The following is a 72,089-nucleotide window of genomic DNA, read 5'->3' as shown; positions in this document are numbered from 1 at the left end:
TGTTTCCGGCTGATAGATAGCCGCCGTTGTAAACCACGCCACCCTAGGTTCTAAAGATAGGCCGGGGTGGTTTGCGCCAAAAGGGAAGATGTATCCTTGACTCGGCAACTAATTTTGTGTGCGCCTTCCCTCACGTCGAACGGTTGTGGGCCTTTGTGTTCGCGCATGAGTACGGGCGCGTGTGTTTGACTGTGCGTGCGAATTTGTGCGTGTGCGTGTGTGTGTTTACGAATGTGCGCATTCGTTTGCGTGTGTTTATGTATGTATGCACATACGTTTGTATGCTCGTGCGTGTACACGGACGAATATATGTTTCTGCATGTATGGTGTGCTTGTTTTTGGTGCGTGCTTGTTGTGCCGCTACAAAAAATTGAAAAGCAGTAAGCATAAGCAACCTTAAGCTATCTTAAATGACGGAGCCTTACTAATTTAATTAAAAACTTACTTTATGCCTCTAGTTTTGGTACATTTCACTACAACATAGATGAGGACGAAATACGACTTTCATCAAATGTAAGGTGCGTTCTTTTGCCAGTCACTTTTAGAGCTCAGCTTTAGGCGCCCGTTCCTGTATCGTGTGTACGTGTGTGTGTGTGTGTATGTTGTTGGGAATCTTTTTTTCTTTTCCCTTTTTTTTCTCTCTCACCTATCGCGTCCCTTTGCCCTTCCCCCAGTACAGGGTAGCCAGCCGGAAATACTCTCTGGCTAACTTCCCCTGTCTTTCCTTTGTCTTTCTCTCTCTCTCTCTCTATCTCTCTCCTGCTTTGAGCGTCGGCTTGCCTCGGCGTCGCACCTCGTAGCCGAGTGAACGAGCACAGCGAAAGATGAAACCAAACGCTGTGTGCTACGTGTGATGAAAGAAGAGAGCGCGAGGAGGAAAGTGGAGGAGGAGGCTACAGTGAAATCATGAGGCGGAAAGCAGAGAAGAAGCTGAGTGCAGACGGTCTGAGCATGCGCTGAGTTGCCGGTAGCCGAGGCATCCGCAGCACAGTGTAATCCGCAGCCGCGTGGGTGATCTCATCTGCGCTTCGGAAAGGGGCCAACATGGCGTGAGTTGGGAAGGGCTGCACTCGTCGGCGGCGTCAGCTGCTGAGGCTAGTCCGCCAGCGTCTGTGACGGGTACCCTTCTCCTGCAGGTGGCGATGGCGAGAGGCTACGAGTAAGGCTCGATGTGACGCTCCCTTGGGTGTTGTCGCTGCTGACACTGGTGGCACAATATCCCTGCCACGAAGGGCCGTTCGAAAATGTGAACGAAAGTGTGAGGAGAAAAACGCAGTGCTGCGCAAGACGGGCTGTGCGGCGATGATGGCTACGATATTGTCACGTGGTAGTGACGGTGAAGAAAGAAGCAGTACGGTGGAATACAAAACTAGCTTTTATTGGGCGAACCTGTGCCCACAAAACAGGCTACACTTATAGCACAACGAAAGCGGCGAACACAGTCGGCGATCGTCGAAAATCTCATCAGCGGGTCAAGCGCGTCGGCTTTTATACAGCAATCATCGAATGTTCCAGATTAAACGTTGGGACCCGCATGCCTTCTAAAATGTTCTACACCATTCGTGTCAAGCGATGAAATCAGATAACACAACGTTGGGCGACAACAGACAGCGGGTAGAAGCATCGATAACTTTCCAGAAACTTCGGATACATACAGGCGCGTCCCGCGCTGTGCGATAACATTTGTTCGGCGGCAAAACTTGTCGCCCGATAGAGACAAGTACACGTGTCAATACCCCCCTCTCAAAAAGCATCGACCCGATGCTGCAAACAAATCAAAGTAATAAGTAAGCACTCATAGCAAAGAATAAAGCAAAATAAGGAAAGTTCGTTAGCGTCCGTAAAAGGGTTTAAGGCGCACCACGTGGACCACTTCAGGTCGTGCGCGACGTCGCTGTGAATGCGAAATGCCGTCTGGCACGACCTCATAGTCCAGTGCGCCAATACGTCGGATGACCTTGTAGGGTCCGAAATAGCGTCGCAATAGTTTCTCACTCAGTCCCCGTCGGCGTATCGGGGTCCATACCCAAACACGGTCGCCGGGCTGGTACTCGACGAAGCGTCGTCGGAGATTGTAGTGTCGGCTGTCGGTCCTCTGCTGGTTCTTGATTCGCAGGCGGGCGAGCTGTCGGGCTTCTTCGGCGCGCTGGAGATAGGCAGCGACGTCAAGATTCTCTTCGTCCGTTACGTGCGGCAGCATGGCGTCGAGCGTCGTCGTCGGGTCCCTGCCGTAAACCAACTTGAACGGCGTGATCTGTGTTGTTTCTTGCACCGCCGTGTTATAAGCGAATGTTACGTACGGCAGGACGGCATCCCAGGTCTTGTGTTCGACGTCGACGTACATCGCTAGCATGTCGGCGAGGGTCTTATTCAGCCGCTCCGTAAGACCATTCGTCTGCGGGTGGTAAGCCGTTGTCCTCCTGTGCCTTGTCTGACTGTATTTCAGAATGGCTTGGGTGAGCTCCGCTGTAAAGGCCGTTCCTCGGTCGGTGATGAGGACTTCTGGGGCGCCATGTCGCAGCAGGATGTTCTCGACAAAGAATTTCGCCACTTCGGCTGCGCTACCTTTCGGCAGTGCTTTTGTTTCAGCGAAGCGGGTGAGGTAGTCCCCACCCACCCAGCACCTCCACCAGATGTCACGTGGTAGTGACGGTGAAGAAAGAAGCAGTACGGTGGAATACAAAACTAGCTTTTATTGGGCGAACCTGTGCCCACAAAACAGGCTACACTTATAGCACAACGAAAGCGGCGAACACAGTCGGCGATCGTCGAAAATCTCATCAGCGGGTCAAGCGCGTCGGCTTTTATACAGCAATCATCGAATGTTCCAGATTAAACGTTGGGACCCGCATGCCTTCTAAAATGTTCTACACCATTCGTGTCAAGCGATGAAATCAGATAACACAACGTTGGGCGACAACAGACAGCGGGTAGAAGCATCGATAACTTTCCAGAAACTTCGGATACATACAGGCGCGTCCCGCGCTGTGCGATAACATTTGTTCGGCGGCAAAACTTGTCGCCCGATAGAGACAAGTACACGTGTCAATATGGTGACAGAGTAGCGCGCGTCATCTGTATAGAAACAAAGCCCTGCTGAGCGGAGGTCTGTCTACGGCCGCTGCTGCGAATCGCACCCACATGTCACTCACACGCTGCCTCTCGCGATCTCCCGAGTAGGGAGACAGTCGCGTCACATTTTTCTCCGTTTGCAATGCACTGCACGAGACAGATTGTCTCCGTCAGCTAGGCTACTCACAGCGTCCTCTTCCTGATATGAACGTGCACCTATATAATGATGACACAAAATATTGACACCTGAAATGAAAACACGTACAGAGCTGCGCTGAAATTTTGTATTAGGGAGTATCGTAATGGTCGGTGAATATTTCAAGTAATCTGGACGCGGAGAACCGCAACAAATGCACAAATACGAACTCACATAAAATACAGGGTGCTCAATGCGCCATAGCGTTAACTGCCGGTTGGTGAAGCATATGCGAAACTTAACAAAGTTGTTGTTTCCTCTGTGTTTGTTGTACTTTCTCGGTTTACAGAAACCACAAAAACCGCTTTTTTTTACCTGTATCTGCTTCGCATTTAGAAATTCATTTCAATTACAGCGGTGTTTCGTTTTTCAAGCGTTTACTTCTTAATAATCAGAAATATATAATCGCCCTTCTTTTAACTTTTATCTGTACCAGTTTCAAAACCGATGCGGTACCAAACATGGACGGCAATTGTGGAAGTACGCAGTGAGTTCTTTTTATGCTAGAAGTATTTTTATTTGCAGGAGCATGGCTTTTAACGAATATGCTATATTATGATCCTTTGGGATCACTCCTTTTACCCAATGCAAAACTTGCGGTCGCTAAGACGTGATGCCGTCACAAAGACACTCATTGCAGCCTCCACAGTAACACCAAATTTACATATTTAGAAGCACTACGCAGAACTGAATAGAAAGGAGATGTTTCTACTCCTCGAATGCTCCAGGCATACCAGGAGAGTCAGAAAGCTCAACTAAAAGATCTCCGAGGTGACAGCAAATGATACGGCGGTGTACTATACAGTCGAAAAAAAAAGAAAAAATTTTCGTTTAGTTCTCCCTCTAACTTTTTTTTTTTACCGGCGTGTTTGCTCAAAGAAAAAAGAACGACAGCTACCGAAACGAAGTCACGTAGCGTTCGACAGGAACGTTAGTTCTAAGCAATTCACTTGCAGTACCCGATTCTGAAGAGAAGAAATTAATTCCACCGCACGAACGCCGAAGATTGCTTCAGGCACTCCACGTGTGCAATTCTCCGTGCTATACACGAAAACAACGGAGCGGGCATGTATTGCGATATCCAATGCGCCCCTTTCTTTCTGAACCAAAAGTCCCGCTCAAACAGTAAAAACGCATGAATGGTCTAGCTATGACTGAGCAGGCAAATTTAAAGGCATGCTATCAATTGGAGACATCAGTATAATGGCAGATGAAAAACAAAAGCGAAATGTGCGTACACACACATAAGTCCGCGAGAGAGAACCGGCGACAGGTGCATTTACTCTATAGGTAATAACGAGAAGTTGTGGTGTTTGCCGCCGTAGCAGCTAGCGGACGCGGTGTGCGTTTGGGGGGATGTCGTGAACGTATATTAAAATCTGGGTTTCAACAGCGCTCGCTAGTGCTGAGAATTTATGACGAATGAGTAAGACAGCTAAATTTAAAAAGAAATACTTACAATTCGCCGTAGAAATGGCGGCCTTGCCAGGTTAATTGAAAAGCGTGGGCGTTTATTAACGCGGGTGTATGAAGCCAGAGTTTATTTTACGTTTAACCCAAGTGATCTCTCGTGCTGCTTTCTTTTATTTTTTTTTTCTTTCATTTCATTTAGGGAAGTTAACGTGTAAGTGAGCAATAATTTACCAAACTTTGGTGATGTACAATCGATAGTGTGCACTTGTTGGGAAACTTGGAAGTTATTTGTACAAAAGGGAACTGACAGATGTCAAAAGAACACAGAGTTTGACGTTTCGGTACCTATACAGAGCCCGTGTTCCCAATTTTACAGATCCTGAAACGTCCATCTTTGTGTGGCGTCTGTGTGTGTGGAGGCGGGGGGGGGGGGGGGGGGGGTATCACTTTGATTAATGGCCTTTTCTACTGATAATGCTTTTAGCTTACGGTATGGTGTTCTATGTTCCTACAACGTAAACACAAATATTGAAACGTTAACTGAAACTTACGCTCCCGCAGCTTAGCACACGTGGAGGAAGCTTCAACAATGGAGTCTCCACCTGCTCCAGACTTGACGACCTCGACACAAGACGGCGATGTGTGCAATCGGCTGGTGGCTTGCCCAGACAAATGACAAATATAGGAGCCCTTGCCTAAAGTGCGGCTCAATAGATTCAAAGGTCAGTGACTGGCATGCTTACTTGAGTACATATGTGTAAGAAGACTCTTATCACAGAGCTTTAGTGAAGACACTCTCTGATGCAGAGCTGAATCCATTCACGAAATGCTTTGTGAGTGATTAACTTCAATGAAATCGGAATTGTCGGCAACTATTTCGTCATTGGCTTCTTACCAAACAATGAACTGTTCAGTTATCAGAGGATCATGACATGAGGCGATGCGAAAAACCTTCCTGTAATAAACCATATTTCGAAGACGTGCCTAAACTGTAAATATAAAAAACAACAAAAATGACATGTTTTGCAGTTCTTGGAATTATACACGAGCCAATTAATGAAGTGAATAGAACGATACAAAATAAACAAACATGCACACGAGGGTATGCTAAGTGCTAATACATAGGTACACAATCCCTTTCATTAAAGACGGTTATTAAGACATTTAGAACAGTTCGCTGCAATCACGCGCTACCCCATAGCCCAAGCAACTTTTGCACACCGAATGGACGATCATCAAGATGATTTAGTGCTGACCTGAAAGGATACCTTTGCAGCTAAAGCTTAGCATAGCTTTCGAGAATACATTCTTTGTTCTTCAATGAGTGGCCGCACCCACAACAAGGCATAGCTGAATGAAATGTACGACTGAAAAGTAATTTCTGCAATGGTTGAAGATATTAATTCATAAATAAAAGAAATATGTATCACGAAATTTTAGTTACCATCATGTTCCGCAGAGATTGTGCATATACCATAGAACGTAAAGTACATTTGCAAGCAGCATCAGCATTGCTTGCGTAGCTTTTTAGGCACAGTAAGAGAAAGTTAAAAAAAGAATGTCAACGTAACGTTAATGTATTGTAGTGGCCTTAGTGCGTGTCACAAGATTTCTGATATCTTTAAGAGTGTTCTAATATTCTTACTTTTGATTGATCTTTGCCATTTTGCATATACGAATATTTGTCTGGCGCAACAAGAACCCGTTCTTGGGTTGCAGTACATTTGTATTGACGTGTGCTCCTTTTTTTCTCTATTATCGATGGCGCAGAGGCGGGATAATCGGAACAAGCGGCAACCATTCAGGGCCCTTTCTCGTCATGTAGGCTTGCACGAAGCAATTGATCGTCGGCTTCGTTCTATATAGTTCACTGTTTAAGTTGTTGGATATTGAACGGTGAATATCAGTTCTAAAAATATGGGGCTATAGTAACAAAAGAAGTGCTTACGATAGAACTATTCGTAAGAATAAGCGCCAGTCCATTGTTGTATTGGTTATATTAATTAGCAGCGGCTGCCGACTGATCACAAACAGTTTTTACGAAGAAAACTCTTTGTAACTTTGGCCCCAGTTTTACGTCACCGTACATTCTGGAAGTTTCAAAAGAAACGTACTTTTGTTTTGTCCTAAAACATAAAAGAATCTCAGCGGCCAATCAATGCTGAACAGTTGTAACTAAAAAAAAAAGAAAAATTGTTACATGTCGACATAGTTCGTTTTAAAAACATCTCTTGAGCGCCTCTTACTATGTGTGACCTCCGGGTATACCAATGCTCATGATATTGAACGGCATTATAACAAAAAAATCATTCTGCAATTACTGATCGAGGATTTAGATCACATGAACGTGTGCCCAGGTCAGGAGTCGAATACGCCAACTTGTCAAATTGTGTCACTGGCAGCCATTCTCTGTATACCGCCGTGGCGTTGATTATACAAGTACCTGTAAGACAACGGGCACATGTGCATGTCAACAACCAACACACTCTTAACTTTGATGACCATATATTTCAATGACGTAGCCAGAAATTCCGTTCGGGAGGGGGCACACGTTGTAGCTCGGCCTTCTTGAATTTTTTGAGGGATCAAATACATGAATAAGAACTGCATTGCCATTGCCAAAAATGCTGCAAGCGAATTTGAACGCTACGCAGTGTGAAGACAAGTAAAATATGTATTTTTTTTATGAAAGAATATACTCGTATGTCCAAATAATTGTACCCGAAACAATTGATATCAATGCTCCCATGTTTTTGGTCTATTTTATAAGTAAAGAAAATATCACACGAACTTTAAAACTATATCAGTTGGAAACTAGCAAAGCAGTGCATTCCGCTGATATGAAAAATCTAAAGGCCATAAAATTAACTAGTTGAGGACCAATTTTTTTAATGAAACTTTGTCATTCAAGAACCTTGTTTACATTTCTGTGCATATGCAATGGTCAGGAAAAAATCTAAAGGACGCAGTCCCTTGTTCCAGTGTGCTGCGCAGGAGCAGCTGTCCCCGTTGATGTATTGTGAGTAATTGCACCGAAATTGTAGTCGCAACAGAGAGCACATATAAAAAGCAGGAATTCTACTAAATATGCGACGACGAGTCAAATAAAAGTGAGCCAATGCGAATATATGGCACATGGGATACTTTATTTAAAGGTAGTCTCCATGAGCATTTAGACATTTGTTCCACTGACTAACGAGTCGTGTGATTACCGTCTCATAGAACTCACAGGATTGCTGCTTCAAAAAGTCTGTAACTGACTCTTTCACGTCACAGTCCGATATGAATTTGGTTTCATTGAGCTGTATCTTCAATTGCCTCAAAATGAGGAAGTCGCAAGGCGACAGGTCTGGGCTGCGTGGCGGATATTGCAGTGTTTACAACTTGAACTTTGCCAGTTTTCTGTTAACCACATCAACGACGTGGGGACGGGCATTGTCGTGGAGCAAGATGACCCCATTCGTTAATTTTCTACATCGTTTGCTTTTGATTGCTACACGCAGCCGATCCGGTGTTTCGCAATATCGGCAGCGAATGATAAGTCTCTCCAGGTTTAGCAAATGCGATCAGTAATGGCCCCTGACGATAAAAAAAAAATCAACAACACCTTTCTGGCGGAAATGACGGTCTTTGCTTTCTTTGGGGGTTGTGAATTCGAATGTTTCCACTGTAAGCTTTGCCGTCAGGTTTCAGGCTCGTAGTAGTGGCACCATGATTCGTTCCCGGTCACAATTGCAGGCAAGAAGTCGTCACCCTCATTGTCATACCAGATTAGAGCAGTCAAGGCATAGCCAAACTTATCCGTCTTCTGGCGGCGGTTAAAAATCTTAAGAATCCATTGCGCACACAAGAGCCGATAACCGAGATGCTAATGAATTATGGTGTGGATCGAACCGTGAATGATGTTCACACGTTCTGCCAGCTCATCGATGCATATCCTCCGTTCTTGTCGAATCAGCTCATCAACGTCTGCAATTGTGTTAACGGTGATTGAGCAGTGGCTTTGGCCTGATCTTGGATCGCCTTTGCAACTTTCACGTCCTTCTTTGAACCGTTTGCTCCAACGCTTCACAGTGGCCAACAAAGTGCAATATTCAACGCACATGGCAGTCACACGGCGACTAAGTTCTTATTGGGAAACACCTTCAGCTGTCAAAAACCTCACGCACCACGCTGTTCAACTTTTGAAGTGTCCATTATGTCAAGCAACCATGTTTAGCCCAGTGTATGAGAGCATTAAAGAACATTTATCCTCACACCTGCGTGTCTCTTTTGTAAATGAAAAATGACTGTGTTCTGTCAGCACACAGACATTTGAAATGCCTGTGAAATGCTGTCAGCACCATTCCTGTGGCGCTTGTGTCTACCAATGGAGGTTCCATCAGGATCACGAATCCACAGGCTGTCCAGAAGGCACCTAAGACCACGTTCAACCACTTCCAGACCATCACTGACGTGCGAGCATTCGGACGTGGAGGTATAGTGTGACGTTCACCCGACCAGACCTGTGTTGAAGACCTCTTGAAATGCACATCATTCGCTTCCACCCCGGTGAGTGCTTTTATTCCGCCTCACCTTGCATGCACCAAGGGTCTTGTACGGGGCGTAGACTCCCGATTAAGTCCTACTGAAACCCTGCACAAGCTCTCCGCGGCAGGCAGCATTGCTATCTAGCGTTGTAATGGACTGGCAAATAACGAGAGGGTTCCGACAGAATCTGTAATTGCAACGTTTGTGGGCCCATCATGGCCATCTGAAATAAAGGTGTGGCCTCTTGTGTTCCATCTAGAGCCGCTTGCATCACCTCCAATCGAGTGTCAGAATTGTTGGAGATTCGGGCACAGCGCAGCAGGATGTAAGTCTAGCTTGCGTTGCCGGGCCTGTGGGGATGGTCATTCTTCAGGTGAATGCTCTACTCAATCTCAAAAGTGCTGCCTCTGTGGGGGAGCACACCCAGTAGACTACTCGAACTGCTCAGTTCGCGCTCAAGAAATACAAATTCTTGAAATAATCGACCGCCGTTGCTGCTTCCGAAGAGATGCAATTTCAGTTATCAAAGACAGGGCCTTCGGATACTCTGGTGTTACAGCGCGCAACACTCCAAGCATGGATCTGAACCTCTCAGAAGCAATTGACTCGGCTGTGGAAAAAGCAATGGCTAAAGCTATGGATAAATTCGTATCCAGTCTCTCTGATTGCTTAGCGCAAATCATTTCGAGTCACATGATGCAAATAATGCAGACCACTGAGACACCAATGCAGTCCCCAGTATCTAACGCCACACCTCGAACGCCTAGCAACGAGGTAGAGAGGCCGGGCACAGTTGCAGAACATTCCACAGACACTACTACTTCGCTAGTCCAACCAGGTGAGGACGATCCCTCTTATTCAGACACTGTTAGTGTCACAGATATGGAACTTGGCACTCGAGCTCCCCAACGTATGGGGTCCCCAATTTCAAGAACTATGAAACCAAAATCAAAAAAGAATCAACCATCTCCTATGCTTAAAGAAAGTATTCTAAAGGCGGCAGTTGCCGCTGCTTTGCGTTCCACACCATTGGACAGTTGAAAGTGCTGCAGTGGAACTGTCGCTCTGTATTTTCAACTTCAACAGATTTATCTTGCCTATCTATTCAATTCAATCCAGATATCTTACTTCTTAAAGAAACGTGGCTTTCACCTGAGAAAAATTTTCATTTAGAAGGTTTTCGGTCTTTCCGATTAGATGGAGACTCGCGAGGGGCAGGATTAATGATACTTGTTTCCAGTAAAATTTGTCACAAATCAAAAATTTCTTTTCAAAGCCTGGATTGCGACTGCGAAATTTTGGCCATATATGTATGTCTCCCAGGATACCATCCATTTTCAATTATATATGCTTATTTCCCCACCGGTGCGCAAAGTACACGTCAACTTGATAGCGCTGTGGCTGCCTGTAGAAAAGAAATTTTGTTTGTAGGAGATTTTAATTCCCATCACGTGTCGTGGGGGCTAAAAACAGATTTGTGTGGTAAGCGACTATGAGAGTGGACTATTAATATAGTCACCTTTCATGTCAGAACACAGGACAAGTAAGGTTTGCTAGAGGTCCCTTTCGTTTGGCGTTAGATTTAACATTTTGTAACGCTGGCATCAAGGTTTTGTCGTGGGTAGCGGTTGACTCAGCAACCAACAGTGATCATGTTCCTGTGTCATTTGAAATCAATTGTCTAATAACATCTTTAGAATACCAGGCATGCACGATTTGTGGACCATAGGAAATTTAGGACTTTTTTGCGTTCAGCCGTTTCGAAACTTGCCAATGCCAATGATAAGGAAATCGCTTCAACCATTTGATGAATTCTAGAGCATTCCCGGAAGCAAGCTCAATTTGTCATCCCTTCGGCTAAAGGCACCGCTTGTCGTTGGTGGAATAATGAGTGTACGCGGGACTATAGAAAAAGAAAGGACGCTTGGAAAATGCTTCTGCATAATCAGTGCCCGACAAATTGCAAAAAATTATCAGTTTCACGCTGGTGTACTTAAGCGTAGTGTTAATCGAGTCAAACAGGAATACGATATTAGGCATTACGATTATCTGTCAAATTCAAAAAATAAAAGCCTGCTTTATTTGCATTCCTTCGTGCTAGGAAGGTGCTACCAACACCCTTAACATTAAACTCACTTGTTTTGACCCCGCAAGAACTGAGCGCCTCCCTAGAAGAGATTGCCGAAGGCTTAGAAAACCGATTTACGGCCAGGCTTCCGGCTATTCATTCAACATTAGTTCCTAGGGATGGCTTTACTCCAACTTCCTTAGCTGAACTAAATGAGACTGCACTATGTTTACCGAATTCAGCCCTGGCCCTGATGGTGTCACAAATGCAAAGTTTAAAATATTGTTACAGGAATCGCCTAACGTCCTTTTAGACCTGGTGAATTATTCAATTAAGTATGCTTGGATTCCGTTGCTGGAAGCTCGCCAAAGTAATATTGATGCTTAAGAAACAAGAAGGAAGGTATGCATTGGAGAACATTAGGCCCATTGCGCTCACATCAATTGTAGTAAAATTCATTGAGAGGCTTCTTCACCTTCTTATCATGAAATTTATTAATGATAATTACATTCTTAGTCCCTGTCAGATTGATTTCAGGGCCGGCCGCTCCATCTGCCATGCCCACGTCGACAAAGAAAGCCGAATACAACTCGCTCGACGTCATAAGCAATACGCTGCCTTAGTGACGCTCGATATCGCTAAAGCATACGACACAGTCGAGCACGTTGTATTGATCAATCGGTTAGCATCCTGTGGTGTTCCTGGGTATATAGTAGCGTGGATTCAGTCACTATTAGGTAAAAGAGAATTCTATTGCTACGAAACCGGCGTTTCATCTTCTAAGCACAAACAAACGAGAGGCGTACCGCAAGGCTGAGTCCTTTCCCCCAGTGCTTTTTAATATTCTCATGAGCACACTACCTTGTCATCACGAAGTAACTACTTATGCTTATGCAGACGATATTGCGTTTTTTGCATCTGCAAACGACATCCACACGCTCTACCAACGACTGCAAACTTACCTTTATGCTCTGGAGAGGTGGTTAGATGTTAGTCACTTTACACTCAATACCAGCAAATGTGCTGTTCTCGTTTTTCCGATACGTGACATAGTGCACATTTCATTAATTGTCTTACCACCTTCAAGACACACCACAGGTGGAATCTGTTAAATACCTCGGAATTATTTATAACGCCTCTCTCAACTGGCGCTCACACGTAGATCATGTGACTGGAAAAGGTACCTGTGTAATTGGCATATTGCGTAGGCTGAACAGTCGTCGAATAGGATTGAGAAGAGATACGCTCCTAATGATATATCGTATGTACGTTCGCCCTGTATTAGAATTTCGTTGCGTGCTCTTCTCTGGAGCTCCAGCCTACATGTCCCGTCCTCTAATCCTCTTAGAAAGAGAAGCATTACGTCTGTGTTTAGGTCTTTCTAAATTTGTCGCAAATTCTATTCTTTATCTAGAATCCCGTGTTCCTCCTGTTTTGTGCAGGTTTCGGTTTTTGACAGCGCAGACTTCTTAAGGATTTATGGATCCCCGCTGCGTCATCCCCAAACAATCTTTATTTCACAACCTGCATCCTTTTTCGGTGTCATCTGGCCGCGACTACATACTCCGCAAATTATATTCGTGCAACAATGACTTGAGTCTTTGACCGTGCGCATATGCGATGTACTTCCTATTCCCAACAGAGCGGTTGCAACGGTTATTCATTTCGATGACATTTTTCCGAATAACGCAAAATTACTTCCACACCGTATTCTAGCCGGTATATTACAAGATCTCTGAAAAACCTTCAAACAAACATTGTAATTGCGACAGATGCTTCACAATATGAAGAAAAGCCAGGTGTAGGAATATTTTCCCCGATTCTCGATTGGACATTTTCTCTTCGGCTGCCAGATTTCATACCGATCTTTTTAGCCGAATTCATGGCCGTAGTGCTGGCATTACGCAAATTAGGACCATCAATTACGTCAGCCGCGATAGTCACTGATTCGTTATCATTGTGCTCATCCCTTACTGCTTGTAGTGATTCTCGCGTGATGAGGACGTTTCAATCATTGGTACCTGGGTACTTGAGAAGCGTGCGTTTGATTTGGGTGCCTGGCCTTAAAGGACTAATGATAAATGAAATTGCAGACTCTCTAGCCAAGGCATCGATAAGTGGCCCGATTCTCCCTTGCTGCCCCTTTGACTGCTCATGTTACTGCTGCTAGATTTCGGAGGAGTGTCATTATACAGGCAGTATCAGACTCCGCAATTACCAACTCTGTGGATTACCAACATCTCCTACACCCTTGGCATAGAGATTTTTGCCGAACGCGGAAAATTAAAGTGTCCATTACGAGGCTGCGCTGCCGTATACCTGCGTTGAACTTGTACCTCCACAGGTCTGGTCTGGTACCCTCACCATTATACTCATTCTGTGGCGAAGCGGAGACAATAGACAATTTCTTGTTGTCTTGCAGACGTTTTTCTATTATAAGAAAACGACTACTCGAAATCGCGCTTCGCTCTATTGGTCTAACTTTATCAGTGCCTGTGATGCTATCTTGTGGAGCCTCCATTATTGGGTTCAGTCACAGGAATGATTACTTGGCAATCCAAAATTACCTTATTGAAACCAATCGATTTGCATGTTAGACTGATCGTTCTCCCTCCCAACCATAGCTTTCTTTTATTTCTTGTCTATTAATAATAGTAACAATAATAATAATAATAATAATAATAATAATAATTATTATTATTATTATTATTATTATTGTTATTATTATTATTATTATTATTATTATTATTATTATTATTATTATTATTATTATTATTAGTAATATTATTATTATTATTATTATTATTATTATTAGTCACGCAAGCCACTTCCTTGGCTTTGACGGGCCTGCCTTCTGATGTACGATTATTGTAAGATGGCAACAATAAATATTATTATTATTATTATTATTATTATTATTATTATTATTATTATTATTATTATTATTATTATACCCGGTTTTCTTCTGATTATTTCCTTTTTTCTCCAAACACAAAACGTTTACTTTTAAACTCCAATGCTCAAATTGTTAACTCCCTTGTTATTATTATTATTTTTATGCACCTAACTGAACCACCCGATTCTTGGCCAATCCCCCACTGTGGGTATGTGCCACGGCCACTCAAGACAATAATAACAACAACAACAACTGCGCAGCAACAATGCCTTTTTTGTGGGTGTGTGTGAGGGGCGGGGGCACCGAAATGAAAAAAAAGAACGCAAAGGAAAGCATGTTGGCCACAATGGAATGCCTACTTTGGGCACCTAATGTAGCTACCGAAGGAATCTCGAAGAAAACGTGAGACGCTTGGTCCACAAAGAACCATACTCATACTGCTCTGTATCCTACACCGGCGAGACAAGACTCTGGAGAGTTTGCGTTTAAACGAACGCGCTGCAATCCATCGAGTACCCACAGCGATGGCGGCGAGCGACCATTGTTTCTTTTAGAGCGCAGCTCTTTGGCGTCCGTTCCTGGGTTTCGCGTCGTCGTCGGCGTTGTCGTCGGCCTCGTAACCAGCTCCGCCCCCCTTTCATCCCCCCAGCGCTAGCAGCGACCGACTGATACCGCTGGATGCCGCTGACGCCGCTAGAGAGTCAAGATAACGTGACTGCATAGAACACCGTCGCCGCCATGCAGAAAGAGGAGGAAAGGGTCCCCCCCCCCTCTGTTCTTGTGTGGCGGATAGGGTGCTCTTCAGTTGCCGACGCGCCGGTTATTTCACGTAGGCCCCGGCACGTCGACGAATACGTGACCACCTTCCCACGGCTAGACCTGGTCCTTAGCGCTGCGGAAGCGAGGGTATCATATTGTTTGTGTCGGCATCGGCGGCGTTGTCCCTGAAACCAACTCCGCAGCTGGGGTTGACTCACTATCGGCGTCAGCGGCATCAGTCAGTCGCTGCTATCTCTTCCCTCCTCCCTTTATCGTGTTGTCCGCTTGCTGCGCGCGCTTCTGCCCCCATCGTTTGCCGCTGGGTGTACACGCCGCCCCCCTCCCCCCTCTTCCTGCGAGTCTCCGGTTGTCAAAGCGCCGGCTCGAACTTAATTCCTTTCTTCGCTCCTCCTCCAATGCAACCCCTGTGCGGTGGCAATCAGAGAGCCAGATCGGTGGCGGCAGATCTGTATATGTGCACCGCCCGAGCCGAAATTGCCGCTGCCGTTCGCCCTGTGCGGTGGCAATCAGAGAGCCAGATCGGTGGCGGCGGATCTGTATATGTGCACCGCCCGAGCCGAAATTGCCGCTGCCGTTCGCCACTGCGAAATTATCTTGCTGGTAGTAGCTGCCTACTTCGCCCCTACCGCACTCACGAAAGACGTCGTGCACTTCCTGCAACTCGCATTAACCGTCCATCGATCCACACCGATGTTAGTAGTGGGGGACTTTAATGTTGACATAAAGACAAACAGCAATTTCCTAACACTTATGCGCGAGAACATCCCGTTCCTCTCGCTCGTAACGCGTCCCACGGCTGTGACAACCTCGCGAGGCACTTGTATAGATCTCGTCTTTGAGAATCAAGCATTGGTGTACCAAGTCGAACATATATCAGTCTATTTCTCCGACCACAAAGCTTCCTTCATGACTGTCAAGAACTGTTAGTGGAGTCTTTGTTAAAGGAATACGTGTGAAAAATAAAAAAAAAATTCTGTGATAGCGCATACATGTGTTGCTCGATTTCTTTGCCTCAATCTATCGAAAAGGTGAAACAGCTTATTTGCTGTGCTCAAATTTCGCATTAGGAAGTAACGTAATCGTCGGTAATTTTTTTCTCGTGTGCTAGCCACTAAGCGTCCAAAATTCTTCCAGGCGAAAATCCACTCGACCAGAAAAAAACTAACACGAAACGAAGTGCGCCGCGCGGTGGTCGAGGCAACACGAGAAATGCGCATGAACTCTGGCTGGTTCTGGCAGCCCGTGGGTAGCGGCAACAAGAAAATTGAAGAGGCTCAATGTATCCTCGCGAAGAAAAGTCAAACTGCAATAAATAAATAAATAAATAAATAAATAAATAAATAAATAAATAAATAAATAAATAAATAAATAAAAAACCTTTGCTGACTTTAGTGTCTTGACATGGATACTCTGGCGCACGTGCAAAAGAAAATTGATATTCTTTTCTGTGAATGAACCAACACAACGCTATGCCTCATCGGACCTCGCTGCGTGCTTTGTCAACTTGTTTGATACTGTGTTGATTTGGCTTGTCTCGTTGTAGGCGGTCCGATGTACGACTTTATTAAAGTTAATGCACCTTTGGCGTGAAGCGTTTATAACAACATTAAAGCCGCAATGTTCCGAAATGAAAAACCTAAATCACGACTTTGGAAATGTCAATGCACCTTTCACATCAAAAGTTTATGAGAACTGTATACCCATTAAGTTTCGGAATTGAGATCCACGCGCTCCGAGATTCCACGGCCTCCGCGAGATGGCGCGACGAGCCCGCTCTCCAACAAAAGGTCCTTGAAACTTTGTGCTTGGGGCTCCTTGCGTTATGTGACTCCGGGTGCATGGGCGTTGCCACGAAATCCAGCCCGAGTTCCCAATGTTCGGGCTGAAATGTCTATGTCCTTCCGATCGTGAAAAAGACATTCTAGACAAAATTCAGAATGATTTCCGGCGCCATGGGTTGTTTTGGTCGTCGGTGCAAGACAGTACGAAACAATTTAGGGGGGGGGGGGGGCTAAAGCCCTATAAGCCCCCCCCCCTGCCTACGCCCCTGGTAGCTTTAACTGACTAGCCCCCGCTACGGCTTATAAAGCACTGCCAATATTCCGTGAAAAAGCTGCCCTAACCTCCTTTTTTGTTTTTTTGATTTTTGATGATTGAAATGAAAACAAAAGAAAAAATTTACTCACCTTTAATGGTGGCGGCTCCTCCTTTCTCTAATAATAATAAGTAATATTAATAAGAAAAGGACATTGTAAAATTAAAAGAAAAATGAGCGTTTTCACTGCTACTCTTACAACAAATGATTGCAGACATCGCTCATTGCTGCATTAACACCAGAAGTAGTGTCCAACGTCAGGCGGTTGCGAAGTTTCCCCAAGTGTGGAAACCTTATTTTTCAGTCGTCAACTTGGCGTTGCCTACACTAAGGACTTTCTTTTTGATGAGGACACACCGATGCAGTTCGACCATCAGTGCGCCGACTGCCGCTAACCGTGCCGCCCCGAGGTCAAACACCTCGTCTGGTAATGTCGGGTTCATGAAGAGGCACGTCGCAAATGCATAGACAGGACGACTATTCCGAACTAGGAGGCCTGGATCTGACCAGCAGACGGACTCGATAATGTCATTCATTCATTCATTCATTCATTCATTCATTCATTCATTCATTCATTCATTCATTCATTCATTCATTCATTCATTCACCATACAAGCTCCGCGTCGTGCGAGTGAAAGGTGGCGGATGCGCACCTATTCCAGGCGTTGCTTGACGTGCTCCCTTAATGCCCAGCAAAGGCTGTTGCTCCGTCACAAACCTAGGGCCCTGGCGGAACGATCCATTGCCACTTTGGTGGGCGTAACGTTGATTACGACCAGTTTGTGACCTTGATAAGGCAGCTTTTGTTGAAGTGAAAATCTTCTGTATGGATCCGAGAAATTAGAAAACATTTTTCTGCACAGTTATTCGCGTTGTTGTTGATTCGTCTTTATTTTAATGCCTCTTGTAGGCGTTAATATGTGCGCTCGCGACAGTGCCGTTCTACGAGGTCTTATTTCACACATTTATTTATTTCTTCAGGCAACTTTATAAATACATATTTTTTTCTATAAGTGAAGCGGCCTATAGCCGGAGGCTCGCTCATTCTAACCTCTCCAGCTAGACTCCATTTAATCTTACCCACTTACGGGCGCGAAATCCTGCACAGCGCCTCCAGGCGCTCCTGAATTAGGGAACGCTTCTCCCTTAATGCCGGCCATTTCAACGGGCAGTCACTGCGCGGGAGAGAACCCGCTTGCTGCCGTTAATGAGGCGTGTTGCGCAAACTCGGTAGCTTTTTGGCATGTCAGGCATTGTGTGCGCCTAACGTCCTACATTTAGGGCTGCGACCGGTCGCAAACATAGCGAACGCCCGAGCCCAGAGCTGTAAGCAATGTCGCACACCGATAATTCGTGAGCAGAAGGACAGCTCGACAGTTCCAGCGGCGATTCAGCTTCGCATTCGCACAACGGCCGTCGTAAAAGGTGGCTTCGCAGTGAGAAGGGGTAGGAGAGGGAAGAAAGGAAGATCAGACAAGTTAACCTGACACGGTTAAGCGTGCCTACGAACGCTCACGGAGGGCTGTCGACTTCGTTGTCGACACCAATAACGCTCGCGTCGCTTTCTGGGACAGCGACAAACGTGGCGGTGATCCAAGAGTTTTCGCAGTCTGACAATCGTCTTGATTCCAACCAGTTTAATGCTGTCTGGAGAGCGCGGCACTATACGACTAAATAGGAACAAAGGCACAGAAGATGTTCGGTACCTTTTTGTACTTCCACAAGAGTCGCACTTATCCAGGTTCAGGCTTCCTATAAGTGCCCCCTCCCCCCATTCTCCGGAAGGCAGCGACTCAAGCATTGCTTTTGTTAATCTCGGCACTGATTGAAACAGGAAGTCATGCTCGAAATCGTATCAATCTCCCTTGGTTGCCGCTAGGCTTCTCATTATTTCTTGTTTGTTTGTTTGTTTGTCTGTTTGTTTATTAAAATCGCATAAATTGTATTTCAACAGCTGCAAGACTTCTATACATGAACCAGGTTATTCCTCGTGTCATGATTCTACTATCTAAGAAAAACATTGCATCGTTTGGAGCTTATCTTGTGTCGCTACAATCATCGACTTGCGAACTTCTCACGGGAACTCGCTTGTGAGTGCTTTTGCGTTGCTGTGGCCTTGTGATACCAAGAGTGTCCATCTTTTTTATCCGCTTCTGAGTAGAGGAGTTGGCGGTGCCTCGACGAGGCGCCAAAATCGCCTTACATTCATGTGGTTAAGAAATAAACAGTGTAATAGTCATGTGCCTTACGTGCGTTCTCCTTCCATCAGCGATCACAGAGTGCTAAATAAGGGAAGTGATGATTGACTATTGAAGTGATCATTGACACATGATTGACGACGATGACTGTTTCAGGACAAGAGAAGACCCATTGAGCACAAACGCTCCCGAGAGCGTAGCAATGGAACAACACATTTATTTAGAAGACAACAAGAAGATAACACAAACAATAAGCACTGGAAGGGTGGGGAGCAGGCAGCAACAGTGGAGCTCGTTTTTGAAAACACTCCGATGTATTCCTTCTGTCCGCTAGATCCCCTGGGAAAACCGATCAGGGGGAAAGCGTGTAAGTTGCTCATATAGCAGAAGCAAAGGGGAAGCTCGCCTTTCAACTTGACACCCTTTTCTTACTCGCTCTACGGTAATGACCTGCGCGCATGTCCCCAGCCCGTGTCGTTGCGCACGCCCACGGGCCCGGTGAGATTAACCCCTGCTGTGATATCGGGAGAATGACCTTGGGCGCGCCCCTTTACCGCCTTCACGCGATCAACTCAGGCGAAGCGGGGCGCCCGCGCAGCTGGTTTCTTCCTTCTTTGTTCGCTTTCTTTCTTTAGACGCAGTTATTAACCTTTTCTATAGTACTTCGGTGCGCACTTTCATAACGACCATGGACTCCTTTTCTGACGGGGAGAACGTGTTGTCCCCATGTACATTTTATATGTCTAAAAAGAGAAAAGGACACGTACCTCACCCATAGCATGCTGCAAAGAAACAAATAAAGAAAAAGGGAGAAATCCACGCTAAGTGAATGTTTAAAATGTCTAATCTCAATTTCAGTGCCCCTCTTTTGACGAAATGTTCGATTCGGAAACTTGATAGGCTAAGTACTTGAGGATACGGTGATGACCCAATATAAGTGACTGAATTTCTATTATAGGGCGTGGTTGCTTGCAAAGTGGTTCCATGCACGTTGCGACCGTTGCAGCCCGTGGTCGTAGAATTCGGAGTGAGCTCACAAAGCTTTTCGTTCCTGCGTATTTCTTTTACAATGACCGGCCGCCTTCGCTAGCAACATGTGCAACATCGGGATTGGCTTACACTTGCTCTTACGAACTCTTCTAGCCTAAGAACATTTTTTTATTTTAAGTATGCGAGGCCACGGGCCCACTTCATGATGTTTATTTTGTTCGTAAAGGCAATTTCTCATCACTGACTGAGCGCTCTTATGGACCGGCCACTTCCGCTAATATATATTTCCATTACCTCAACTGGCTCATGCCTACTCTCATACTAACAGTTATATAATGTTAGGTACATTCTTGTAAACCCGGGCGTTGGCGTACAGTTCACAAATCTTTTCGTTCGTAAGTGCTGCTTAATATTGACCAGATGCCTTCGCTGAAAAGACGTTCAGGATTGGCTAGCATTTGGTCTTACGAAATTTTGCTCATACGGACCCTGTACTCCTTACTCTCATACAGTCGACTCTCGTTATTCCAAGCTCGGTCAATTCGACCTTTCGCCTCATTCGATCGCACTGGAAGGTTCCAGCGAGAAACCACTAACTGGCTGTTGGAAAAAGAGAGAAAGAAAAAATATCGTTTAGGTTGGAAAGATAACGCACGTAGCGTCGGTTAATTTAACCCCACTAGGCATCCCGTCACGTGCGCACCTTATACTATATAAAGCCTGAAAACAGAAGGAATTCAGTAGAAGGCGCAACTAATTCCTAGGTCTGAAGCTAATTTACTTTACTTGTCTGAACTTTCACAACTTTACATTTCCTTTCGTTCCGACCCTGAGGCCGTGTTTAAACATGTCGGCACACGTCGCCGCATGTCGCTTGAGTTGCGCTTCAAGAGCTAGAAGCAGGAAGAGTTTACAAACTAGCTCGAGCAACAAAAAAAATTCTAATTCGATTTTTCGAATAATGCGGCCAAATCTCGCAGTCCCGCAACGGTCGAACTAATGAGAGTTGGCTGTATTCTAGAGCGTCTACGTTAAACGTAGGAAACCTGCAAAGCGAATGGTTGCACACAACTGTTTCTGTTTGCTTCTTACCTGCTGTGAACTGCGCGTCAACATACTTGCACAGATCTGACGAACAAGACTGAGTAGCCACGCTCGGTAAGTTTCTTTCTTCCGTTTATTTTTTTGCACATCTTCTTTGAGGCTGCCATCCCCCTTCGTCCCGTTCCCTGAAGAGTCGCATGTTTACAGAGTATTACTCTGTTTAAAACAACAGAAAGAAAAGAAGTACGTGATCTCTCTCTCTCTCTCTAACTTCCTCTCGCCACTGCAGAAATGCTGTCTGATAGTACTTGCGTCTATAGCCACTTTCATCAAGTGAAAACGTGCCTTATGAAATTCACATGACGTTAACAGCTGCAGCCTTTCTTCGAGGTACTTACAAAAAGACAAGAGCTTAAATGCGACGAGAGCTTGCCGACGGAACCAGTGCAAAAAAGTCAAAATCAAGAGACGAACTCTTTCGTTGCGGATGGGTATATGGATGCTTTAGAGATGCAAAAGTACACATAAAAGCGCTAAAATTGTCGAGTAATTCAAGAGAAGACACTAAAGATTGTGCAAAGGCAGTGTGAAGAAAATACTGTTGGTTGCCGGACATTTCGGTAGTTTCGGTAGCTTCGCCTTTAGTGCGAAGGATTGAAAGCGATAACAAGGTTTAGCATTCCACCGAAGGTTCTAAGAAAACGCAGATGCGACATGTCAGCGCGACAATTCTCTGCAGCGCAGCAGGAACAGCGCCCTGGCAGCCATCAGGCGTCTCAAAACGCTGCCGTGAGGATGAGCGCCAGCACCGGCGTAGCAGGCGTATTCACCTCTATGGTGAATACTAGATGAGGCAGAAAGAAAGCAGTCTGTGTTCGTAGCTTGGGACGTATACTGTCCGCTCTGCTCAGACCGCTGTATGCGCCTCGGTGTGGTATGCACACTTCTACGCATTAGGAGCGCTGTAGTAAACAGGGCTACGCATTAGGAGCGCCGTAGTCCTTGTGCGCAAAAAGCTCGTGTCAGCAGCGGAGGGTCGAACGTTGGCGTAATTAGCTCCGCTGCAGAGTCGAGCGTGAGGGTGAGTTTACTTGGCTCCGTCGTTACCGCAGCCAAATGGAGCGCGATTTTCTCGAGTCGTTGGATGCAATCTAACCCTCGATGCACAAACCTAGCATGCAACGTCGATACCGTGACAGCACGGCGGCGCCGACTGCGCGAACGCTGCTCGACTAACCACATCATTGCTAGTGCAACAAATCGAGCAATTCCTAATGTGCAACAATCGGCGAAAAAATTTAATCCTAATGAAATCAAGATAAATCGTTCCTACATAGCAATTAGTCGCTAGATGAATTTGTAATTATTTGTTCCCTTGCAGAAAGGCATAAATTGTAGTGTTCCAGAGATTGGTGGATGCGTGCTAATTGTCACTACTTCGCTGGCCGCATACCAACAATTTTTTCAACGTTGCATATCGCCCACGCTTCACGTTGTCGTGTTCTTCGGTAGAGGCTACTGATGTAAGATAATACTCTTACACCGTGTAAGTCCTTATTTTGCTTAGCAGGATCAGTTGCGTATATATGCTCCCGTTCCGCAATAAAAGCTGTGTTCAAAGTTAGCGCTTGTCCTGTCTAGTCTTTGTGGATCGTCCTTTGCGCGCAATATGCTTCCAGTACAACTATGCTTTGTCCTTCTTTCCCTTGCCAGAATCAGTTGCGTATATATGCTATCGTTCCGCAATAAACGCTGCATTAAAAGTTAGCGCTTGTCCTGTCTAGTCTTTGTGGATCGTCCTTTGCGCGCTATATGCTTCCAGTGCAACTGTGCTTTGTCCTTCTTTCCCTTGCCAGAATCAGTAGCGTATATATGCTCCCGTTCCGCAATAAACGCTGTGGTAAAAGTTAGCGCTTGTCCTGTCTAGTCTTTGTGGATCGTCCTTTGCGCGCTATGCTTCCAGTGTAACTATGTTCTACCAACCAGCCCAAGCCTTCTGTAGTGGCATTAGCCAACTCTGAAAGCCGCGATATCGAACAGCCTATGTAAGCCCCCGACTTGCCCGACTTAAAAGGAAGCTTGAGGTCCTCCTAGCTTTACCTAGCCAGCTCCTACCTCAATAAACGGGAATGAAAGAAATGGTTTTTCTCGGTAACCACCACACCGGGCTTTATCGAATTTCCTGCCTTTAAATGAAAAAGTTAAATTGCAGTAACACTAGAAAGTCAAATGTTTATTTCAATATTGTTAACAATTTCAAATTTTTCAAGCGCATTTGCGATAGGGTTGCTGAACCCGCTTGGCAAGACACATGTAGACGGGGTCACCTGGCAACGCCAGACGACCTCTCACTAATCCCGCTCGTATCAAGTTCATGTAAATGAAGTTTGAGCGGGCTTGCACATTCGATGCTATACGTCTCTGAGGTCATATTTCTCTGCAATCACCGATCATCAATCAATTTCTTCTCTTGCACGAAGGAGCATGGCGTCTTAATGCTGAAGCAAAGAGACGCCGTAAAATACACATCCGCTTGTGGCGACGTTTAGTGCGTGCGTCGTAGAACCCCTCTGTTTAGGTGGCTCTTCCAAAAAGGTCTTCGCAAAAAAAAGTTAAAAACAAAGACGCGAAAAAGGTGCAACAGGTCTGCACGTGCCCATGATTTTTGTGCTGATTTCGGTGGAATAGAATTTGATAAAGAGAGTGGTACCATGAAAAGCTTTCTCTTCCCGGCATTTCGAGACAGCTTGGCTGCACTGTTCGGTCAGAATATGTGACCTAGCATCTCCTGCGTGCAACAGGAGGTCTGCACGTGCCCACGATCCGACCGGAGGGCACACCCACCGCCGACCTGGGAACGCGTGTGCATCCTCTGCCGAGGCAAAGCCTGTCCTCCTCCCATTCCAGCTGAGGCACCTTGATTACGGGAATGGTGACTGCTGTACGTTTCAAGAACTATATCTTTGTGCTGGTTTCGGTGGAACAAAATTATAAAAAAGAAGAGTGGGACCATGGAAAGCTTTCTCTTCCCGGAATTTCGAGACAGCTTGGCTGCACTGTTTGGTCACACTATGCGACCTAGCATCTCCTTCGGGCAACAGGAGGTCTGCACGTGCCCACGATCCGACCGGAGGGCACACCCACCGCCGACCTGGGAACGCGTGTGCATCCTCTGCCGAGGCAAAGCCTGTCCTCCTCCCATTCCCGCTGAGGCACCTTGATTACGGGAATGGTGACTGCTGTACGTTTCAAGAACTATATCTTTGTGCTGGTTTCGGTGGAACAAAATTATAAAAAGGAGAGTGGGACCATGGAAAGCTTTCTCTTCCCGAAATTTCGAGACAGCTTGGCTGCACTGTTCGGTCACACTATGCGACCTAGCATCTCCTTCGGGCAACAGGAGGTCTCCACGTGCCCACGATCCCACCGGAGAGCACACCCACCGCCGACCTGGGAACGCGTGTGCATCCTCTGCCGAGGCAAAGCCTGTCCTCTTCCCATTCCCGCTGAGGCACCTTGATTACGGGAATGGTGACTGCTGTACGTTTCAAGAACTATATCTTTGTGCTGGTTTCGGTGGAACAAAATTATAAAAAAGAAGAGTGGGACCATGGAAAGCTTTCTCTTCCCGGAATTTCGAGACAGCTTGGCTGCACTGTTCGGTCCCAATATGTGACCAAGCATCTCCTTCGGGCAACAGGAGGTTTTTACAGCTTCGCTGTTAGAAGGAATAACAAGACTATCGTGTGCACTGAAAAGACGAGTGGTAGGCACGTTGGAAAGAATGAGCTGTGTCCTGATGGCGTAGAAACCACAATAATATTTCAGTTTCTACACATAGCCACTCCTTTCTCGATGTTTGCCTTTCGTGGCGCTTTAGCAGATCCGACTTCATACTGTGAGAGCCCATTCATCTTCCCGGCGTACTTGACACAACGCAAGCACTGGCGAATTGCTTTCTTTTATTTTTTGCTCTAGGGCTATGTTGTCCTGCTCTAGGTAGCGGGTGTCACGTTTCTGACACTCGCACATTCTAGACCTTTCCTCTTACGCCTGACGGAGAGAGAGTTGAAGACAGTTATAGAGAAAAGACACCAACGAGGGCCACCTGGTCTGCCTCAGATAATACCCACTTATTTCTCTTGCAGAGGAGGATTGGAACGATATAGTGGGTCGTCCACTCCAGCGCTTTATAGTAGGTCGTCCTTTTCAACGCTTTTTGCTCGCGAATGCCGCTCATGCTTAGAGTCCGTGCCCTGCGCTAACGGTTTGTTCCTAACGCCGGTGACTAATAAACGCCTTTGTAAGTAGTGGAGGTTCCTTCGGCCTGCAACGTCAACCCTGGAACTTTGTTCAATCCCGTATCCTACGCTCAACCATGCCTGAAGACGAATCCCAGGAAACGCTTCCTACTCCATCGCAGCACGCGCCTCCTAAGCCACTCCTGTACTCTGGTGGGCCTCACCACAGGGACCCTGTCATTTTCAGCCGCGCGGACGACACCGACGTCGAGTACTGGCTGAAGAAATATCAAAGGGTAAGCGCCCACAAGAAATCGGACGATCCCGCCAAACTGAGCAACATGCTCTTCTATATCGCGGATGTCGCCAGTCTCTGGTACAACAACCATGAGACCGACTTTCTGACGCGGTCCTCGTTCAAGACCTGTCTAGTGGCTGTGTTTGGTCGCCCGGCTGTGCGCAAACTGTGAGCGTGATCGCGTTTGCGATAACGTGCACAGCAGCCGGGTGAATCATTTACCAGCTACATAGAACATGATGCTAAAACATCAAATGGCTCACTGAGCTTACAAACCCGGCGTTCCACGTCTGTAGCAGCTAAACGGCACCTTAATTCCGATTGGCTGCGATGCCGCGACACGAGCGTGCCTCGACGGAGCAGAGCGGGCGAAAGGGGACACTTTCTACAGCGCTAGCGCGCCAGGCGTTGCGTGAAGGGAGAGGACATCGCCACAATGCCAAATCACCCTCACTCTCGCTCTCATTCCCGGAAGCCTGCGTTATCAGCACGTTCCTTTCCGCGCAAGCTCGCGCCTGCATTCAAACTGCACGTGTGCAAGGCCAAATCAAAACCCGCCAAGCGTCTCAATGCGCTCGCTTGTCCGCGAGGTGTTCATAACTCGAAGGACAGTGCAGCTGCTTTCAATTTGTCATTAATGCTTTTGGTTTCACAACTCATAAAAAAGCGCTCAGGTGTCCTCGGATTTTTCGAACAAGGGTTCGTGGGTGAGCTATCCTGAGTAAGCTCTTTGTATGTCTATGTGACAACGTTGCCGACGTGCCGCAGTAGTTAACGCTAAGAAAAACGAACGAAGAAGTGTCAGAATATACTGTGGCAAAAAAAGCAAACAAAGAAAAAAAGGCATATATATATATATATATATATATATATATATATATATATATATATATATATATATATATATATATATATATATATATATATATATATATATATATATATATATATATATATATGTATATATATATGCAAAAAAGCTTGCGTGTGAAGTGCGGGAAGCCAGTCTATATATATATATATATATATATAGATGCTGTTTTAAGCTCTCCATGTGACCTCCAGCTCTACCATGTGACCGGCTTCCACACTTCACACGCAAGCTTTTTGGCACTTTTAAACTCCAATGCTAGCACAATAAAACATTTTTTTTATTGCAGTTATGTTCGTTTCTTATCTTATACTTCATTAAGTACAAAATTATCACCGAGAAGTCATTGCTTCATACGTGGGAACGACGGAATGGAAGCAGAATAAAAACAAAGACGAAACAACCGATAATAGTATTTATGTGAACGGACTTGGACGTTTCAATGTATTTCATGTGGCCTGTTCTGTGACCTTTCTCCTCTAGATTTACCTGAGACAAATTTATTCTCCAACTTCGTTCATATAATTGATGTTGCGAATGGTTTTAGTGTATTTACATCATCTGACTGTCGGGCTTTTTCGTTGTCGTTATGTTTCTTTTGTTGAGTTACGGCTTGTTATCTATTATTTACCATTTCTTTGTTCAAAGTACAAAGAAGTAGCCGGTGCCATTTAAATGTGCCAACATCTGCTAAATGCCATGGATTAAAGCAACACCTTTACCAAAATACAGTCATTGTATCACATGCTTGACCAGGCTTTATGTCCCCTTTCCCCTTCCCCTGTGCAGATTAGCAGGCTAGGGCACACTAGCTTAGACCGGCTTATCTGCCTTCTTTCAAATAAATCATCCCTCTCAGGCAAATGGCAAGAAATTATCACAGTACAAAGGAGAATCTAGAAGCTCTTAAAGGGCGAAACGACGATTTTGTTTTAGGCAATGTTCGCACTCCATTGTTGCGAGCACCAGGCAGATCCGGCGAACTAGGAAGCCACGACAGTATGCGTAACACCCTTCCCCGCCCGTAATGACGAAGACAAATGTACGCTCTGTGCAAAAGAAATCCCGAGATGATTAATCGCCCGCGGCAGGACACATCGTGTACAGACTCGCGATACCACGTTTTCTTTAGGTTCTTGTTTGTGCGACTGTGTTACGTAATCTAGAAAATATTCCATGCGCCCAATGCCTTTCGCTGCCTTAAGTTTGCCCTCGTGGTATCCACTTCGTAACCCCCCGTGTTTGCTTAGTGGCTATGGTGTTGCGCTGCTAAGCACGAGGTCGCGGGATCGAATCCCGCAACCGCGCCCGCATTTTGATGGGGGCGAAAACATCCGCGTGCTTGGATTTAGGTGCACGGTAAGGAAGCCTGAGAGGTCCAAATTTCGGGAGTCGCCTCTACGGTGTGCCTCATATTCCTATCGTTGCTTTGGCACGTAAAACCCCGTTATTTTATGCACTCCGCATGTACGCATCCATCTTGAGAGAAGGAAGAACGAAAAAAAACAGTTCTGATTCAGTATTTCTTTCGTGTACCTCTCCACCAAAAAGAAAGCGAAAAAGAGAGGGGAAGAAAGCGAACTGCGGCAACGGCAGCTGGTAAGCGGCTCTGTGCATTGTAGGACCTTTATGCTGCGCATTGTCGACATTCTTGGACTTTTATTCGTCAAGGTTGTTCCCCCTAACTGCTCGAGGAACGTCATTTACTTCACGTTACGCGTGCTCGAAGCATCGTGCAACGAAGCATTTTACTATACTTAGCTGGTGCCCTTGTGGTAAGCGCTTCTGCAGGGAAATAAACGTGGTTGCTAATGGTATTTTCGCAGCCCACTAGCCCGGCGCAGTGTGTGCGCATTGTTGTGCAGTCCATCGTTCACTTGGCAAACAAGAAGCACAAGCTAACGCAACCGCGCATCCGCACAGGACGTTATGGTAACAAAATATCCTCCATTGGTGAGGTCGTTGTGTCTGGCGCGATGCGTCCCATTTGTGGGAACTCTCCCTGAACCGGTGTTCTTGCTTTTGTGCTCGTATACCCATACGCTGCGCTCACTTCGGGCAGGTGCCGAAGCGAGCGAACAGTGCGCAGCAGTAAGTAGCAAGGAGTCGCTAACGAATGAGAGAGCGATAATTCAAGCGCGTACTGCTTTCTGTATGCGGTTCGGGCTGTGTAGATGTGTGGAAACCTCCTATAACGTCTACGTGCGCGAACAACATGTAATTTTGTTGCTTTCGATATATTTTCGGTTCTTATTTTATCCCTGCCGCTGTTTCTTGTATCCATGCAACGCGTAGTTACTGGAGGAAAAGAAACCGTGGTTTCTTTCCATTGCAGTATACAAGAATACGATACAAACTGCTCTAACTTCGAAAAATACGGGTTAAGTTACGTCGTTCTTTGCGCTTTTTTCAGTTTTTTAATGTGTGAGCAATACTATGCTTAACCAACGCGACCACCAGCCGTCAGTAACGTAAGACAAAAATGTGGGCCGACCTCGGAGGTAGTGAAATACCAAGCCGACTAGCGACGGAGGGGAAGCAGGCTTCAAGTACTCAGCAAAGTGAAGCGAAAAGAGCATACATTCTTTGGAATCACGCATACAATATGGATAGAGCCCGCAGTGCAAGCCACTTTACCTTCGTGCTGCCTGTCACTTCCACGCGAGCGAAGCGGCGAGAACACAGCGCTCACAAAGCTTTCATCGCAAGCCTCAGCCTGCTCATTTCGCAGATAGTTTTCAGGATACGGGCCCGTGCGTCTGTCTTCAATGCGAATAAGCGAGAACGAAGCGCGCGATGCTCTCAGCAGTCGTCGCTCTCTGTCGCATCGCAGATCGCTTTCAGAATTTGGTTCGCGCAGGTCATAATTGTTCGACGCGGATGTATAAGGCGCTAAATAGCGATACCAGCTTATAATGACAGGAACGCGATCCGCATACCTGGCACCGCCCCCTTCAGTAGTTAGCTTTCCTCATCAATTCACCTCGCGCCGCCGTCCACAGCAGTTCGTGTTGCCGCAGCGCTGTCGTTTGTTTATATTGATCGTATAATAACATCGGGCTGAGTGGAGATGAGCAAGTGGTACAATCCTTGCGCATACTTAGACAACTCTCAAGAGTTTTTGGTGGAATTTTTCATCGATATATATCTTTGCGCATGTTCTCCGGTTTTGGAAACTATATCAACTCTATTTGAAGTCAACAGTCAAAATGTATACGGCATAGACAGGGCACGAGGCTTCTTTGCGGTGTGTGTACCTTGAGAAGGGATTGCTCGTGAGTGCATCAGCTGCGTTAGAATATGTGCGTCATTTTCTGCTGGTGGTAAATCCTAGTCATCAAGAAAGAGCATGAGGAGTCTAGCGCTCAATGAAAACGTGCAGAAGTGCCAGAACAAGTGTACAAATACGCATAAGTTGATATATTGCGCACAATCCAGTAGTAACTGGTGTATGTATAATCCAATAGTGATTGGCCAAGTGCGCCCTTACAAAGCGCACCAACCCCTCAGAATACGCAGATATGCTGCCCCCTCGTTAAAGGAAGGCGGACGTTAAGCGGTAATACAGTCGAAACTCAATTTAACGAAGTGATCACCATGCTTAAGATATTTCGTTAAATTGGGAAGTTTGTCAAATCAAGAAGGGAACTTTTCAGTACTTCAAAATTCAAAATTGTAAACGTAGCGAGGCGAAAAACCTAACATGGCATCGTGGTTGCCGCTGATCTATCTATCTGTCGCATAAACCATGAAATAACGAAAGCAACTACCGCCAACCCGACCGAGGTGGTCTTCAGTCCGATGTTCCTTGCATGGGCGCAGCGTGCAGCGTCGTCAAAAGAAAGGTAGGACTGTGACTAGGACGCCTAGATATTTGAACGCATTAGCTTTATAGAGCGCGCGCTCAAAGAAAAAAATGGTTTGCGTCAAAATTTTAAAGAAATCACCGCGTTTTTTTTACTTATTTATTTCAGGAAGAAGTTCGTTAAATCGAGTTCGGCCAAGTTAGTTTCGCTAATTCGGGATTATGAAAATATTGAATCCTGTGGGTAGGTCTGCCGGGGAATGGCAGTTTCTTCGTTAGATCGGGAACTTCATAAAATCGGGTTTCGTTAGATCGAGTTTTAACTGTAGTTGTATTCGACCATCATACTATTACGAAAAGGTACTGCAAACAAGAAAGAAAGGACAAAACAAGAAAAAGCGGTGTGCGAGAAGTTTCTGACACACGTGCGAGTCTATTATCTCAGTATAGGGCACTGGCTTGGACTAACAGGCAGCGTTCCACGCGGTAGGCTTTTACGCATAAGCTAGAGGACGAAGATAGGAAGTGAGACAAAAGCAAGCGTATTATCTTCTTTTTCTTTCTTTTCATTTTTCTGTCTTTGGGCAAAAACATTCTAGATATTCGTAGGCACTGGAAGTTAGGCACAGTGCCCTTTCTTCATATGTAATCAATTTTCACCACCAGATTCGAAACTTCTTCTTACTCCGGCGAAGCCTTCAGATATTACCGAGCTTTACATTAGGGTAAGCAGTCAGCTTGCATTCTCTAATCTAAATCTTTTATTTTACATCGAAAACAGGCGCTCCGAAATTTTCAGCGTTGATACGATGTGCTGCCTGGTAGTTGGTTGGATATCTTTATATTATATTTACATCTTTCACGTATGCGTGTTGAAAACGCAGGATGGGTGTACTTCATGAGTGTCTGAAGTCTGCAAAAAATTTGAAAGTCACTTCGGCATACGCTAAAGAGGATGAAAGCGCAAGCCTTCGCGCTCATGGGACATCCATTGCAACCACGTGTCATGGGACATCCAGCGCAACCACGTGTTGACCATCACCAACACAAAGCTACCAAGACAGTGAGAAGTCAGGCTTTTGAAGAATTGTAATGAAGACTTGTGGGTGTGAAAACAGCAAATGTACGCAAGAGATCCACGACGCAGCCGTGTACTTGCTATCACAGTTGGCAGCCGTCTGCGCTTGATCGATTCACCTCCTTGGCCAAATTTCTCATGTTCTATATTTTATTAAACAGAGGAAGAGAACAGCTCCCGCTCATGAACTGCATTGAGAAAACATGTCCTGAATAACATCCTTCGCCGATTTGGGAACCTTTTTTACAGCGGAGTTGTTATACGCTATAGGTTCTGGCGTTTTGTGTGCGTAGGCAAAAAAAGATGGCCGCCACCCCAGAGCTAAAAGAGTTAAAGCATAAAGCAAAAGCGTATCCGCGGGTATCCCCTAGCTACGGTTAATCGCGAGAAGCGTCAAAACGTGTTCTGCTAAAAAAAAAAAAGTATCGTAATAAATAATTATGCAGATCCCATCGACTGTGCGAATCGACATAAGCGAAGCTTTCTGTTTTGTTTGATTCGATTAACGATAGTTAGTGGTGATGTCGACGGCGAATATTTTGTTTCTTCACAGTTTTGTCCAACACAAGAGGGTTGACTTGATGTTGAACGTTGCCTTGCCTACACCACTGCTGTTTGTCTTCGTAGTACACAAAACACAAAGGGAGAGGTGTTTGCTTGAGGCGTTGTTGTGCGCCATATTTCATAACCTCTGATAAGGGTTGAGCATCGTCATTGCCTCACATCGCACAGTGGCCGAAGAATTAAACTTGAATTGGATTATGGGGCTGTACGTGGCAAAACCACAATCGGATTATGAGGCAGGCCGTAGTGGCGGACTCCGAATTAATTTCGGCACCGTGGTGTTCTTTAAAGTTTCACTAAATCAAAGTGCCCGAGCGTTTTTTATTTCGCCCCCATCGAAATGCGGCTGCCTCGGTCAAATCCGCGACCTCAAGCAATGTCACAGCCGCAAACCTGTCGCAGCGGGCACTGAAGTGTTGATTTGACTTGCGACCGCTTCCGTTGTTTCACCTAGACCCTGCGGTGTGCTTTAATTAATGCGGCTCTGCTTCTGCACGCCCTGCTTAAGTTGTCCGCTTGAGATATTAGCATGGTTTTATTTTTTAGAAATAGCAGAAACACACCGTACCCTACCTTGAACTTAAGCTTATCCAGCGTTTCCTTGCCTTCGCACTTCACCTTATCCCTATCCTCTCCCCCTCGTATTTATTTTTCATTGTTTTCTTTTATAAATACTGCAATCACCATGCGGTGAGTTTAGCAGGGTGGTGCAAAGTTAATTAACACAACGGTATGCACAAAAAAATTCACAGGTTAACAATACTAAAAAGCTATTATATAAATAAAAACAAAGCATACAGGTATGACACACACGAGGTTACACCAAAGAACTAAAACAGTCACTGGAACCGTGAGACAAACAAAATAATGTAACTGTAAACATGACAAAAAAGAATTTAATGTGGGCGCAGAGATGATGCTATTTTTAGATGGTTCCAGTTCACTATTGTGCGTGGGAAGAATGAATACTTGAGAGTTGCTACAAGATGAAAAGGGAGTTACAGTGAAATTCTGTCCTTGCCGAGTAGCGTATCCGGACGAGAACGATATGATCTCCGTTATGTCCATCTTGTAAAGCCCCTTCACTAGTTGATATAAGAATTTCAATCGCGATCAACGATTTCTTTGTGCCAGAAAAGAAATATTAACCCTTTTTAAAAGCTCTGTAGCTGAAGTTCTCGTATATGTCTTATAAATAAAACGCATGGCTCTTTGTGCCTGTTCTAGTTTGACGTTGGTAGTTTTTGTAAAAGGGTCCTATATCAATGCAGCGTAATCGAAAATGGGCAGCACAATGGATTTATAAGCCAAGAGGCGAACAGAAGGGAAGGAAAACATAAGTGCTCACCTGAGAAAAAAGAGTTTACGGTTCGCATTTGCAGTGACATAATTAATTTGAGTATTGCCATTGAGATCGTTCGAAATCCACAGCCCTAGATATTTACTGTTACTAACTTCCGAGAGGAAACTGTTATTAATACTGTAATTAAAGTGCAGAGGTTTCTTTTTGTGTATTATTCTCATGAAAACTGTTTTTTCAGCGTTGATCACCATCTGCCTTTAACGATAACAAGAAGCAACCTTCTCAAGTGCACTGTTAAGCAATAATTTATCCGAGTTGGTATTAATTTCGGAGTACATAAGGCAACCGTCGGCGAAATGTTTAAGATGAACTGGAATATCTCGTACAATATCATTGATATATTGCAAGAACAAAAGTGACCCTAACACCGAGCCGTGGGGTACTCCAGAAACCGCCGTTACTGATGCAGACGTGCTGTTAAGGAAGGAAACGAACTGTTTTCTGTGGGTTATGTACGCCGGCGCTCCATTCATTTCACTGATTATTTTTTAAAACATTATGCAATTTATAGAGTAGTTTATTGTAGGAAACTTTGTCGAATGCCTTTGAAAAATTCATAAATGTAGCGTCAATTTGTGTACCATTGTTAATTGATGTTGCAAAACCGTGGATTATTCCTACCAGCTTACATGTCGAAAACCCTGTTCTAAAGCCTCATTGATATTTGGTGGAAAAATTATGGTTATCAAGAACATTTGTCATTTGATTATGTATAACGTGTTCGAGTGGTTTGCATGTTGTAGATGTTAATAAAATCAGGCGATAGTTTTTAATATTTTTTCTCCTTCCACTGTTATGCAACGGTTTGATTCTGGCTGTCACCCTGTCATTCGGTAGTTTAACATTGCGTAATGATTTGTGAAATAAAACGTGCAAATACTTAGGCACCCACTCTGCATATTCTTAAGAAACGAATTTGGGAGGTAGTCTGGCCCCGGTGATTTCTTTATATTCAGTTTTAACAGCATGTTGAAGGTACCTTGGTCTGAGATTATAAGGTCTGGCATACGTGGCAAGGAGACATCAAAACAGGGTAGGGCACCATCATCTTTAGTAAAAACAGATTTGAAGTGGTCGTTAAATGAATGAGATATTCATTCAAAATCAGTTACCTGTTCCCCGTTAATTTCGAAGGCATCGCAGTCCAAGGATTTAGGGGAAATAGTTTTCCAAAACATTTCCAGTGATGCTGTAATAACACTAGGTAGTGATTCCCCGTAGCAACCTGTTTTGTCTATGGACAATTGGTTCTTAATTTCAGCGGATAAATCTGAAATTAGATTATCACAATATGATGCGTGGGGGCAAGATTTTCTCTTTTTAAGTGTCTTTAGCCGCCTCCGTAATTTCAATGTCTCCCTGGAAATCCACGGATTCTTACTTTTTGTTTTCTTAATAATGTTTGGCACAAAACGCATATAGCGGCTCACAATATGCTTAAACTGGTGCCAAAGAATGTGTATGTTATCAGTACTATAAAAATGAAAAGAAACGTCATCTGCTTTAGAAAAGTTAGGAAACGATGACGTGTTTTTGATTTCATTTGTAGAGACAGAAGATACATGAAGTAATACAGCACGGTGATCAGAAATGCCAAGAACTACTTTACAGTGGGCTTTAGGAACAATGTCTCCACTAACAAAAAAAAAAAAGATCTAGAATCGATTTAGACACACCCTGCACCCTCGTATGCTTTTCAACTACCTGCGAAAGATCAAAGTGAAAGGCGATATCGAAGAGCGCATCAGCCGTGGTATCACTACGCTTACTGTACGACATGGAGGACCAGTTCATATTAGGCAAATTAAAATCCCCTGCCGAAATAATTCGATATGGGAACTGCGAGCGTAGAGTGGCAAGGCTGTCGTTCACTCGTTTCGCGACTGCGTCGGTTCTACCCATTCTGTACCTCCTCTCTCCCCTCCTCTCTTCTATTCCATCTAGCTTCCCTTTGGACTTGCATAAAGGTAAAAAGGTTGGTAGGAAGGTAACCGCTTGCGGCGAGTCACGGATAATTACAGCTGTCAAGAGGCTAATGTGGTGACGACCCGGGAGTTCTAGAGGGCATTGTGCACATTCGACGCGACGCAGTACAAACGAGTTCTTCGCGTACATTTTCTTCTCTGCCACGCTCCTTCCATGCACTGAACCACCTCCCGACGCGGCGTGAAGGACAGCAGCAGCAACAGCAGCCACAGCAGCCGCAGCAGCAGCAGCAGTGCGAAAGTCGAAAGAAACGGCAAAGAAAGCTTCGCTTTAAAAAAGTAGAACCGGAATAGACACTGTTTAGTATGGATTGCGGGTAGACGTCACAGCCTGCACAGGCAAACCACGTAACCTTATCTCAGTTCCCTTCCGCCCGTACAGTGGGTAGGCCGCGTGCGGTGAGTACTGCCGAAGAACAGTGGGCTTACGAAGAACACCGTCGTGAACGGAAGCGGGAATGTACGCGGCGATGACGGGTGGCACGTAATACGGACGGAGATCATGCCGCAAGCACCAAGCGTACGCACCTTTGGTTGGATAACCCCTACCGACTCCACCCCTATCGTAATTGTGGGTGACTTCAACGTAGGCGTGTTTCGGCCAAACAGAATGTGGCTTGTGGCGTTTCTCTTGGCAAGGTTCGGCATTCTATGGTACACAAACATCAGTGTGCCCACGATGTGTCATGGGTCGTGTATAGACCTGACGTTCGCCAAGAACCTCTCCATTGTCGCCAAAGACCGGTCATAAAGCAATAGTCACCTTGGTGATCAAATAATAAATCCAAAAAAAGCAAACAAAAGAAGGTTAAAAAAAAAGCATTGAATATGCAATTTAATAAAACAAGAAAATCTTGAAAAATAAAAAACGAAATTCATTGTGGTACGTGCCTTCTATATTCGATCAACATATGTATTATCAACATATTTATCACCATATATGCATCTCCGCTGGTCATCCACCGTCACAAAGTGGAATGGGTCTGATTTCTTTTCTTTTTCAGTTACTAACAAGAAAGAAAAAAAGAAGAGAGGCAGCCTATAAAAGAAGATTACATGTCAGACAACTCGCGGAAAACGGCCTTCGAAAAGAGCGTGGGGGTTTCGAAACTTTGCAATAAACTAATACCACAGTCTAACAAAACGTTCGCCGGCGTTGCAGATCATCTTGCCCCTAAACAGTAATCGTCATCTATCTTGCATGATTTTCTTTTTCCTGAAGCTTCGCGCCCGGTACTATTTGGTCACGAGCGGTATGCGCGTGTCAGCCTCACATAGCAAAAATGACAACCGTGTAGCGTACGGATAGTTTTAAAGGAAAGACGGCCAAGAAAGGCAGATGACTATTATTGTTTCGCGACAAGATAAGCCCGAAAGAGTATAAACTTTTTTGGAGCAGAGTGAGAGAAAGGTGTTTCACTACACTACTTTTGCCTACCGACAAGAGCTTTTTGGCGCGCTTTTATTTCTTTTCCAGCTGTTGGTTATCGCTTTGGAAGGCACTTGTGGGTAGTGGGCCAGCGCGATGCAGCGAGGGAGGGAGAAGCCAGGAGGGCGGGACCGGGGTTACAAGCAGGTGGCGGCCCCTGGCGGAGCGGCCGAGGGCGCTGCTTCGTCGGGGACACCGCCGCGGGCCAAGCGCACATGCTGCTCCGGCAGCGCTGGGACGCGGCTTTCGGCACCCCCGGATTTCGCACTTTCGGCTTATCCCTTCGTCGCTCGCAGCTTATAATCTGGTGAGTGTACGTGACGTCATGCGAGGAGCAGTGTACTTCTCGTATTTTTTCTTTTTTTTTTTTTTTTTCTGCAGCCACCAAAAATTATATTGCGATCTAGTTGGTAAACAGCGACGTCTCCGACCTCCGTGAGAAGTTCCGAAGTTTGGCACTTTCGCCGCGCTGCGCGCAGTGAATTAGGGCGGAGCGCTAATTCTCATTTACCGATGTTGTTTCGAATCGCTCGATACGCGTTCCATTTGTTTCTTTTTTTTTTTCGCTCTTGATGGCATAACGGTCAATTGGTACTTTCCATTTGTTTGATGCTTCGCAGATTCGTACACGCTAAAGTGAGTGCCGAAGTTGCCGCGCCGTTAACGCTTCATGTGCCTGCGAAGTGGAACTCGTGAGTTTTCACCGAGACGATCTTTAGTTATTCTCCCTGTTCACAAACACGATTAGTCTCTTTGACCTAGCACGTCATTTCCATTACGTATAACATAAGCTGGTTCTGCTGTATTCTTCTGCGTGCATTGTATTCTCCCCCCAACCCCACTACCCGAACGAAAAAGCTATGCAAAAATTATTTCAAAATATCTGCCATGTGTACCCCCCCTCCCTGCCAGAGAAAATAAAAGTTCATCTAATGGACTCTAAATACCACTCCAGAAAAATTCTGCACTTTAACCTACCGACAGTGCATTCTCCCTTTGCAAAGCGTTTCGTATATTTGCGGGTTCCATTGAAATGGCTGCCGTAACAGTGCACATGAACCAGGCTTATTTTCGAAACGCATCGCTTGCGTCAAAACTCTCCGTAAGAGCAAATGTCGGACAATCATGACGCTGGACATTTAGTTAGCGTAAGTGGCGAGCCAGTGAAAAAGCACACTGGCGAACAAAAATAAAGGGAATGAACAGATGCGCTAGTTGTTCTTGGGTAGTTGTTGAGAGTAAATTAACGCTAAAAAGAAAAGTTGCACACAAAATAAGGGAGGGGCGAATACAAGCGCATGAGTTAGTGTTATATTATCGTAATATTTTCGGTGCGAGAGGAGTACTGTTGACCGAGAAATATGTACAGGGTGGCCGCATTGTATGTCATACAACCTCCTAATATAATTTGTGAGAAAAAGGACTAAATGTAGCATATAGATTTAAAGATACACGGAAAACGACAAGATACTTACTGCCCAAAGCTTTGTTCTACACTACAGTCGCCGACCGATAATTAAGACTCAGCAGGAAGCGCCTACAAAGCCAAATAAACGGAAGTCCTATAAAAGGATTCGACAGAAATTAAGTAACTGAATTACTCCCCAGGTGGCAGTAAGGACAATGGGAAAAAAATAGATTGTGAACGGGCTGCTGCACGCAAATATACTTGCATGTGATCAATCTGTACTCCGATCATTGTCCTGGCGTCACGACTGATAGACGGAAGTACGGTTATTGCATGCGCCAAATCTGCATTCAACTGAACGGAGGTCAGCCGCACTCCAGTAGCCGGATAAAATCTCCCCCATCTGTTTATCTGTGTGCCTTAGTATGCCCTCGTATTAACAGCGCATCCAAGCATGCACTGTATGCAATACCAACTCGCCTAAGAAGCAGCAGTATTGTAGAGTAACAATGCGTTTCTTCACGGCAGTAAAATGTGGGAACTTTCCTCGCTTCATCGCCACCTTAGTTGGCGCAAACACTGAGGGTGAAATTGGAGCGGTTTGAAGCTGCTTTATTACAAATTACAAAACTCGTAACAGCCACCAAAAAGGTTGGCCGCGACGGTGTCGCTGTGCAACGCGTAGAGGAGGAACACGCTGGACGCCTCGGCACAGGCAATGCCTCCAGCAAGAATGAATTTCTTCAGAGAAGGTAGGTGTTGAAAAAAAAAGGAAAGTGAAAAACAATGTAAAGATTCCGTATTTTTGCTAAGAAAAAACAAAATCACTTAGAAGTTCATTCTGCGCAGAGTGCGCCATAATTAATGTCACTCATTTTGATCGATAATTGTGCCTGTATAAATTTTGTTTTTGACATTTCTCCACATCGTTTTGTCAAACATTCCTTCAGCCTTGCTTGTGTATTTCGATCGTCTCTCATGTGGTCAGGCGCATCGCGCTCTTCTTACTTTCCTAAAACAAACTAACTTAGGCGCACGTTTGTTGCCTATTTTTCAAATGACAATAGCCTCAGACACTATTCCACTTTAGCATTCTTCAGTAGCGTGACCTGCAGTGACCGGCCCTGCTGTGTGCGACCTGTGCTCTGTGTGACTTGCTTCATTTTTTTCGACTTGTAATCTTTCTCTTTCTTTTCTCCCCTTTTTCCTATAATCAATTTCTATGTTTCTGTCTCCTCCTTTCTGAATAGTACGCAGGTGTTGTGCCCATTGCGGTGGCAGTTGCCAGCCTGCTCCTCGCTTCCATTTTCTGCCATTTGCATATACGTTTTAAAATCAAATAATAATAATGTGCTGGTTTGTTATTCTTTTGGGAAATGGCATGCCCTGGATTACACTGACCCGCAATCTCGTCATTCAGGGATGCCAGACACTCTGCTTTCGAGATCGCCAGAATTCTAAAAATTCCCATCAAGATTGTTTACTGGTCTCTCAAACATGTCACTCTTGAGGACATAACCCGCAATGGTCATCCAGTCTCTGTGGCCACTTCTCATCTTAATAATCTTGTGAGGAAGAGAAAACAATGCCAGCCGCAGAGAAGCATCAGAAGACTGGTCTTGGAGCTGATTGCGTTGATGACAGGGAAAAGAGCCGTGCAAAGAGTCTTCAAGGTGTTCCCCTACAAGTTATAGAGAAAACATGGACTGACGGAGGCTCAGAGAAAGGGAAGATGGAGAAAATTCCAGCTTCTCTTGGTGCCGGCCACGAATAATGAGCACTTGGCAACTGTCTTCACAGATGAGAAAATGTTCACGGCACGGCTGGGCGACTTAGTTGGTTCATGAAGTTGAAGCAAACTTTCACCAGCGCGAAGAAAACGAGACTAAGGACGAGGAACAAGAGGAGACACATACAGCGCTCGTTTGTGCCTCTTCGTGCTCCTCGTCCTTCGTCTCGTTTTCTTCGCGATGGTAAAAGTTTGCTTCAAAATCACGGTACAGGCCCGTCACAACACTCACTACTTTCGTGTGAATGTTCCGACGTCAGAGCTTGCTGCTGCAGCAACTTTGATAGTTTCCCGAAACTCCTTCTTGGTTTGAGCCGCGGTAACCACCACTGGCCGAATTCATCTTGTTTTCGCGACAAAAGGCGCAAAGGTCAACACTCACACGTACTTTAGAGCTATTCTAGAGCCTCATACGCTACCCTCATTGCTGTTCAACTTGAGTGAGTAGTGTTGGATGTTGCAGCAGGTCGGTGCCCCTGAAAAACAATGGAAGCGCGAGTCAACACCACAGCAGTCGTGCCGTGCTCTCCCGGCCGACTTCATTCCAGCTAAAGTATGGTCGGCACACTAACCTGAACTAAATCTAACCGGCTTCTGTGTGTGGGCTATTTTTGAAAACGATGCCCGCGCCATTCAGGCAAAACAAGCATGGCGGCCCCGAAAGCCTCGCTAGAGCGAGCATGGGGAAGAATTCTCCCGGGGATACCTAGCGGGCCGCGATGAAAGCGTACAAAGGAGATGGAAACGCCGTAATCGAGGGCAAGAGCGGAGACGTTGAATAAGATGTTTACCGTTGCATTCTTAATATATCGTGCAAATGCCCAACAAACAATTTCCCGATATTGTTTTTTTGTTCCCAACCAAAATATTATACATAAACCTTGCGACACCCTGTAATTCTGTTCATAGAGAGCTGCAAATATTTAGGGTCTGATTAGGAAACATTTATTTTACATTGGTGAAATACAAAACCGACTAATTGAGAGTCTGTAGTTCCGTTTAATTGACAATTCCATTTAAGCGATTTCCATTGATAGAGATCGATTATATATGCATGCGTGTGTGTGTGTGTGTGCGTGCGTGTGTGCGTGTGTGCGTGTGTGTGTGTGTGTGTGCGTGCGTGCGTGTGTGCGTGTGTGTGTGCGTGTGAGTGTGTGCGTGCGTGCGTGTGCGTGTGCGTGTGCGTGCGTGCGTGTGTGTGTGTGTGTGTGTGTGTGTGTGTGTGTGTGTGTGCGTGTGTGTTTGTGTGTGTGTCTGTGTGTGTACGGGGCCTTCGTGATAACAACAGGGTTCGAAACAGCGGTCGTCTTCGTCCCCACCAGCATTGGTGTTCGCCTTCCTTTACGCTTATTCTCCTAAACAGTCACGAACGAAAAGCTTTGGAGAATTCGACCTCTGGATTTTTCTGTATGTTTTCTGTGGTATCTTAATCAATTTGAGACGTTAAACAATGCGGTGCGGTAACTCCTCGTAACTTGTCACTCCTCGTTTTTATGATACGCCGCTTCAAATATGATTTCAGTTAGGCGAAAATCGTCAGTAGCGTCGGGAAATGATGTGCTATCGCATCAAAATAGTGGAAGCATAAGCATTAGGGCTGGTTCCTTTTTTGTCACTCTTTGAGCTCATATCAAAATGATGGACACGTGAGCACTGGACAATACCGTACTGAGGAGCTTGCGCCGGTCAGTCCTTATGCTGAACAAATCGCTAGAGGAAATGGACAGGGAATAAGAAACAGTTCTCACGAACAGAGCTTTGCGAGATTGCCAATCGGTGGGGCAGTTGCTAAACCATGAAGCCGTACTCGGGAGAGAATAATTGTAAAGGGGACAGAAAATAAGGAAACGGAGAGGGCGGGGGAGGAAGCATGATAAAGCATACGAGTGTGGTAGGACCGGCCAAAAGCGGCGGACAGGGTTGGTGCATACGATAGCCCCATTGATTTATTGGCTTTTCTGGCAAGTTCCGGTGTTTGTTTGCCCGGTTTTGCGTTTGCTTTGTACATAATGCCAGCGACCGATGAACGGGGGTGCCGCTGTGCTTGCACGCAGGTGCGCAACTATCGAATACCTTTCCTCCACTGCAAGGAATGAAGGATGCGTTATCGATGTGACAAGACAACGGGAATGCGCGGAATGACCCAAACGAACCTAGTGGTGACAGTCACCGGAAGTGGTCAGAGAGTCAATAGAAGCCCAACGCGCGATGCGGAGGTTGCGCATTACGCTCCCTTTTGGGACAGGCTAACTATATTTGTTCAAAATTTATTGAGTATGTTTTTTTTTTTCACAAATATGAGCACAAACGCAAATCGACGACTCCACTATAAAAACAAGTTCGAGATATGTTCAATTCTGTCATTGTTATCTTGGCAGTCGATATAGAATTTGGGAACTGTTACGTGTGTTCTTAGGTTTTTTTTTTAATTTAGTGGCTTGACCACCTGAGTTTTTGTCCAGCATTCCGTAGGAATGCCTACATAGTAAGATGGCACAGCATCAGCGTTCTCTTATTTGAAGCCATGGTGATGATGATTTCTAGTGGCATCCCACTTAAAACGAAGTGGCGAGAAATAGTGACCGATAGTCCGGGGCAATGGGGCGAAGCTACATTGCACCTGAACTGCCAGCTATGTTGGGAATGTTTCGGACAGGATGCATGGTTCAAGTATGTTTGGAGTGGTACTTGAGCATCACGGACGTTATCTTGGTGCTACGCCATAATTCAGCCGTGACCCATTCTGTATAGACAACGTGATGGTCATGGCCACTTCGGGACACACGTCTAGCAACAGATGCCCTGTAAGTAACGATGTGCTGTTCTATTTTAAGTGTTAAATGGGTTTGTACTAATGTCACTCATGAAACCCTATTCGAAGCATTAGAGGAAGTAGGGCTTGGTGACAACATCTTAGTTAAGGGATGATCTATACCTGCACCAAATTTCCTTACTGCATTTCCTTTTCTTTCTTTCAATTGTTTCATCTTTAATTACATTCTTTAGTTCTTGAAATTTATTTAAATGAGTGGAATAGCCGGCTCTCCAGTGGCTTATTTTCCTATGGGAACACTATTTATTAAACAACAACGACGGAAGAATTCCTCTCCCTCAGAGTATGGTAGCCAACCAGAATTTTGAATTGGGAATTGGTAAAACGTTGTCTACACATAGTTGCCTTTTTGTGTTCTATACTGTTGTCTAGAAATTCAAATTAGCAATTAGTTCTGAAACCGACGCGAAAACGGCAATGAGTTTAGCTAGAATGCTGGATGACCTGTTGATAGATATCTTATGCGTTCTTTAATTGCTCTTTTTGCTCTTGCTCAACGTGAAAACCATATGGCTATTCTCAGTATTGCTGTCGAAGAAACTGCGTTGCTCGGTATTGGCTGCGAAACCCTATTTGATTAAGTTGGGTCTATATATAAGAGAAACTTAAATTATATCGAATCTTTAAACACATTTTTATGGACGTAATATGAGTGTATCAATTTTCTTTAAACTTCAAAATTGACGTAATAAGTATGACGTCTAAAACTTCGTAACCTTATAATAAAGAAAATATAACAGTATCTTGAACTACATCGCGATCAGGTTTTCGGTAAAATTTATACAGGGCATCACACTTTGCTCTGAAGCATACCACTTTTTAAACAGAACACTTGCATAACTCAGATGAAAAATGTGATAATTTCATGTAAGCTGTACAATAATCTTTGTAATCGGTGTCGACTGCAGCTACCTTTAGAGATTACTTTTACCCAAAAGTATTGATTGCGCCACTATATCTTTCTTTTTGTGCCATTTGATGAAGTTTCAAACTTCATACTTCAATTTTCTTTAAGCTTACCGAGTTTTGTCAATCTGCAAAACAGTTGAAGGGCTGATTTTAAATTGTATTTAAAAATGTTGGTGAAATGTATATTTGTTTCCTGCTAAATTTGAGAAGAAAGATTATTGGTCTGTGCTCAGTAATTGCTTACGTAGCGCATCCATGTGCTTCACATGTCCTTAAATATGGAAACCAGAATTATCCGAAATTGAAAGATCCGTGCCAAAAATATGTGCGTTGCGACTTACAAAAAGGCATGTGATCTCCATCATCTCCTCATGTTTTCTATGGTAAAAGTTGCTTTTCGTTGCCCTAAACGCAGAGATGAAGACGGAATTACGTGTAGTACATTACCATGCAATTGCTGCCGCGTCCGGTAATTTCACGCAATCTCAGTGACCTTGAAACCCACTTCAAGGTTGTTCTTGGCCGTCTAAAACGACACGCAGGTATAGATCAATTTAGTGACAAATTTCTCGAAAGCGGTTGACAAGAAGTTGAATAAACCAATTCTTTACAGTTACAAACGCACCGTAGTTCATACCCAGAAGGAATATATTGCGTAATCACTTCCGAGTGAATTTCGAAAAAAAAAGTTGAAGGCATTGTGCAATTAAAAAAATTAAATTATGGCTTTTTACGTGCCAAATCGACTTTCTGATTATGAGGCACGCCGTTGTGGAGGACTCCGGAAATTTCGACCACCTGGGGTTCTTTAACGTGCACCTAAATCTAAGTACACGGGTGTTTTCGCATTTCGCCCCCATCGGCGGCCGCCGTGGCCGGGATTTGATCCCGCGACCTCGTGCTCAGCAGCCTAACATCATAGCCACTGAGCAACCACGGCGGGTGCATTGTGCAATGTTTTGTACAAGTGGTCTTAGGAGGATTACGCTATAAACCTAATAAAACGTTGAATGTGTCGCGGTAGGACCGTGGTTTCTCTTTTCATATTGGCCGAGACGCCTTTTTTCCTGCTTTTAACAGTTGACAACACGAGCCATTGCGCGAAAACATTCAAGTGGCGCTATTGTGTAGCTTTATTGCGGTCGTTGCCATAGAGTTACGAAAGTGTGCTACTATAGGAACAAATTTGAAACATTTTATTGGTCTTAGAGAAGCATTCTCGTATCCACAAGCGCCTCAACTTCGCATATCTCCGCACAGGGCAGTGAAAAAAAAAACTATGTTCGTATAGCAGTAAGAAGTTTCGGCGCACATCGGCAGAATCTGAAGTATGCTGCGGGACAGCCAGAAACAACGGCGTTCTAGTGTTTTTCTCGCGTCGTGTACAATTTTTACTGCCAAAAAATCTGCGCCTCATTCATGAATAACAAGAAAAGCTATGTTGTTTCTTGGCAAGAAACAGACCATCACAATTAGGCAAAAGCTCCCTTTTTTGCTCACTCTGTACACTTCATATTGCCAACGTCGCCTCACTGCTGTCAAGCAGGTCCGACGTGCAAAATGATGACGTGAGGTTAATGCGTATCAATTCCGAAAAAAAAATAATAGCCTTCCAGGCCTGACGCCGAAGCTCCTCAGATACCCCCTCGATGACACTAAAAGCACATCTCACCATAAGGATAACCTCCAGAAACTCCTCCATAGTGAATCGGCAACAACCGGCAGGCGCGTAGTGGCAGAGACGCTCAAGAAGTACCTCGCTCAACGCCCGACGACCCACCGCAGCGATTACTAGAGGAGGGATAATCCTCAGCTACACGAGGAGTTCAGTAATGCGGAAATCAGGAAAGCCTTACATGACCTCAACGGTAAGTCAGCGCCCCGTCTCGACAAGGCAACCAACAAAATACTCGGTAACCTCGACGAGGGCTCGATCACCAAGCTGATAAGCTACATTAACGAATGCTGGACCGGGGCAGCATCCCCGCACAATGGAAGACATCCAAGGTAATCCCTTAGGCAGACAAACAAACAAGCCTCAACAACCCTACGACCGATATCACTTAACATAATTTGTCGGCAAGGTGATTTGACATGCGTTCCTCAAACGCATTAATAATCACCTTGAAGACACCGGAGCCTATCCACACAGCATGATCTGGTGTCATCTGTCAAAGCAAGAACAACTTTATTGAAGGAAAAAACGCTCAATGGGTGGAGCCCCTAGACAAGGGCCCCACTGGCTTCCGCGCACCGTCTTGCTTGTCGGATGATGGCCCTTTAGACCTCTTCCTGTGAACTGGACAGCGCCGCCTCCCATTGTGTGTGCTCCATAATTTCTGTGTTTGTCTTTTATGCATATGCCGTGCATGCCCATGAGATGTGGTCTAAGGTTGGCCTGGCTCCGCACCATGGGCATGTGTCCGTATATCTTTTGGGATGAATTTTATGGAGAAGGTGCAGGTTGTTATATGTATAGGTTTGCAGCTTTCTCCATATAACCTGTTCTTCCTTACTGAGATTCTTATCTGGGGGTGGTAGCTTCGTTCTATTTCCTCTGTGATAGTTTAAAATTGCAGAGTAGTTCTGGTGAATCGGGATCGGGTCGTCAGAGGCGTCTTGTGAGCACCCGCGGTGTGTAGCATGCGCACGAGCTACTCTGCCAGCCTCTTCGTTTCCCCTGATTCCCTCATGACTGGGTACCCATAAAAGGTGAAATCTGGCTCGGGGTTTTATATCTTGTATAATCCTATAGGCTGCGGTGCATACTCGTCCCCTGAGGTAGCTTCTGAATTCCGCTTGAGAGTCTGATAGGATGCTTATTTGTTGTTGGTTTGGTTCCGTCGCTATGATAGCAACGGCTATTGCGATTTCTTCTGCTTCCACGATAGTGGTGTTGTGAGTGGAAGGGCTAATATTTTCTCTGCCCGTGTAGTCAGTGACAGCAGCTACCATTCTTTTCTGCCTCCCTAGATATCTTGCCGCGTCCACGAAGCGGGAGTTTGGTTTGTCGCCGTGCGTTTTTTCGAAGTATGCACCTCTGGATTCTCTTCTGCTTGCATGTATACAGTTGGGTCCATATTTCTGGGTATTGGCGCCACTTTGATGCGGTTTCGGATTATTGTGGGGATGGGTTTAGTTTTCGTGATACCCGAGTCTGACAAGGAGTTTCCTACCTGTGGTCGTTTGTGCGAGTCTGTTTCTTTGACTTATCAGTTGAGCTTCTGCCCGTTCCTCGAATGTATTATGAATCCCTAGAGACATGATATTTTCGGTTGGGGCGCATTGCGGAATTTGTAGGGCGATCTTGTAGGCTTTCCTTAAGCACGAATTGATCGCATCCCTCTCTGTTTTCGTTAGCTGGTCACGCAAGACGCCATACTCCAGATCAAGAGCCAAGTCTTAGACGACAGAATTAGAAACACCAAAGCCATCCTCGGCCTGGACCTGTAAAAGGCTTTGACAATGTCAAGCACGCAGCTATTTTCGCCCAGATACAAAGCCTGAACCTAGGCGAGAGGTCCTACAATTATATAAGGGACTTCCTGACCAACGGGCAAGGCTGCCTTATTGGTGGGCGACGTCGAAACAGAAGAGCGGATGCTGGGCAGTGAGGGGATTCCCCAAGGACCTCTAATCTCCCCAATGCTCTTCAATGTCGTCATGCTAAGCCTTCCACAGAAACTCGAAGGAGTTGACGACATCCAGAATTCATCTATGCGGACGATATCATCATATGCACAACGAAAGGTAGCGACGGCCAGATAGAAACAAGACTACAAGAAGCAATAATCAAAGTCGAGGACTACCTCAAAGACATGGGTCTCTGTGGCTCACAACTAAATCTTAACTGCTCCTATATTGTCCTACCCTGAAAGGCCGTCCACCGAAGAGATATAACTGCTCGAGAAGATACGAAGAAATCGAACTACGTACGCAAGACGGAGGAATCATTCCTAAAGTCAACAGGATTAAAGTGCTCGGAATGATTATAGAGACGAATGGCGTCAACGGGGAAACCGCCGAGAAATTAACATCCAAGGTGTCCAACGCCTTGCGCCGAATCAGGTAATCACGAACAAAAGAAGCGGCATGAGGGAGGAAAGCATCATCTGCCTCATAAACTCTTTTGTGATCAACCACATTGCATATGTGCAAGTTTCCATAACAAGACAAGAGTCGAACAAAATAAGATCAACGTCCTTACATGAAAAGTCTACAAGGCAGCACTAGGCCTACCGAACTCCGCGAGTACGGCACTACTTTTGCAGCTGGGGGGGGGGGGGGGGGCACAATACCCTGGACGAAACTGCGGAAGCCCAGAGAATCTCTCACCGGGAGCGCCTCACTATCACCGAAGCTGGGCGAAGTATCCTCGCCAGACAAGGGATCACTTACCACACCGAGCACGGCCCGAAAGTTCAGCTCCCGCGTCAAGTGCGGGACATTATCCGGATCCAGATTATGCAACGAAGTGTCCACCCATCATACAACCAAGGTCGACGGAAAGCCAGAGCAACGGACCAGATGCGCTTTTATGGCAAGAGGGACAAATGAGATTAAGAAGTTTGCAGGGACGACATGGCCACAATCAGTACATGACCGGGGTAGTTGGAGAAGTATGGGAGAGGCCTTTGCCCTGCAGTGGGCGTAACCAGGATGACGACGATGATGATGATGATGATGATGATGATGATGATGATGATGATGATGATGATGATGATGATGATGGACAAAGGGTGGTTCGTCGTCGCCGTTGCATACCAAAATCGACAGGCCTTTCCCGCGGTAGTCATGGACACTAACTCTCAAATCAAAAACGCCTGCACCATTAACTCCGAATACTCGGAGGTGGCAGAAGTGGCAATTGCCCTAGCCCTAGCCGACGAGAACGCTCAAATAGTCCTCAGCCATCCGTAATTTCGCCAAAGGCAGGATATCTCCTATAGCGTACAACATTATCAAGTATTTAGACAGGCCCAAAGACCACATCACTCTCGTATGGTTTCCCGCACACATTACCTGAGAAGGAGAAACATCCCCCAATTTCAACGAGGTAGCGCACAATCTCGCGCCCGACATGACCGACCGCGCGAATTTGGGCAACAGCGGGGGAGGACGGTCTGAGCCAGACCGTGCGACTAGATACAATGATATCAGCACAGTGTGCTCTAACTCCAGAAGAACGCTTCCACCACCACATGCCACGCTTCGCAGGGCACAGGCAGTCACTTGGCGCCAGCTACAGACGAATTCTTACCCAATCCCAGTCCAGTTAAACAGCATCTTCTCAGACGTATACACCACAAATATATGCGAGATCTGCAAATCGGCCCCAGCCACGATAAATCACACGTTATGGGAAATTATAGGCGATACGACAGTCACTACACCCGAGACTGTTCCGTGAAGGTGGACCGCCGCTCTGCGCAGCTCCAGCCTTGACGACCAGCTTTCGGCCGTCTAGCAGGTCCGCAAGACGGCGCTGACGGAAAACCTCACCGTCCCCAGGGGGAGATCTAGGCCCGATCGCGTTAAACCCTGCAGAACCAAATAAAAGTTGTTCACCACCACCACCACCATGCAGTAAATTTCTTTTGCTATGTTCTCCTATATCCTCCTGCTTTTCTTTCTTTCCTTTTTTGTTGCCAACAACCTCTTGATTCGACCAGCTTCCGACGCTCGATCGTAAAACATTCGTATGTCCAGCGCAATGGCTTGTAGCTTGACGTTCCCTTTTATACGAGCACGCGCTTCAGTCCCGAGCATGCGCCTGCTGAGTGCGCCAAGTGAGCGCTGACACATACAGTCTGCGAGATGGACGCGTGGTCGCACAAGTTGCACATTACTCACTCTGCTTGCTGTCGCTTCTGAATATGCGACATAAGGGTGCCTCAGTTACTTGATGCCAGCTCCTACAGCACGAGCGCACCAATGCAGTTTGAAAATGGCCCAAAAGAAAAGAAAAATCAATCCGCATGTTTCCCTCCGGACCGCTGTATACTTCGAGACCGCCCACCGGACAATGAATCACTGAAAGCGTGCAGCACTTGACGGAGTTTACTCTTCACTGCGCTCCCTAAACTTGTCCTGCGCGAGTCGAAAAAAAAAAAGAATAACAAAACTGTCGTGGAGAACGGCGGTGTGATAAAAAATTGTATAACACCACATCAACATTCGTTTGTCCAGCTTCGTTTCCCTGTAGGTTCCTGATAATGACGTAAAACTCGAAGTCCGTTTGGTAAAGGGCATTTCTGAAGAATTCCGGCACTCGGGTTTCGGCACCTCATATATATATACATGTGTATATATATATATATATATGTGTGTGTATATATATATATATATATATATATATATATATATATATATATATATATATATATATATATATATTATTTTGGGTGATGGAACCGAGCCTTAAGCCAAGTGCCCCAACTTATTCTTTTTTTATTCTACAGCCCTTACCGTCTACTTCCTTCTCTTCACCGCCGGTCTGCGGTCTGCGTTCTAGGCCTGTGAACGAACATCTTCAGCATAGATTTCCCTGCTTGTAAAGGCCTCGCGCGTTCGCAGTCACTTCAGCCAGGTCTAAAATAACAATAATTATTTCTATCCCCTAAAGATATAAAAACAACGACAAGCCTCCTTGCCTTTTTTTCTTTTTTACGTATCCGCGGAAGATAAATACTTTTTCGTGTATGTGTGTTACGTAGGTTCCCTTTAAAAGTGCCATTCTTATATTCCGCCTACAATACTTGTAATATCACAGATGGTTCTGGCCGGAGGTGTTGTCGTTGCATAACAAAGGGTGAATAGTGATTCGCATTTGGCTAGCTGAACCAGCTGTTATAGTTGCGCTATAACATAACAGTTATAGTTATGGTTATAGCTATGGCGATTTCGCGACGCCGCCAAATCGAACTACGTGAAAGCAAGGAAGCAGTGCTGCTGTCTCAGTCCTGCGTCAACACTGAGAACTGCAATCACTCGCGCATTAAGCATGCGCAATAGCTGAAACGTAGACTGAACACAAGTAAATTAATAAATAAATTAATAAATAAATTACTAATTAACAATGAAGATGATCTGGAGAGTTGACTTGAAATCTATAATGTCTGTCACCGCCACTACCTAAATGCTCTAGACACTTTGTTATCCGTTTGAGCAAGAGTCTAAACAGAGAGCTCGGTTCAAGTTCAGTCCTGGGTATAGGACGTTTCTCACGAATAAACTTCACATTAAAGTAAGTGCCCACCCACGTCTGTTTATTTCTGTGTTTTCTCATACGCTCTTTCGCGTTAATGGCCGCGTTAATCGTTCGTCTGAACATCTTAACTGGACGTTCGACATGCGCATTTCTAGTACGCTCGCGGATACATTTTGACCGCATTTAGGCTATCCTTGATCGGTAACCGATATAGCGCCATGCAAATTACGCTGCGCATATTAAGCAACATAAGTGAGATTTCTCCAAACGAAGGCGCGCGTCCATTGCGTTTTCTCTCTTTCTTTTTTTTTTTTTTTGCGTGCGGTCTGCAGCAGAAGCGATTCCTAAGAGGCCCACAACCGCGCAAGGGAATCGCCGAAAACACGGCTACGAAAGTGCAAAAGACGGCGCGTTATAAGTTCAGAGCCTCGTTTTTGGGCACCATTGCGATTCTGTTACAAAAAGAACGTGCCACAGGGTAGGGCAAAGACAAAAAATTTTAAAATTTCAAACTGCACCTCTGGGGACGCGCCACGCAGAAGCACCGTCGGCGTGAGTGCCTAAAAGGAAATTCTGCCTGCGTCCGTCGACCATCACAATGGAGGAAGGCTTGGAACTCGGCGTACCAATCTCCTCCGCGCGTTGGTTGGTTTGCGACGCTCGCAATGACAGGAATAACTCGCGCGCGCGCGTGTGCGCGTAGCAATATCCCCCTGACTACCGGGGCGCCGACAGATTTTTTTTTTTTTTTCTGCTGGAAAACTGTGGTGCTCTTTCGAAACGCCATGCTCTGACGTAGAGCGCGGACCACATTTCTGCGTGGAGTGGCCGGAAACCACCGAGGAATGACGTGAGAGCGTAGAGAGTGGAAGTTCGGCTTTGTTTTTATTTTTTCTTCTTTTCGTTTGCTTGCATAGAAAAGAGCACAGAGACAGAGAAGGACGTAGGGATATATAGTACACTGTAATATTGCTTTTTCTGGTTTTACGGCAAATCTGCTGGTAATGTGTGACAGAACGCTTTTCCGCAAATAAAATGCGACGAAGAATTAGAAAAATAAATTTTGTATCAAGACGCATCTAGTTAAGATCACTGGAAATGGTAAATGAACGCACATTATCAATACACATTTTATTGAAACCCGATGAACAAAAATATATTCACCAAATATTAAAAAATAAGGCCATCAAAATTAAACTGGGTATGACAACAAAACAGTAAAGAACAGCCTGTGCAAAAAAATGGGATGGGCCATATGATAACTAGGTGCAAGGTTGCGAAACGTTCAGCACTGTTTATATTCATGCCGCTGTTGGTGGCTTCAAGATTCTGTCTTCCTGTGGAACCTTTGTCTTACTTGAACAAGGCAATGGGTCATACTTTTAAACAAGTGTAAGTTCAAATGTGGTCCAAAGCTTCACTGTCGTTATAAAGGAAGAAAATGTTATAGGCAGTTCTCCTGGGTGGGCATTAATTCAACAGTAATATCCTCAGGTGTAAGCTCAAAATTTGATGGTCTAAATGGACCTTAGCTCCTGGCAAACCATTTTCTGGTCTTTTTTTTTTCAACACAGATGCTTACACATTATATATGTTGACAGGAGCCCTACCAGACTACATTATACTTGTTGCCGCAACCAAAGTGAAGTTTGGTAACAGTGAGTGAAAGAAACAAACAGCATTCCACAATACTGATTCAAGTCATCCGGAACAGTTGCTTAAGTTATTGTAACTCCTCCCACCCCATCATACACACAATAATTATGCACCACACTGAATCTCATGATGTCGATCGTACTATTATAAAACTAGACATCAAGTCAGGAGACTTAGGGGATCAGAGGGCACAATTCTTCATGTTAGAACACCAAATGTGCTTTACATTAATGGTACATTCCAGCTAACAAAGGAACAGCCGGTTTGTGAGATGGTGACCGATGCATACGAAAGCTCATGACATTCTGTAGAGCAGAACGTTGCCGATAAGGTGTTACGCGCGCAAATGTCTTTCAGACAAAACGACATCCTGCAGTCAAACCATGTGTAAACGTGCCAACCTTATAAATAACACCACAGTATAAAGCAAAGAGTGCAAATTTTTTTTGAAAATTACTAAAAATTATTCTTTTATTTATTTTGTTTACTGTTCGTTAAAGATGCAGGCTGTTCACTACGGGTGTTGTAAACAGGCACCCTGCTTTTACAATCGTAGCAACAATGATCTGTGGTGTAGGCAAGTAGAAATGCTTATTAAGTTTATGCAAGAGTATACCCTACCGGACAGGCCGCCATTGGAATATGAACCTGGCAACGTTTAACGCTAGAACGTTATCTAGTGAGGCGAGTCTAGCAGTGCTATTGGAGGAATTAGAGTGCAGTAAATGGGATATAATAGGCCTCGGTGAAGTTAGGAGGCCAAAAGAAGCATATACAGTGCTAAAAAGCGGGCACGTCCTGTGCTACCGGGGCTTACCAGAGAGACGAGAACTAGGAGTCGGATTCCTGATTAATAAGAACATAGCTGGTAACATACACGAATTCTATAGCATTAACGAGAGGGTGGCATGTCTTGTTGTGAAACTTAATAAGAGGTGCAAAATGAAGGTTGTACAGGTCTACGCCCCTACATCTAGTCATGATGACCAGGAAGTCGAAAGCTTCTATGAAGACGTGGAATCGGCGATGGGTAAAGTCAAAACAAAATACAGTATACTGATGGGCGATTTCAATGCCAGGGTAGGCAAGAAGCAGGCCGGAGACAAGTCAGTGGGGGAATATGGCATAGGCTCTAGGAATAGCAGAGGAGAGTTATTAGTAGAGTTTGCAGAACAGACTAATATGCGGATAATGAATACCTTTTTCCGCAAGCGGGTAGGGCGAAAGTGGACGTGGAGGAGCCCGAATGGTGAGACTAGAAATGAAATCGACTTCATACTCTGCGCGAACCCTGGCATCATACAAGATGTAGACGTGCTCGGCAAGGTGCGCTGCAGTGACCATAGGATGGTAAGAACTCGAATTAGCCTTGACTTGAGGAGGGAACGGAAGAAACTGGTACATAAGAAGCCAATCAATGAGTTAGCGGTAAGAGGGAAACTAGAGGAATTCCGGATCAAGCTACAGAACAGGTATTCGGCTTTAACCCAGGAAGATGACCATAGTGTTGAAGCAATGAACGACAATCTTATGGGCATCATTAAGGAGTGCGCAATAGAAGTCGGTGGTAACGCCGTTAAACAGGAAACCTGTAAGCTATCGCAGGAGACGAAAGATCTGATCAAGAAACGCCAATGTATGAAAGCCTCTAACCCTACAGCTAGAATAGAACTGGCAGAACTTTGTAAGTTAATCAACAAGCGTAAGACAGCGGACATAAGGAACTATAATATGGATAGAATTGAACAGGCTCTCAGGAACGGAGGAAGCCTAAAAGCAGTGAAGAAGAAACTAGGAATAGGCAAGAATCAGATGTGTGCGTTAAGAGACAAAGCCGGCAATATTGTTACTAATATGGATGAGATAGTTCAAGTGGCTGAAGAGTTTTATAGAGATTTATACAGTACCAGTAACACCCACGGCGATAAGGTGAGAGAGAATAGGCTAGAGGAACTTGAAATCCCACAAGTAACACCGGAAGAGGTAAAAAACGCCTTGGGAGCTATGCAAAGGGGGAAGGCAGCTGGGGAGGATCAGGTAACAGCAGATTTGTTGAAGGATGGTGGGAACACTGTCCTAGAAAGATTGGCCGCCCTATATACACAATGCCTCATGACCTCGAACGTACCGGAATCTTGGAAGAACGCTAGCATAATCCTAATCCATAAGAAAGGGGACGCCAAAGACTTGAAAAATAATAGACCGATCAGCTTACTGTCCGTTGCCTACAAAGTATTTACGAAGGTAATCGCAAATAGAATCAGGAATACCTTAGATTTCTGTCAACCAAAGGACCAGGCAGGATTCCGTAAGGGCTACTCAACAATAGACCATATTCACACTATCAATCAGGTGATAGAGAAATGTGCGGAATATAACCAACCCTTATATATAGCCTTCATTGATTACGAAAAAGCATTTGATTCTGTCGAAACCTCAGCAGTCATGAAGGCACTACGGAATCAGGGTGTAGATAAGCCATATGTAAAGATACTGGAAGATATCTATAGCGGTTCCACAGCCACCGTAATTCTCCACAAAGAAAGCAACAAAATCCCAATAAACAAAGGCGTCAGACAGGGAGATACGATATCTCCAATGCTATTCACAGCATGTTTACAGGAGGTATTCAGAGACCTGGAGTGGGAAGAATTGGGGATAAAAGTTGATGGAGAATACCTTAGGAACTTGCGATTCGCTGATGATATCGCCTTGCTTATTAACTCAGGAGACCAATTGCAATGCATGCTCACTGACCTGGAGAGGCAAAGCAGAAGGGTGGGTCTGAAAATTAATCTGCAGAAAACTAAAGTGCTGTTTAACAGTCTCGGAAGAGAACAGCAGTTTACGATAGGTAGCGAAACACTGGAAGTGGTAAGGGAATACATCTACTTAGGGCAGGTAGTGACCACGGATCCGGATCATGAGACTGAAATAACCAGAAGAATAAGAATGGGTTGGGGTGCGTTTGGCAGGCGTTCTCAAATCATGAACAGCAGGTTGCCACTATCTCTCAAGAGGAAAGTGTATAACAGCTGTGTCTTACCAGTACTCCCCTACGGGGCAGAAACCTGGAGGCTTACGAAAAGGGTTCTGCTGAAATTGAGGACGACGCAACGAGCTATGGAAAGACGAATGATAGGTGTAACGTTAAGGGATAAGAAAAGAGCAGATTGGGCGAGGGAACAAACGCGGGTAAATGACATCTTAGTTGAAATCAAGAAAATGAAATGGGCATGGGCCGGACATGTAATGAAGAGGGAAGATAGCCCATGGTCATTAAGGGTTACGGACTGGATTCCAAGGGAAGGGAAGCGTAGTAGGGGGCGGCAGAAAGTTAGGTGGGCGGATGACATTAAGACATTTGCAGGGACAACATAGCCACAATTAGTACATGACCGGGGTAGTTGGAGAAGTATGGGAGAGGCCTTTCCCTGCAGTGGGCGTAACTAGGCTGATGATGATGATTATACCCTACCAGTTACACCCCACTTCACATTCCAATCTCGTAGAGGAGGAGGAGGAAAAAGATTTATTTTATGGTGGAGGATCCATACTCCATAGTAGAAGAAACTAGCGTGCCCTAAACATTGCTGTCGCCTATTGTCGACATTGCTGTCGCTAGCAGTTACATATAATAAGGCAGTTGCAAATGTATTTCCACAAGCTGTAGTTACTGCAAGCTGCTGCCAGTTTCTGGTACACAGCTGTAATACATTTAGGGCAAGTTAAACCTCTCTAATGAACTTATCTCATATGACACAATTGTAATGCAATATTCTGCAAATAAGTGAAGCGCTATGTGCCGTCCCATACAATGAAGCACCTTTGAAGAACCTGAATCACCACCTGGGCCGTGAGGAGGTGCAGAGTGTGTTCTGTGCAAACTAGTGCACCTGTATAGCCTAAAGCTGTGGATAGTGCATTTAGTATCGGTTGTGAAGGCTTCTAATTTAAACTACACACTGTAAATACCTCTATGCAGTTTTGCGAAACGCAACGCGCCTTCCCCCTCTTTTCCTTTCTTAAAGGTAATGACAAGTAGCGCCATAACATATACACTATGATCTTCATTCCCAAACAATCAAAGCGAATAGCACCACCCTAAGTGTTACGTGCCTTTTGTCTCACATTTGCTGTCAAAAAGTGTTATTGTGGGATGTTGCGGTTGGCAGAGAAACTGATTTCTGGAGCAATATAAAGCATTAAGTACTGTGATGTCAGTGCTTTCACTGCTGTTTAAGCATCATCGGGTCTAAGTGAAAAAAAAATGAGGAATAAATACAACATGTATATATTACGTCGCAACCCTCATGAGGTATTTAGTAGTCTGAATCGTAAAGGATTCCAGATTTAGATCGGAAGAAGGATTTTATTTCACTGGAAGAATGGCATCATGCCAATGATTCTTGCATTTGGTGCTATATTTATTTTTATTTATTTCAGTTGGAATGTGTATGCATCGTCAGCGATATCGCTTGACATGTTATAGATTGACTGTTTTCCCAATTTAGCCAAATTCGTAATCGCAGATAACCTTGTAGATGATACCAAGAACTTGCTTAGGAGGAGTGTATCTTCAACAATTGCAAAGTATGAGGTTCTTGAATGCACATCTAAGCCTGGGGTGCATGCTGCCCTCATCGACGAGCCCTTGGAAATTACTGCAAGGTTTCTTATAATGAATGTAAATTTGCCTGTACAGGAAAAACACGGAGTTTAAACAGGTGAATTATGCAGCATAAGAATGATGTCAGCAAGAAGCACTGTATAAGGAAGCATTGTCGCTCGACACGCATAGACTATCAAACAGAAGATTATTGAGATGATTTAAAATTCTGGCAGTTGAATGAAGTCTGTCTTCCAATCTATATCTAAACTGTTTGACAATTCCAGTCTACGAACACTACAACCTTCCCCAGAAACGTTCATAATCATTATCTTGTCTACGCCAAATCATCCTGGCCGATACTCAAGCTTTCATAAGCTGCTTTTTTCACTGCTGATTCTCTGCAGGAAAGAGTTGTCCATATGAAGACCATACCATCTACTTATTTCCCTTTTTTTATCCATGATAAGGGAAGAACTTCACACTTAAACTGCATTGAGCTTGAGCAAGTTCTATGTTTGAAGCTGTTGATTCTTTTCTCTTTTGCCATCTTTGACACACCTGGTTAGCTAAGTATGTAGAGAAGCTGCAGGAGAAAAGTTGTGGCGCCGAATTAGACTTGCGCCCCAGGGGACCTTTTCACGGTCACTGGACGAACTGCATGTGGGCTTGGCTTCTGCAGTGAAATGCTGTGGCCGCGGTATCTTTCTTGATGACCATGGCCATGTCTAAGAAACGTCGTCTCCACAGGCTGCATAAAAAAGGATAATTGTCTGAGCTAACTCTTTTCCTTAAAGGAACCCATTTAAGTTGTATTCGTAGCTTTGCGACACAAAATTGCCGTGTGACTGGCCACTCAAGGCACTTTACGTGTGTTCGCGGGCTTCTTTCTTGGAAAAACTTTTATGTAGCACACAATGAGCAACAGAAAACTGTATCAGGGGGCTTTCATGTTGCTCTACAATTTTCTCATTGACACTTTTATTCTAATGATTTGATAAGAATAATAAGTAATTAAGAGTAATTATGTATTTAGGCAGAATGCAAAAATAATCTGAGTATCCACAAGCGACGGCAAACAACATTACCCTGGTTATGTCTAGTTGCATGGCATTCACATATTTCTAAATCTTGGTGCATGATAGTTGGGACACCCTGTAGATCAAAAAACAATATTTCAATTTTCATAATCATGTAGTGCGTGTTATTGGTCGTTATGGCTGCTTCAAGATGATTCTTTCATTAAGGTGCAAGCAGTTCTGAAGTTAAACTGTCTTGCAGCAAGGGCACGCAATCTAGGAAATCAAGCAAAAGGTCAAGTTCTGCTCACTATTCAGATGTTTAACCATGAAGCAGTAGAAAAAAAACTGGACACAACACCTAATAATGCAAGATTTGAAAATCTCAACTGAACTAGTTTTTGAAAATCCAGCAAGAAGCTACCAGCTGAAGTGGAGCAAACCCTTGCTATGTACTCCAAGTGAAGAAGTTGTTATTGCAATGCTTGGGCAGCATATGAATGTAACTATTAACAATTTTCAGCAGAATATTAACACCACTAAGTGAATTGGGCTTTCAAGATTCTCGATCTGGAATACCCAACAACTTAATCTGGCTTTTAATGTGTTGAGCTCATTATGTATTCTCAAAAGCGGGAAACTTTCTGGCTCCTAGCTTGCCTCGTGCAAATCTGCTATGCAACAGTACTTGCTTTGTCCAGTACCAGCCACTTTGAAAGGCAATGTGTTCACAGCCCTTTCCCTCTGTTTTTCTGCTTTGGAAACAGTTGACCATGTGTTAAATTGACGTCGAGAAAGGGAACACAAAACCCTGTGCACCACTGATCTCTAATATGTTTTGCGGGATGCCGCTTGCCGCGCCAAGCGCAGGTGAAGCCAGTGGAAAGGCGGTGTCGTGCAGCGGCTTGTCCTAGAAGCAGGGCTTATGGTGCTCTAATTAGTGTGCGTAATCAGATAGTACTGTTGCCGTAAACATTTTTCTTTGTTGTTTTTCACGTTTAAGGAGATGTCTCTAAATGGCTGGTAAGCACGTTTACGACAATCTGAAACCATATATGATAGTGTTTTCTTATATAATGTGTTTTCTCATTTACCAGTGTTTGCAGTGTGCGCCAATTATGTAGCGGTGCTGTGGGCGCTGCAATGAAAAAAATTCTGAACATCTTTTCGAAACACTGCTCTGGCCTGCTTGGGTAGTTACAACAAAAGTTGACATTATTCAATTAGAGCCCTGTAAATTTTAGCATGTAGACGCACCATTTGGTTAAACAATAGCGGTGTAACGTCTATATATACAAGCATTATCCATGCATTTCTGCCATTGTCCTAAAGAAATAAATTTCCCATCTATGTCTGCCTCATACAAGAGTAAAACTAAAGCACAAGTTTTATATAGTCACCCTAAAAGGAACACCTCATTTGAACTTCAAAGCAAATATATCTCTGCTTATGCCAACCTCCTACAATGTTGGACCTTTCTGCATGCTTTACAGAGAAATTATAGTAGTATTACTTAACTCTAAAACTATTCAGGACTGCAGCATTGTAGAACACATCTACAAATTTCCCATTTCATGTGTAACAGCTTAATTGATTTGCTTGCACAAGGTTCCAAGCACAAACTAATATTACTTCTCCTTGTTCAGCATTTTTGCCTGATAGACCACAATCGAATGACATAAATATATCAACATATTAACTCATAGAACCTAATTTGGTTTACATATTACCACCCTCGCATACTGCTACAGCTGCACTCTGTCATATGTGTTGCAATAATGAAGGGTTGCTTGTCCACCGCGACTAACAGTGACCACCTACACAGCTAAGTAGATTCAGGTAGCAAAATGCCGAGAGCGAAAAATCCACTCACTTTGAGAGCAACAATACTGCGACAACTTGAGAGAGATGGACCCATTGCAGGCAGCAGACCTCTTCTCAGCTCCAGAAGGACAACAGCAACTAATCTTTCAGTAAAAGAAAATGATTAATTAGTAATGATAGGTTACCTTCTTTTTGCTGAGTATCAATACAATCTGATTTCCATGCATATCTACTGTCCGATTTAGTAGTACAACTGAATTACTCCTAAAGTACAGTCTATGATGATTGAATCCGCGTCTCTTGTATGTCCAAATTTGTTTTTGTAACTGATACAACATTTACAGCTTGCGTAACTGACACGATGCCTTGACTGCCCATATCATAAGAAGCCAACAAATACCGTGTGTCAGTGTTTGTTGACTTCTTATGATATGACTAATAAAAATCAGGCCCCTCGGTTAACCACCTTTCTTCTCGTTGACTGCCCAGAATTCATTCGAAGCAAAACGTCTTGCTGCACCGCAAGCAGTGGCACCAAGGAAGCACACAGCAGAGCAGTCAGGGCGAAGAACTTTTTTTGATCACTACAATAAAAACGTGCATGTACGCAAGAAAGTAACGATCACACGTAGTCAGCCACTGTTATTATCTCCAACGTTTAGTTCCGTGTTCTAACAGAAGACCTTGCTGTATCGCATATAGTATGCTCAGAGTCGGTGAAAGCGTCAATACAAGTGGCAACTGAATGCAGTTTCATTCCACGCTTTTAACGCAATTGAGCAAGAGCTAATAAGTGTCACACGGAAAATTGCGATCGGGATTGAGCCGATCGCGCTACCATTGAAATCGATCTCAAAAGATAAGTGACCCTTTTCCCCATTCATGCGTCATCTTTGCCCTAAGGCGCCGCTCAGAGCTCTTTTGCAACAGTATTTCTGTTCGCGACGCCGGCTTATCACACATCATTTTAACACCTACCTTATGCAAACCAAATAAAATTAAAATGGACTTACCTCATGAGCAAGTAACAAGCGCGCACAGACTGTTGAACATCCGTTGAGAGCTGTCTATCGCGTGTCCAAGCGCTTACGTGGTACCCGAACACAGGACAACTTCTCCGATGCGTGCAGTTTTGCAGAGGAAGTGAAACGCATTCAACGCAAACATCCCCGCGCTATCACGGCACATGACGAGCACACAAGCGTACACCAAACAGCGACAAATCCGGACTACACATGTGCAGCTTTGTCTACCGCTCCTTAGATCGGAAGCGTAGCGCGCGCTGCCCCCTGTTGCCGCACTCTCTGAGCGCGTAGAACAAAACAGAATCGGATTCGTTTTCGCATTTGTTCTCTAGTTCCTGAAACAGCAAAAATAATTGCTTGACAAATAATTGAATTCTGAAAGAGGGGAACGCTTTCTCTCCCACAAGGTAGTGCATATTATACAAAGAGATAAAGAATGCAAGAAGAAGAAAGGCAGGGAGGTCAACCAGACGGTTTGCTACTGGGGATAGCAAAACACACAGTTGCAGCGCAGTGCAAAGCAGTGCACTGCGATGCGTCAATAAGCTTCAGTATAGTGCTACTTTGGGATGGTTGGTGCATGTAATGAACGAGTAAATAAGGAGTTATGTCATCACATTTACCCATGGATAAAGCACATGTAACAAATGCTGTTGCATGCTGGGTCAAAAAGAAATAAAACTTGAATCATCACGCCAACATGGCACTGGGTGTTCTTTCTTTCCTTTTTCTTTTTTTTTCTTTTTGACAGTACACACATTATTAGCACGGTACTAGGACCTTCGTCTTCAGTCACCTTCCCGTAGTTTGCACACATGTCAGTGCACGTTCGCGATCTTTATTCTGCCATACAAGAACATGCGGGCTCACCGATATTGTTTCAAGATGAAGCGCCAAATGTTTCGATTACATCTTACTGCAAGAATCGACAAAACATGAACAGTGAAGATTATGCGTAATCGTTGTGGGTCAATGAATGGACAGTTGTTGACAGAGACGAGATATTCTGGAATAATTATAGAAATGAGTTAAACCAAGTACATTACAGTTCAGCAAAGCCCTTTTCACTCTTGGGTTAATTGCTTCCCGCATTCGAAAATTTCATCCAGCCGTTTTACTTGGATCTATAGGCCGCCAGTTCCTTCGGAGTCCATTTGTTGCTAAATGTAAACGCAGTCATGGTCATTATACCACTCCCTGCGTTTCGGTAATGACTTATAGTGCGCACAATTTTTGGCGTAGAGCACCAATGTCATTCCCAGTGCACCAGCATCTGATCGCCGCAAGTTTGATTACATTGGCCCGTATGTCCACGGCTCTTCGTTCAGTTAAACATATGTACTGTGTTATTAACTACAAAGCGCTTAATTTGAGAACTTTGCAAACACACGCATATATTTGCGCATATGATCAGAGTTACAAGGCCCGTATGCGCAGCAAACTGCGACTGGAATAGAGGATGCGTGTATACATTTACACAATCTGTTATTGCAGCTTTTAGTAGAAGGCTGGTTCTCACATTTTGTACGTATCTCATAATGCGTACAGTTTGCGTGTTCAATAAAGTATTGTTAGATGAAACTTTGTGAGTGCAAGCGCTCATTCAGACAGCGTGTATAGTCTTTCTCGCAAAAACACGGATGTTCGCATAACAAAAATACGGAATTCTGTCTTTTTCGAGCAAAGCAGTGTAGCCACTGTATTACTACAGTGAAATGTACGTAAATATTAAAACGGGGAGCATTTCCGTATATTAACGGAAGCTTTTACCGTATTTTGAAATACGATATACTTCCCGTTTTTTTTCCCGCGATTCCACTGTATAATGACGGAAATTTTTTACTGTGTAGGGCTCGTTCCGTATCCTTTCTGTCTCTGTGAGTTTACGAAAAACACTGAGTGCTGAGGTCCCGAACATGTCTTTATTATTATTATTATTATTATTATTATTATTATTATTATTATTATTATTATTATTATTATTATTATTATTATTATTATTATTATTATATAGCGTTTGCTGTAGCATGCCACTGTATACGCGTTCGTATCCAAAAGTGTCGTTCATAGCCTCATGCTCGTCACCACTCCACTTACCCATCTTCCTCTTCTCTACCCCCTCCTTCTGAACACAGTAGCAGGCTATAAGACCATTACCTCACTCGACCCTCTCTGCCTTTTCTCTACAAAATTATCTTCCCTCCTTCTTACGTTTGCGTTATACCTTCGGTGTAGGCATTTAAAATCGCAGCTGCAGAACCGTATATTGTTGAAATTATTTCCCTTCTATTCATCGGTTCATTTAACAACAAAGTATATATATTGAATTCCTAATGCGCTTTGTCATTGGATCAGGTATCGCCAGGTCGCCGCTGCTATGGTTCATTCGCCGCTCCTTGCGAAAGATGTTCATTAAAAAAAAATAAGAAAGAAAAGTGGAATGAGTAGTTACAAGATGCGGTTCCTGCTCTTCCACACCCTCCATCCATCCTGTATAAAGGAGGCCTACAAATGCTTTCGCTCTCTATGAGAAAGCGCGGGAGGAACGTGGTGTCCCACATTCTCATAGTGTCACGCGCCTCGTCCTATATGCGCACGATGACTCCGCGCATCGGTATATATATATATATATATATATATATATATATATATATATATATATATATATATAAGCCGAAGCGAGATGTCGTTAACGGGCTCATTTTTCTCGTGGTCACGGGCATGTGTCTAGAATTACCATATCAGTGTCACGCGGGAGTGCACCGAGAAAGTTCCAGCCTTCTTGGTGTCTGCCATCATCCAGCTACAACATTGATTGACGACCGTTCACTGGGCCTGCTTCCGTAGAAGCGCGCTTGCTGGCTGCCTATTTCTAGACGAGGGAACCGAAGCCGTAGAAGCGTGGAGGAGAAGCATTCAGAATAAGCTCGCGAACCGTGAAGGCGCGGGTGCTGCGGGAAAGCGTACGCGTAGCACTGCTGCACACGGTGCCGCGAACGACTATAGCCTTTTCTATAGCGAAATAAAACGGCCACCTTCTAACTATGGATCTGGGACTCGCCGAAAACAGCCGCGCACTTCGGTTGCTGTAACGCAGTGGAACCACACCACGATCTGAACAGACAAGACACCGGTCAACGCGAAAGTGCGCCAGGGAATTGTTGCAGAAGCCAGTGTCACGCGTTTGTCTATAGGTGCTCTTGTTTCTAACCCAATGGTATTTTCTGTAGGTATAAACACGCCTGGCTTTGGTGTGCAGTACTCTTTACGTAAGCTCCGGCATTGCGTTTTAAAACTCTCCTTTTCAGATAAAAAACGTGGTGCCGGGCAAATGAACACCACGGGGCACACGCGTTTCGACGCTGCAGCCGCAGACTGAGCGCGTTACCGATTGTATAAATCGCCTACGGATCAGTGTGAGAGAGAGATACAACCAACACATGTATTAATGCCGTAAAGGTTAAACAAAGGTAGCTTTGGTTGGCAACCCAGCCAATGTATTGCGGGGCAGGGAATGAAAGATTGTGTAGAATAGCAATCTGTGGATGGTTATTATGGCTGCGCTTGCTACGAGGCTCCAAATATGCATCCAAGCTCGAAGATCTGCCTTGAAGTCACGCTTTGTAAAGTTGGAAAAATGATTTGAGCAAGTTTGATTCTAATGTGATAGTTGGCGCAACTTCTCACCATTGTGTCGGATGAAAACTACCTAATTACAAATTTTCATTTACCTTCTCTTGGTATTGCAGGGCATGAAAGGCCAAGGAGGACACGAACCGCAATGCCTGGGAATTTCATATTTCTCAAACAGAATAGGAATTTGCTGTCCTCGGGAAGAGAAGCGCAAGATCACAGTGTCAATTGTATTACCAAGCCAACTACTTAAAACATGATCAAGGGTCAACGAGCTGTCTTACGTGTGAGCAAAGCTTGGTAGACTGACCTCAATCATCGCGTTTGTTGATTGGTTTAAGCAATCACCCTTGCTCCGGGATGACTGAACCGGATTTCTTCAATGTGTCTTTGGAAACACTGCCGGATGAAAGCAACCCATACGGCAACGAGACCGGGTTTTTAAACATCACCGACGCCTTAGTGTCCGACGAACTCTTGGGCCCTCGCTACCACAAGCGAGTCCGCATCGGCATCATCGTCACCATGATCATAGTTTCGGTATTTGGCAACAGCGTCGTTTGCTGCAACCTCCTGGTGAGGCAGCGCCGTCGCAGAGTGTCCAAGGCGAGGGTGCTGTTCCTCAATTTGGCCATCGCTGACCTCCTGGTGGCCTGCATAACGATGACGTCACAAGTGGTGTGGGAAGTGATGGGCCGGATTTGGATCGCAGGCGACGCCTTCTGCCGCTTCTTCAAGTTCTTACAGACGTTTGCCCTGGTCTCGTCGACCTACATGCTCGTGGCCATTTCCGTGGACAGACACATCGCAATCGCCACTCCTCTTGCGCCGAGTCCAGATCCCTGGAGGCTGGCGGCTGTCACCTGGATCGCGGCGTGCATGCCTTCGCTTCCAAACGTGTACGTGTTTCACAGTGTTGAAGTGGCTCCCGGAAAGTGCTTCTGCGCGTCCATTTTCTACGACCGGGGCACTCCACTGTACCATCGCCAGATCTACATGGGATTCGTCTTTTTCATGGTGTTTGTTGCCCCGCTCGTGCTTCTTATAGCGTTTCACACTGGCATACTGTGGGCTCTATGGAAGCACAACGCGACGAGTCGGAGGATGAGCTGCCAAACTCCTTCATCGCTTCCACGTGCGAAGGTTTGTATGAATGTTCTACTTTGGTTTATAGGGCTTATTACAAGGCGTTTCTTTGAGTTGATGATGCTTAGAATAAGGGTAAGCAAAGATGGACGTGTTAACCCGAGATATCTGTATAGCGCAAGAAAACAAGGACACAAGAAGAAACGAAGACCAAGACAAGCGCTTGTCTTTGTCTTCGTTTTTTCTTGTGTCCTCGTTTTGTTGCGCTATAGAGATACCTTTCAATGATGACCGACCAACAATCCCATATCGCTACCCTCGTAGTTAACCCGAGGACAACTGTCAGCTTGCTGATCTATTCACTGGCAGAAGGAGGCAAAATTGCGGAAATATTGACATCTAACAATTTAAAACTCCATTAACATTCGTTAAACATGTTGTGATCAGACAACTGTATGTCTTGCATGACATACTTATATTTCTGAATTATTCTACAATTTATAGCTTCGTCAACAATGTTAGGGTAGGTATTGGATAAACAGATAATTTTATATTCAATAGTTTGCGTGCCATATTTTGTCCTTGGTTTCGTTATTACTATTGAAGTGCGACGTAGGCTGTATCCTGTGTCTACTCTGGTAACGATTTGAAAGTTGTTCAATGTTGCTCGATACCTCTTTAAATAGCCGTATGCGGATCTTTGTTTTGTAACAGTCTCTAATATCAGGAATGTTGTAGCGCATCGTTAATATAGAAAATCCTATGTATCGTTTTGAGGAGTTAAGCAACCGAACAATTTCGCCGTTGCAGTACTGACAATTTTTCTATATCTGTTTTATTACCATTTGCCGATACTAAGAGGCTGTAGCTAAGATGTGAGTGCACAAAAGTATTCAAGCTATTAAACTGGTGAGGCTTAGGAGTACAGATCGACGGCGAATACCTCAACAACCTTCGGTTTGCCGATGACATTGTTCTATTCAGCAACAATGCAGACGATTTACAACAAATGATTCAGGACCTTAACAGGAAAAGTGTAAGAGTGGGACTGAAGATTAATATGCAGAATACAAACATAATGATAAATAAGCTGGCAGGGAACAAGAGTTTAAGAACGCAAGTCAGCCTGTAGAGTCTGTGGAGGAGTACGTTTACTTAGGTGAACTAATCACAGGGAACCCGGACCATGAGAAGGAAATTCCCAGAAGAATAAAAATGGGATGGATCGCGTACGGCAGACACTGTGAGCTCCTGAATGGGAGCTTACCGTTATCATTGAAAAGGAAAGTATACAATCAGTGCATTTCACCGGTGCTGACATACGGCGAAGAGACTTGGCGGCTGACAAAGAAGCTTGAGAACAAGTGAAGGATCGCGCAAAGAACGATGGAACGAAGAATGCGAGGCATAACTTTAAGAGACATAAAGAGCGCAGTTTGGATCAGAGAGCAAACGGGCATACACGATATTCTAATAGACATTAAGAGAAAAAAATGGCGCTGGGCAGGTCATGTAATGCGCAGACTAGATAACCGTTGGACCATTAGGGTAACAGAATGGGTACCAAGAGAAAGGAAGCGCAGTAGAGGACGGCAGAAGACTAGATGGAGTGACGAAATTAGGAAATTTGCGGGTGCTATTTGGAATCGCTTGGCGCAGGACAGGGGTAATTGGAAATCGTAGGGAGAGGCCTTCGTCCTGCAGTGGACATGAATAGGATGATGATGAAGATGATGATGATGATGATGATGATGATGATTGCACAAACGAAAAGTACAGTTGTGTGAGAAGCCTGACAGGCACAAAGCATCGGATCCGTTGTCGCAAGCCAAGAAATCGTGCAACCTTAGTGCGTACCTTATTTATGTGTTCTGACCAGCTTGGGTTGTTATGACCCAAAACACCCACCACCCAAAAACGAATGGCTTGAGACATGTTCAAGTTGCGATCCACAATAAAAAAGTTTTACATCGTAATCCGTTTGCTTATTCTTTGAATATAAAAAAATTTAAACCTAGTTTCTTTGTGTGTTTAAGTCAAGTTTATTTAGATATCGTCATTTGCTAAGTTCTCGTAACCAATGAGTTGCGGTAGCTTCTAGTTCGTGAAGGTCTACTCAGGAAAAAGAAGACATTAGTGTCATCAGCGTACAGTATGATTTCATCGGTCAGCGAAACGTTTGTTATGTCATTTATGTAAATAATAAATAACAACGGCCCATATGAGCGATGGAGAAACTAGGGAAATGAGAACTTAACCTACACTCGGTAGGATGAGTGCAACAATCGTTGTATTTTGCCGCTGTATCCGAACCTTTCCACGCAGCATTATAGAAGCTGCACGGCCGTCTGCAAATAATTAGTTCGGGGCCAGCGCCCCAAAACTGCCTCATTAAATAATGATTGATATCTCAGATATTACAATGTGCTGTGGAGAGCCCTTATCATAATAAAATAAGGTAGTACTAAAGCACTATGGCTGTCTCGACGTTATTAAAAACGAAGTAATGGCCACGGCAAAAAGAGATTATTGAGCCGCAAACTACGCAAGTAATCGTCATCATGCAATTACATATTAAAATAAATATTTAAAATCAGTTCTGCTGAAGCAGGCAAAGTAGAGGACGGGTAAGGACGCTGTTACAGGTGGGAGTGAAATGAATAAATACGATACTTTGTAAGGTCCGAGTTGCACTCAAACAGCTTAGTCTCAATTGCTGGAGAGTGAAGCCTACTAGCTCTACCCGATCTTGGAAATGGAGTCGGAGCCCCTGCCACGGTTTCGTATAAAACGCTACAACATGACTGATCGGTATTTTGCATTACACTTGCTCTTCAAACTTAGGGCTCCGTGCATTCGCCCATTGTTCCTTGGGGCGACGCTTGGACCATAACCAATTAGTGAACTTGAAAGAATAGCTTTCACTGCAGCGAACGACTTTCTTGTAAGTGGCACATATGTTCAAAGTACCCGCAAGGATTTTGTGCAGTGAGTGGCTTTCAAAGTTACGTTTCGTCTGTTTTTCTTTTCCTTTTACATGTGTGAGTGCTTGCGCGTGCTGAAATGTTATTGTATTATTATCTTTAATTTATATATTTCATATTATTATAACTGTGTCTCATACAAGTCCAATAGAGTAGCCGGAGGCATACTGCTTACAACCTCTCCAGTTAAACCTGCTTTAACCTTACCAACCTAAAAACAAATTCGCCTAAGCAGAGCGCAAAGCCTTCGCTTTCTTGCGTTAAGGTGCCTGATCAATCAGGTGCCTTCATTTACGCATCAATTCACCGGTTGTTGGTTGACTGCTGGATGTCGTTGTACTGGCCTTCTCTTTAACGAACTCAGGTGAAGACATTGAAGATGACGGCCGTGGTTTTCGGTGCTTTCCTGGTGACCAACGTGCCGTACATGGTCCAGGAGGCAATACTCGCCTTCGGCAACCCCGGCATACTGGACGCCAACGTGGTCGCGCTGTTCGGCGTCATATCTGCCTCCAACAGCGCCATCAACCCGTACATCTTCCTGTACTTTCAACGAGTACGCAAGGGGACCCGCGACGGTGGCTTATGGCGGACCTTGTCGCAAGTCGTGGTCGAGTCGCTCACGTGTCGTCTGCTCAATCGATCACAAACGGGTTCCCAGGTGTCGACTGACGTGGTCGACGCCTGCTCACCGACGCGTCGTTCCAAAGCGGCCTGCACGACGAATTTTGAAGAGGAGAGCCCACCCGCCAAAAAGGGTTGTGTGACGTGTTGACAGCACAGGTTGTGCGTGTGTGTGTGTGTATTTGTCTGTGCTCCCATGTGGCATGTTTGGAGGCTGTAGCCGCTTGTGTTGTATCGCAAACAGTTCATCTGTCGTTGTCTGACTTGTGTTTTTGTACGTCGCGCTCATATGAAGCACGCGATCCCTGAAAGCACTCCGTGAGGTTCGGCTGGTGTGCCAGGTGTCATCTCATTCTAATGCGTGTTCACTATAACGACCCATGAGACGGTGCTTATTTGAACCACAAAGCGCTACCTCTGACGAAGAACTGCCAACGCTGTCTTCGTGGTACTCTATAGCGTTTCTCTTGATTTGCTGGTGCTACTGCACATATAGCAATGACTTTTTCAGTCGTGTTGTCCGCGTGTTATGTCTTCACATGGTAACTTTTTGTATGTACTTCATATGCGTGAAGTGATGGACAACCGCACGTATTCACACTGGGAGTACCTTCTTTCCTCCCTGTCCTTTCTTTCTTTTTTCGTCTCTTAAAGCCCTTTACCCGTGCAGGGTAGCAAACCGGACGTGCGTCTGGTTGACCACCCTACCTTTCTTTCGTTCCTTTCCTCCTCCTACTTCTCCTTCACCTAATGAGGTGTTTCTTGCATGTCTTTTTCTATCTGCCTCCACAATAATTGGGGGTTACAAGCGAATTGAACATGCTGTCAATGTAGTGAAACAGGACGTGCAATATTTGTAGCTACAGATCTGCAGTGCAGTCCTATTATCACAATATCACGTGTGTGACTAAGAGCCACATTTCTACTAGGAGTTTAAAAGCTAAAGTGCTAGTAATATGAAGCCTGAAGGATATGCATTATCCACAATAAAGGGTAGAGAGAGAAAGAGAGAAACGGGGATGTGAAAGGCAGGGAGCTTAACCGGATAAGATTCTGGTTTGCTACTCTGCACTGGGGGAAGGGCAAGGGTACATAAAAGACGGAAAGAAGAGGGAGAGAGTAACGAAACGACAAAAAAAGCTGGGAAGGTCGTGAACGTTCACGAGAATTACAGTCTCCACAATAGGCAACTCGAACGCAAAAATTTCAAGAGTGCCTTCACTGTCTCATGTTATGACGACTGTATAGGTCGGCGTTCCAGGACTGTCTGCTCCAAAAACGGCCGGTCGTCAAGACGCACCAGCGCGGTCCTGAGGTACTGCCTTTGTGCGCTGTGTCGGGGACAATGACAAAAAACGTGTTCGATAGTTTCCTCGTCGCCGCAGTGGCCACACGCAGCACTATCCTCCCTCCGATGCGGAAAGCAAACGACTTCGTAAAATGCGACGCCAAGCCATAATCGGTAAAGTACCGTTGTCTCGCGTCGGGATATAGTCCAGGTGGAGAATGAAGTTGCAGACAGGAGTCCAGTCGATGTAAACGAGTGTGCGGCACAATAAAGAGTACGTTATTGAAGGGGTAAGGGGGGGGGGGGGGGGGAAGCAACCACAAAATTTTGGATTGCCGGGAAACTACCCTGTAAAAACATTTCAAACAAATATGAGACTGTCTAACTGGCACTGGTGTCAGCCTACGTCATCACGACCGCCACCATAAGTGTGTTTTGCAATGCAGCACAATATTCGAAGAATTCCTAAGAGCTGCCGTACATTTCGATAGAAGGATGCAGCCGCAACGGAGTTTTAGTAGGCTTGCCGTTGCAACCAGCCCACATTCCAACGCTAAAAGGAGCGCGTCGGGCTGAATGCTATGCTTCATTTCCCAGACGTTCAAACAACAAAATAAAGTCTTTAATATCGTGGCTTAATTCACGGGCTTAAAAGGTATAGTGTGCTTCACTTGCTTCGAGGAACATAAATTAATGCGCTTAAAAAAATGGGACCCACATATCTCGTGCTCTTCTTCCCCCTCCAGTTTGCTACCCCTACTCAAAGAACACCACATGTTCGAGCTAGCCTAGCAGTGAGACTCGCACCCACGCTTCCACTGCTTCTTTGTGCCAACATTCTGCACCACTCGCACGCCCTCGGCAGACCAGATACAAGGGGAGTGCCGAGCCGCGACGTGTGAGTATGGACAGCTTGCTACAAGTGCAACGAGGAGGAACAGAAGGAGGAGGAAGCAGGGATGTTCACCAGAAACGTGTCTGGTTGGTCTCGTTTAAGCGCCCTGCTTTATCTAACCCACAATAAACGCGCGGGTACCATCGCCTTACGTCGAACGCCGCATACGGGCGCCAAACGTGAGGTCGAGGGCTCAATTAGTCTTAGCTCGTTAACAGCGTATCCGAACACCAGTGCGAGGATTATCACCCGGTGAAACTTACCAGATGGCGCGGCCAGCGTACTCCGCGCAACCCGAGAAGAGCGAAATTGTTTTTGCTGAGCATCAAGCTCACTATTCATTGTCTGCGGTGTTTACCACAATAATAAGTTGGGAGCGCG

The 72,089-nt window shown here is 44.9% G+C and overlaps 1 protein-coding gene and 1 long non-coding RNA gene across 2 annotated transcripts; one reads left to right on the top strand and one right to left on the bottom strand.

Annotated features, from left to right (window-relative positions):
* The first annotated feature begins 35,482 nt into the window (after positions 1-35,482).
* LOC126541794 (gonadotropin-releasing hormone receptor-like) lies at positions 35,483-71,104 on the top strand. The gene is made up of 3 exons (XM_050188725.3): positions 35,483-37,223; positions 64,948-65,974; positions 69,266-71,104. The coding sequence occupies exons 2-3, from the start codon at positions 65,192-65,194 to the stop codon at positions 69,674-69,676; spliced, it is 1,194 nt and encodes a 397-aa protein (XP_050044682.1). The 5' UTR covers positions 35,483-37,223; positions 64,948-65,191; the 3' UTR covers positions 69,677-71,104.
* LOC129387635 (uncharacterized) lies at positions 57,010-61,395 on the bottom strand. Its single transcript, XR_008614828.1, has 3 exons — positions 61,187-61,395; positions 60,223-60,316; positions 57,010-58,081 (listed from the first exon to the last, which is right to left on the bottom strand). It is a non-coding gene; the product is annotated as an uncharacterized lncRNA (long non-coding RNA).
* Positions 71,105-72,089: the final 985 nt, after the last annotated feature.

Source organism: Dermacentor andersoni, chromosome 2, assembly GCF_023375885.2.
Source record: "Dermacentor andersoni chromosome 2, qqDerAnde1_hic_scaffold, whole genome shotgun sequence".
NCBI classification, from domain to species: domain Eukaryota; kingdom Metazoa; phylum Arthropoda; class Arachnida; order Ixodida; family Ixodidae; genus Dermacentor; species Dermacentor andersoni.
This window is presented reverse-complemented; position numbering and strand designations above follow the sequence as displayed.

Excerpts from the sequence above, each read along its gene's own strand:
- LOC126541794 (XM_050188725.3), top strand. The coding sequence starts at position 65,192 with ATGACTGAACCGGATTTCTTCAATGTGTCTTTGGAAACACTGCCGGAT. Across the intron at positions 65,975-69,265 it reads CATCGCTTCCACGTGCGAAG|GTGAAGACATTGAAGATGAC; the intron begins GTTTGTATGAAT and ends TAACGAACTCAG.